The sequence below is a fragment of the Desmodus rotundus genome, chromosome 7, assembly GCF_022682495.2.
Source record: "Desmodus rotundus isolate HL8 chromosome 7, HLdesRot8A.1, whole genome shotgun sequence".
In the NCBI taxonomy this organism is placed as follows: domain Eukaryota; kingdom Metazoa; phylum Chordata; class Mammalia; order Chiroptera; family Phyllostomidae; genus Desmodus; species Desmodus rotundus.
In genome coordinates this window covers 6880291-6950708 of record NC_071393.1, presented here as the reverse complement: position 1 = coordinate 6950708, position 70418 = coordinate 6880291, and the positions used below count along the sequence as shown (strand labels likewise).

The following is a 70418-nucleotide window of genomic DNA, read 5'->3' as shown; positions in this document are numbered from 1 at the left end:
GAAGGTGATGGCTTTTTCATTAGACACCTAATATAACATTGCTCCAAGCCTTGGGTTTCTGTGAACTCATGGAAGTGGGCTTTGAAGGAAGCCCATGCAAGTTTCCTGTGTTACTGGCTCATGGTTTCATGATGCTTGTTGGCCAAGCTTTTATGGGTGCTGGGTTTTCAAAGGCCGTGTGACTTTTTAGAGCCACCTTAAGCCCACAGGCCATTCTAGGTCATCTTCAGCTAGGTGTGCTTCCATAAATCTGCTTACAGATGTGAGGCCCTCTTAAGATTTGTTCAGGAAGGCAGCCTTCCTGTAAAAACATAAAAGTCTTTGGTTCCCCTAATTTGACCATTTCCACGCAAACCGTGACGAGCGCTCCATACTCCAACCTGTCTGAATGTCCTTCACACCCTCTGACCCATTCCAGTAATTGAGGTTTTACTCACAGGCCACACTTACTCCGACTCCGACGATGGTGGAGTTCTGAAGTGCTTCTTTGTTAAATCAAATCACTTTTATTCTCTGAGTCTCCAGTGTTCTCTCCATAAACAGGAGGCGATAGCATTGCCTCTTTCCTAGGTGGTTGTAAGGATTCGATTTGCATTAGAGTAAGTCGCTGTTTGGTGAAGTGGCTGACATTGCTCAAATCCTTTTTCTGGATCTCCGGGCATGCCTTGTATGTGCCTGTGCATCTCTATGTACATCTCTCTGTGGGTCAAGTTCATCCTTTACTTTGCAAATGAAGACCAGCCTAACCCTTTGCAGAGCAGCATTTGAGAGAAAGCTGGAGATGAGGCAGCTGATGTCGTGTTGGGTGGGCCCCTTTTTTCATTGGTGGTTGACCAGGAGGACAGTAGAATATGAGCTTATTGGGGACAAAGATGTTTATTGATTTTGGTCACTGCTGTGACTTCAGCACCAAGAGTCGTTCTGGGCACACAGCAGACACCCAGCCACTATTTATTTAAATTATAAGCCCCCGCTTGGATGTTGATTTTGGAATAGGATGGGGTTAGATTGTGAAATGAATTCCAGGTATAGCTCAGATCGACGTCTGTTAAATCTCTTTTAGCTGGTCCAGAGCAACGGGTGGAAAAGATGCTCTCAGTCTCCCATGAGTGGGGCATTAATGAAGTGCCACTGTTGGAGCTGAAAGGGGTGGCAAGGGAGCAGCAGTGAACTGAGGCTGCGTCGATGAAGTCCACTGGGCTCTTGGTTGGATGCACCACTTATGATTCTAATTATCCATGATCCCCAGCGATTGTGTTCCTCCCTGTGCTAGGCACTCCTCAAGCCTTATCTGTCATCCTCGCAATAATCCCACAAGGTGGGTGTTCACAGTTTCATCTTTTCAGATAAAGTCATCAAGGCTGAGGAACAACCTGTTCAGGATCGACTTTTCTTCCCATTAAAAGGCCTGAACGCTTTGTTGTGGGTTAAGAGAAGCAAGTTTTCTCAGCTTTACACATGGACCACAGAGAGGAAGGGCGGTAATTCCCCTACATCTGGTCACCCTCTGTCAGGCCTGTGTTAAGTGTTCAACATGAACATCTTACTTAATTCTTTAATCCTCTCAGCAGTTTTAGATGGGAGGTTCCAGGATATCCATTTTGTAGAAGAGGAAACTGAGGCTCAGGAAACTTTAGGAACTTACTCCTGGCCACCCAAGGCTGCCCTTCTAGGCTCTGAACCATGACATCCGAATGCCCTTCACAGGCAGTCCAGCTACTGAGCTCCATTGAAAATGTGCTTGGCATTGAGAATCCCAACACCCTCAGGCAAGCCTTGGCCAAGAGGTATTGGGTGGTTCTTACATCACACAAGAGCCCACTAAAAGCATCACTGTCCCTTTTCCTCCGTGTCAATGATACGAGATGTTAGATAGTGCATGGGCCAGGAGGTGTTACGTTATTGGCATCTAAAACAATATTCATTGAGTGGCCACGTGAATGCATTCTTCCAGGTAACTTTCTGGGTTACTGAGATGTGAAGAGTGGGCTGTAGCTGGTGCCCACCAGTTCGACCCTCTGGCCACCCACCTCCAAGCAGATGGTAATGACTTTCTCAGCCAGAATGTGGCCACAGAGATGAAAGGCTCTATTTAAGATTTCCCAACCCTTAAGCAAGCCACCTTGACTTTAGGGCCACCCTTTGAACTGCCTTCATAATCCAGCAGGAGAGGAACTATAAGTCAGCTCGAAGTAAGACTGCCCTCCATTAATGCTTAATAACCTCCTGGGGGTCTCTTGGTATATTGCATCCCCTTACTGTTTGCTTTCTTTTTAGGGGTGTGAAAAGGGAAATAAGGCTTTGATATAAATAAACAGAGACTAATATTCCTGGGAAAAGAGGATGTTGTTACTGTGATCCATGCAGGCTGTGCAAATATCTTTCATCATTGAAACGTAAATTGTTGCAGGTAAATTACTGAGGTCTCATAGGAGATGATGGGTCGACAGCCCCCCACCCTCATTGTCTCTTCATATAAATCGAGGCAGGGCTCATTTGTGAGCTAAGAGGGTGGGAGTAGGTAGGGGGGAGCGGAAAACTGAGCTGGGACAGCCTACAGCTGCACTATCATAAAAACAGTGCCTACATATCTCCAGGTGTTTGAACCGACACCCTCGCTTTTGGGCTTGGAGCTGCTGAAGACATTTTACAATCTCGGCTGCGTTCCCTGCCCCTTTACCGACACTTCCTTGAGAATACAACATGAGCAGATATCTCATCTGGAAGTTTCCTCCATCCCGAGAGATGAGTCCAACCTCTCCCCAGAGACTTGATTTGGCTGATGTGCAGCAGAGATTTGGGGTGATCTGTCTTGCTCAAGTCTCAGCTCTAAGGATGCACACCGCCGGGTGTGTGCACAGGATCTCTTTGTCAAAACTGAGATTTAAGCAAGTATCAAGGGCCAAAACGGGGGGAGGGGGCCAGAACTATTAGTTATTCAGCACTCCATAGGTTGCAAGTACCTGACACGTGTGACAGTCATTTAACTATCTCCCGAATCCATTGAGGTGAGTCCTGAAATTAATCCTAATTGTAGACGTGAAGAAACTGAGGCTCAGTGAGTTTGTTAACCTCCCAAAGCCACACAGGCTGGGTTGTCAGTGCCAGGAATGGAACCCAGATCTATGGGGTAGAAGCCGTGTGACATTGTTTTATCGGTGACATGCCAGTCACCTTCATTTCCCCTGTGTGACTTTAATTCTTATAGCACCTTTCCTCTTCCCATGAAGTCCATGTGGCAGCCGGGGAAGGAGAAGCTCGGAGTGACTCGTTAGAGAGGCAGATCCAGATTCAAGGCATTGAGTCCTTTGTTGTCGTTGTCTGTGGGATGCCTGTCACATAGGCATGGCTTCGTGATGTCCCTCTGGCCCGTGGCTGTGGATTTCAGTTATCTGGATGCTGGAAATGTGCCAACAGGTCTAGACATGCTCTGTGGACGAGGACCTTGTTATGGGTTGAATTTTGTCCCCCCAAATCCACATGTTGAAGTTCTAACTGCCAGGACTTCCAAAGGTGACCTTCTTTGGAGACAAGTTTTTACAGCAGTGATGAAGTTAAAATGAGGTCGATAGAGTAGCCCTAATCCAATAGGACTGGTGTCCTTATAAAAAGGGGAAGTACAGACACACACACAGGGAAAACGCCATGTGCACAGGAAGGCAGAGATCGGGGCGATGTGTCTACGAGACAAAGAATGCCAAGGATCGCAGCAAACCTCTAGGGGATAGGAGAGAGGCATGAAACAGATTCTCAGATATCTAGGAAGGAACCGACGCTGCTGACACCTTGGTTTCAAACCAGCCTCCAGAACGGTGAGATAATACATTTCTGTTGTTTGAGTCATGCAGTACCAGCATGTTAACACATCCTTGGAGGGCAGGGAGACCGTGGATGGCCCTGAGAATAGACTTATTCCAAGTTACTGCAGAAGGCAGTAACTTCTGCAGCGGCCACATCTGTGCCTCTGGTGACAGGGGGGCTCCTTGCAAACCTCCCCTCACTAGAGCAAGCCAAAGGACATGACTGATTAGAGTCAGGATTCTCTCTACTTGAAAAGACTGGCTTGAATTTTTACTAGCGCATCTGGGAGCACACGCCATACGGTGTGTTTACCACTATCCACGTGCATATGGAAAGCATCATAGAGACGCGCACATATATCTGCTCATTCCTAGTTACAGGTTAAATATCAATTACAGATCCGGGCCAATGGGTGCACCAAATGAATCACAATAGCTCACATTCATGGACCACGTGCCTGCTTCTTTCCCTGTATTATCTCATGCAAATCCTCCCAAGTCTGTGAGTGGACACAATTATTCTCCTCTTTTCTTCGCATGAGAAAAGGGACTCCTAGGAATGCCAGGCACTTGGCCGTGTGGGCAGGCTCTCCCCGGTGTAATAAAATGGTGACCAACAACACTTGACTTTCCATCCCTAAAATCTGAAGTCCAGTCGAAAGGGGTCTTCTCCTCCCATTGTGTCTGGCCAAAGTCCCACAGTAACTTTTGATTGGATAGAATTTGAACACATGCCTACTGCTGAGCCAATCAGAGTGGCTGTGGATGGGATATGCGAATCAGCCATCTACTGGGTAATGAGAGTGAGGAAGCGGTTGATTCCTGGGGAAAGAAAACCAGGGTGCTGTAACCAGAGGAGGAAATGGACGCTGTCCCATTGCGCAGACCAAGACACTAAGGCTGATGGGGTGAAGAGACTTGCTCAGTTTACACTGCCATGTCCACTGTGGCATGACAACTTGTGCCACGGAAAACCCCACCCTAGTGTTTCTCAGAGGGACCACTCATCCTGCTTTACAAAACCCAGGTCTACGTGTTTTACGATTAACCAGGAAATTGCTTCGCTATAGACCTGGACTTACAAGAACTCTCCCTCATTCCTTGTCTTCTCCAGTTCCCACAGTTGGAAGTCGGAAGCACCAATCTATTTTTGATGCTTTAAATAACCAACCTTTGAAATGAAAGTCAGGGGCTAAAATTTCGCAACAGAAGCCTTAAAACTCCTTTCCTCGGCCAAACCTGGCATGTGGGGATAGTCAGGCCTGGATTCAGCTCAAGGCTCTGTATCAGTTATCTGCTGCCACAATAATGCTGCATAACAAATAGCCACCAACACCAGCAGCGACAGCAATAACATTTAGTTTTGCTTATGCGACCATGGGTTAGCTGAATGGGTGTGCCAAGCGGGGCTTACTCAGGTGTTTGTGGTCACCTGCGGGTCAGCTGCAGTCATCTGGGTGGCTTTACTGATCTTGGCTGGGCTTTCTTAGTTATCTAAGGCCTTGGCGGGGACAACTGGGCTGACTCAGCTCTGCATCTCATCCCCTAGCAGGCTGGCCCAGCTGTAAACGGAGAAGGCAGAAGGACCCGAGAGTAGAAGTGCACGACGTGTCAAGTTGGTTACTGTCCCGTGGCCAAAGCAAGACACAGAGGCCAAGTTCAGAATCAGTGTGGGAGGGGGCTCCCCAAGGATGTGGGCTTAAAGTGGTGTGTGAAATCCGGTCGTTAAATGCAATCAACCTTCCAAAGACTCCAAATCTATCCTTTTAGTCTGCCGATAGCAGGGTGATCAGGAAGTGAGGATCGTGCCACAGCGAGCCAAGAAAAAGAATATTCACTGCCAGTAACCTTGACTTTGGCCTCACTGACACAGGAGGCCTGGACAGCAAACCTCTGGAGGTCCCTGTCTTCATTCAGGTTTCAGCCATTCAATCAATGAGCATTTCTTGATGGTCTGGGACCCGGGGGGGCAGCAATGACACAGAGGGCTGTCTCCTATGGGGGCCAGACCGGAAGTCAGTGGTTCCCTCCTGGGTTCTTAAGGGCCTTCTTGAGATTTGGGGGCGAGGCAGGGGGGGTGTCTCTGGGCCCTTCAGACTAGGTCTCCTTCTTCCGTCCTCACACCACTTCCTTTTCCCCAGAAGCCTTGGTCAGTGGGGGCCCAGCTCCTTCTTCCAGATCCTGTAGGTTGGCGCTAACACTCTTCAGGGGGCCAGTTACACATGTGACTGCCAAGTTCAGTTCCTGCCTTCCTCTACCGCCTCCTCCTTCCTGCCACAGGCTGCGACTTCCATGAAGCCAGTCTCTATTGTACAGGAAGGATAGGCCTTCTTCAGAATGATGCCCTTGTGAAGCCCTACTCCGAGCCGTGCCCGAGGTTTGACGTATGTGAGATCTCATTTCTTTTCCCCTCACAGCACCCCCTGAGGCTGGCATTCTGAGACCCATTGCACAGACAGACACGAGGGCTGAGGGAGTGAAGAGACTTGCTCAGTTCATACCACCAGGGAGCAACAGGGTCTGGATTTAAACCCAGAGAGACATCTAGGATCTGAACCCCCACACCCGGCTTCCTCTCTAAGCCCTTTTCACCCCAGTTATTTGCTCTCTCCACAGTCCCTGGCCACAGGTTGGATCTAGATCTGCTCTAAATATAACATAATGGGAGAAATATAATACAAGAAATTCATTCTCTGTGAGTCCCAGAGAGAAAGGGAGAGGCTCCATCCAGCAAGGGCTCCTTTAAGCTGAGCTCTCGAAATCGCCCCTCCCACTAGGAGCCCAGGTCCCCTCCCTGTCCCTGGGAGCCTCCACCCAGGGGAAACAGGAGGCCAGGGGGTGGGCAACGGGCCAGCAAGATCAGCTAGAAACAGCTCTTTCTTTTCTGCCGGTGACGGGTCCACACCCTGGGTGCATAAATTCTTTCTTTTATTTTTATTATTATTACAGCTCAGGGTCTAGCTTGGACCATAAATGGATTTAAGAGGCTGCTGGAGTATAGAATTTAATATAGTTGGCACCATTAAATAGTGGCACAGTGAACCCGCTTGGGGAAATCCGGACCCTCCCTCACCACCGCCCCTCTTCCTCACCCCTCTCACCTCCCTCCTGATCCCCAGTCCTCCTGGCGAAGGTCTCCTGCAGGCCCGTCCTCCCTGAGGGGGGAGGGCAGGGGGTGATGGGACAGCAGGAAGAAGGGCACGGAGGACATACCTTTCCCAGGGGGTCTGCAGCCCCTGGGGAGAGGGCACTGGGCAAATGACCAATTAGGGACACTTGGGGAGATGGGGCAGAGCTTTCTAGATAAGCGTGGCTTTTATCAGCCTATAAAAATACCGCTTTCACTATCTGCCGGCTCTTTCTCCAGGCTCCTGGGAACAGATGGAAGGGTGGACAAAAGAAAGGCCCAGAGGACGAGGGAGGGATGGCTGGGGGTGGGGGCACTTGGGGCAAGGACAGAGGAAACAGTGCAGGCTTCGAGGCTCAGAAAACCAAAAACCTGCTGTGGGGTTTTGTTCCCTCCACACTTACTACCGTTCAGACTTTAATTCTTATTTGACGCATGGAGGAGGGGCGAGTTCTACAGTCTTGCTCATTTCATTGACTCCTTTAGGTGCTTTGTCTGTGTCTCCAGGTCCTAGGCTCTGAGTCCATCTGCTCTAATGCCTTTCCGTATTTTACTCCACAACTACTCATATCTAGTCCTGACTGTGGGACAGGGACGCAGGCCGTGCTGGGTAGCCACAGCCTCTGTTCTCCGCCTCCTAGAATCCAAGGTAGAGACATAATAAACAAGCACGTGGCAGAAGTGATGGGAGGCGGTGGCCAGCCATGAGGAGAGCTGGGAGCAGAGAGAGTGGCATGTGGAAGGCCCGAGGTGGGCGCAAAGTTGGTGCAAACGAGGAACAGAAGGAGGGAGGTGGATGAAATGTGGAGGCAGAAGGGGGGGCAGGAGAGGAGGTGGGAGGGGGAGGCAGGATCCAGCTCCTGCAAGGCCTTAAAGATATGGGCAGGAGTTGGGATTTTATTCCAGAACTTTTGAGATGCCCTGTGGAGGCTTGTGAGCTGGCCCTGGGCATGACCTGAGACCTCAATTTTGTTTAAGAGCAGGTAGCTCATACATTTGGGGGGCTGGACTTGGCCAGCAGGCGGAAGGGTGGTGGCAGCTGTGGAGGTGGTGGGCGGTATGCAGTAATCTTGCAGTGTGGACTGCACAGGGGCAGACGACAGGGTTCCACTCCCAGCCCTGTTGCAAAGTCTTGCGGAACTTTGACCATTCCTTCCCTATCTCTGTGCTTTTAGACCTCGGTTTCCCCTTATGTAAAATTAAAGGGCTGGACTAGTTGTTGCTAAGGGCTTCCTCAGGTCCTGCCCTCTGGAATGGGACTGTGTTTAAGTCCAGGGGCCTTTGCAGGAGGTGGGGGGGCCGGGACAGGCTGTTAGGGGACTGGTATCTGGAGACTGGCTTCTCCCTGGGCAGCTTCAGGAACCTGTGTGTCTCTCCTCCTCCTGAACTGGCGAGACCCAGCTGGACGGGGCTGTTGAATGCAGGGGTTCTCTCCAGGGGAACCGCGCCATGCCGTGGGTGAGTAATCCCCAACCTAGTGCGCCCGTGTGCCACGCTGCAGGAGAGGAGACAGTGAGGGTCTGGGGAGCCGTGGACCCAGTGACTGAATGCAAGTCATGAAGGAATGGATGAGAACTTGAACCTGCCTACGAGCATGTGTGTGCGTTCAGGTACACATGGCTAGGGCGTGTGACTCAGGGTGAGGGGATTTAATCGTGTGTGAGACTTTTTGTGCGTGACTGTGGACAAGGGAGACTGCTTGTGACGGTGTGTGTAAATGAGTTCATGTCTGCACGTATGCAGGTGTGAGTGGGGGCGGCTGTGTACGACCTCGGTGGTGTGTATCTCAGTGTGTGCAGGTAGGTGTGTGTCTGTGTGGCAATGGGTATGGACGTGTGAGTGTGAGACCGAACAGGTGCACATTTGTGGGTATTTCTCTGTGCAAGCTCACGTGAGATTGAGTGTGCGAGTGTATTTGTGTGTGTGGCGGGGTTCTCGTGTAGGTGTATTGTGCAACCAAACAATCATACCTGCACAAGTGGTGGGGGACTCTGATGAGATTGTGTGGGGCCAGAACTGCCCCCCCAGGACAGGCAACAGTGACTCTGCGTGGCTGTGTGGGCTCTAAGCCACTCCCAATGGGCTGGTGCACCTTGTTGCTTGACTCCTTGGGTACAGAAGGGCTGTGACAGGGGTGTCAGCTAGGGCCCAGGACACGGGGCTCAGGCAAGCCTTCTGGGGAAGAAGTGGCAGAAATCAGAAGCCTCGCTGCTCCCAGCACAGGGCTGGTGGAGGGATGGGCTCAGCAGCCGTCCCCCCAACCTGGTCTTACCCTGGTGTCTACAGAGCCCACCAGGCTCACAGATGCTGGGGACAAGGTCAAAGGCTGCCTGGGGGCGAGGCATTTGATGCAGTTGGGCTGTTTCACCTGATTCCTTGGGACCAACTTCCAAAAGTAAACATGGTTAGGACTCAGAGCCGACTCCTCTGCCCTGGGAGCAGGTGCACCCTTGGGGGTGCTATGGGGGTGTGCTTGTGTATTTGCTCCTTCACTCTGCCTGACAGGAAGGGATCGTGCTCCGTTCCTGTCAAGGTATGTATCAGGCACATTTCTCTCTTTTTCTTTCAATGCTATTTTGTATTGGTTTCAGATGGACAGCTTAGTGGTGAGACAATCAGATACTCACACAGTGATCCCCTTGGTATTTCCAGTACAGTATCCCAACTGGCACCATCCATAGTAACCGCAATACTATCAACTATATTTCCTATGCTTTATTTACACTTCCAACCTGCCAGGGACGTGGGGGCTCCCCCTGAGCACTGGGGCGTGGGGCAGGGGGCTCCTTTATGGCACTCTCTCCTCCACTCCCGGGCACCTTCTGCCCAGTTCCCAGGAAGTGGCTGTGGAATTTGTTTCCTAACATAGACCCTGGTGGCCCGGGTGCCTGTAGACAGCCCCTGTGGCCTCCCGTCTGATCGGCACAACTTCCACCGCCTTTCAGGAGGCCCAGGCCGGCTGGTTCCTGCGTGGAGCTGCCGGTGAAATATAATAATCATAAAAGTGGCCAATAAAAATGGAAGGGAGTTGAACACTGGGTTAGGAGCCCAGGGCAGCATTTGACCCTTGGTGTCGTTTGGGTGGGAGCCGCCCTGCGGGTGGTACACATTCCACAACAAGACAGGGACCCAGCCCTGGCCGGGTAGTGCGGTTGGTGAGAGCCATCCCGATAGGCCGGGGTATCTCCAGGGCACAGAGAGAGTCAACCAGTGAGGGCATGACTAAGCACAGCAACAAAAAGTGGATATTTCTCTGTCTCCCTTCCTTCATCTCTCATTCCTTTCTCCCTCTCTAAAGTCAATGAATGGAAAAGGCACAGACCCACACAAGCCCAAACCACACCCACACAGGGCCCATATGTACACTGCAGGCTCAATACAACAGCAGAGAGGTCCCTAAAGTCCCTCCTCAAATGACACACTGTCGTCTATAGAGACTTGGGGATAATGTCATATTCAGCCACACAGAAGGAGTCACACAGCCCACCTCTCCAGCTGGGCAGCAGAACCTGGAGCTGTGTTACAAGATGGAGACTGGGGATGGAGGCTGGGGAAGGCAGTGGTCCTGGCCGGAGCTCGGGTTCAGGTGTTCTGGGGTCAGGCGCTGCCTCCTGGGTCCTGGGCTCTCACCAAGACCCACTCGGACGGCCCCTGGGGGAGCAGCTGCTGTGAGAGGCTGCTGTGAGAGGTCTGGGAGAAAGCCTTCCGAAAGGAGTCTGGTGTCCTTGCCAACGTTGTGGGGGAGAAGGATGTGGAGTTCCGGGGGACCCTGGAGATGGGGCAGCCTCAGAGGAAGCGCATTTTGCATGAGGGTGGGAAGAACCCTCCCTAGAAGACCTGGCCGGCCCCTGGCAGAGGCAACTGAAGAGAGGGAGTTGGAGAGTGGCCACTGCCGGCACCTCCCTTTGGGGTGCTACTCCTGGCGTTTGGATCTCAGAGTCCCCACCTTCCCTTCTTAACTTGGACTTGCGGCAGCCAGTGTTGCTCCAGGAGCGATGCTGTCGTGGCAAACGAGCAGCAGGGCGAAGCATCTAGAAGAGGGACAACAAGAGGAGCATGACCGAGAGTCCTCAGGACCAGCGCCTGGTGCGGATCCCTCTGGGTCCTGAGTGTGGGGCTCCTAAGAGCTCTGGGACTCTCCTGAGACCTGCCACTGGGACCTTGAGGCGACGGGACTCCACCGGCCCCAGGAAGCTCATTACATCTTGAGTGACACAAAGACAAAAGAGCTGCACCCGTCACGCTCCCTCCACCCTGAGAACCGAGTGTCTGAGAAAGAAGACCCAGGGTCCAGCAGGCCGGGCCTCCACGCCTCCCAGGGCTGGCCTCAGCAGTCCAAGCCAACGGCCACCTGCACACTGCACTCCACAGGGGAGGCAGCTGGGGTTCCCTTTCAGCCTCCACCTGAAGACACAAAGCCTAGGGAATGGTGAGAAGCTGGGTGAACTTCCAGCAGAAGCTGTGTGACATAGTCAAATCCTCACCCTCTCTGAGCCTAATTACTTGAGTAAGACTGTGCCACAACAGCTCCTGGCCTGCCATAAATGTTGGCTGTTATTGTACCTCAAATGGCAACAGATTCTTGAGCCTCAAATGCCCACACGTCTCTCTTAGTGGCTGTGTAGACACAGGCGGGTCTCTGCTGAGAACATGAATGCAAAATCCTGGGGAGGGCAGGAGACAGGGTCTTGAGTGAGGTTAAGGGAGTGTCTGTGGGCTGTCTCAAATTCCTACAGGAAAGGAGCAGATGGGGACACTACAGGCCAGCCCAGAGCTTTGGGGAAATTTAGATGGCCCATGGGAAGTAAGAGAAGCTAAGTTTTGTCTTTTCTGACTAGCCTGGAGATGAATGGGGTCCACGGTAGAGAGTGAAACATGGAGTAGGACCCCAGAAGAAAAGTTCCTTCCATCCCAGGGCCAAAGGCCTCTGCAGGCACCCTGGCCTGGGCCCCTTCTTTCTGCAGCCCCTCTCTCCCCTGGCTCCCTCAGTCACTGGAGCGTGGTCAGTCTGAGCTGGTCAGCGCCCTGGTTCTTTCTCAGAGTTCACTGCTTCCAAAATGCAAACAGAAAACTCGGTCTGTGTTGCTCACTGTCCATCCCCAAAGGAAAGGGGCCTCTTCCCCCTGCAGGTTCAAGAAGAAAGAAGCACAACCCAAAAGTATTAATTTAATGTTATTTATATTGCATCCACAAAGGAAAAGGAGGAGCATTTATTCTTGCCCTCAATAAGACCTTGCAGGTATTAATGCCACGAGTGCAGTTCTCGACTTTTCTCCTTCCCTTTAGGAGAAGTTATTCCAAGTAAGCTTGGAAAGGGTTGCTTGGATGGATGTGGAGAGCCTTGGGCGAAGATGCGGGACTCCTGGAGTCCCAGGTTCCCGGCAGAAACGTTCGTGGTTCGGCTGCCTGCGCGCGGGTTTCCGAGGTCATCGCTCTGAGCTCTGAGTGGGGGCTTTTGCTCATGGCTGGAACCGCCCCGTCAGAGGTTGTACTAAATCTGGACTTTCTCCTCCGTTGAAAAAACGACGACTTTTGCAATCCCTGCCTTGTCGAGCCCACTGCGCGGGCTCCGGAAAGCCAAGAGCCACGGGCGGAAGCGCCTTGCAGGCCTCAGAACGCGCTGCAAACGTGCACGCTTGTCCCCAGGGCGCGCGGTTGTTATTCGACGGGAACTCCAGGGTTGCCATGGTGACCAGGAAACCCAGGGCCCTGGCGGAAACAATCGCCAGGGGCTTTTCCACCACTAACTTCTGTCAGTCGCACCCCAGTGTTTTCCGGGTGTGATTGTGGTGTGGCCGGGGAGCGAGATGTCTCGGGTCCCCGCTTCCGGACCCTTCTGTCGCGGTTGCCCCCAAAGGCCGGAAACCCAGCACCCGGGGAGGCCAGAGGAGACCCGATGCGGTGCTCGCGGCCCCGGGCTGAAAGGGAAGAAAAATTAGAGGTCTCGACCAAGCAATCGTTTTGGTGACGGATCCCTCCAGTTTGGGGTTTGGCCGCCCTCCTCACCGGCACCCCCACCCACCTCCCTTCACCTCCTTAACGTCATTACTAGAGTTTTCACTCGCAGCTCCAGGAGGGTTGGCCCCCTCTGTCCGCCCCCCTTCCCCTGCTTGCACGGGGCTCCTCCCGCAGCTGGGGCCTGTAGGGCTCTCTCCCGGCAAGTTTCTCCCCAAAGAGAGGGGTAAGGGATGCAGGTGTTAGCCATGCAGATTAAGCTGGCTATTTCAGCATCAATAAAACAGCTTTTTAGGTTCTCTTGACCCAGGGAGGCCCAAGTCGGAAAAGCCTGGTCAGATTTTGTGAATTTCCAAAACTACTGGTCTGGCTCGTTCTGGCCAGGAGTGTTACCTGAGTCCTTGGGTTCGTTGGGAGGTAGCGAGCTGAGCTTTCTTACAGGGGGAATGGGGCTCTCCCCATGCCTACCTCCTTTGTTTTCTCTGCTGCTCTGAGTTCTGACTCTGCGGTGTAGACAGAGAGGAACCATTGCCCCTAACCCCCTTCACTAAAGCGCTTTATGAAACATCAGATCGAATTCTGTCCGGTGGGGACGTCCCGCCTTGCCCAGTGAGGCTGGGGCTGGCTGGAAAGAGGCCGGCGAGCAGCCAGAACTGGAGTCGCAGTTTCATCTCTGGTTTTGAATCCGGCCCTTTGAGCAAGCTTAACACGTGTGGATTTAATTTCCCCCTCTTTCTTGCTCTCTTTTCTCCCCCCCCCCCCGCACCCCTCCTCATGAGGGAACAAGAAAAATAGTCTGCCGTGTCGACAGCGCGACACCGCTCCCTTTGCCAAAGAAAATTTGTCTTTCCAGAGCCCCGGAGAGCAGCGGGCTCCCAAGTTTCCACTGCACCCTCCAGTTGAGGGAGGGGGTCTCCAGACAGGGCCCCCCGCCCGGCCTCCCAGACCTGGAGGTATTAGCCCGAGTCTCTGTCTTACCGGGTCATAGCCCTGGAATTCAGTACAGTTTCCCCCACATCTTTTTGAGGCTGTGGGATACGCTGATCAAGCAGACGTGGTGACCGCACCCACAGGCCCTTCTACGGGTTCTGGGTGGCAGGTACAGCTGGAGGTCTCAGGCCCAGCACAGCCCACGGGATAGGAGGTGGCAGCTCCAGCTTCTCTCAGCTCAAGACCCTCACCCTTCTCCTCCCCTGGGGACCCTCCCAAATTGGAAGGGGCAAGAAAAGTGCTCCTTTGTATCACAAGCCTGGCCTGCCTTCACCTTCTGGAGCTTGCAAACCTCCAGCTTGGCTATCTTAGTTGGCCCTCCGGAACCACGTTCCATTTCTATTTCTAATTTCATGACCCTGAGCAGGGGATAAAAATCTCATCCACCGAACTTGGGGGAGTGGGGAAGAATATTTCTGCAGCACAGGAAACGCCAACATGAATAATGATAACTGAAACAAGTAGCAATAATACTCGGTGGAAATATTGGAGAATAGTGGATGTTCCAATAACAGCAACAGCCGATGTTCTTCCCAAATACATCCGGTCAGAAGGGGGAAGCTAGGAATCGAGAGAGACATTGGGACGTTAGAGATGGCAGTCCTGGAAAAAAATATCGTAGAGCCAGATTTCACCAGGCAGGGGGGGAAGGCAGCCCCCTGAGAAACCAGGGAAATTCCCACCCTCAGTCTGACCCTCTCTTTCGAAAAACGAGTTAGTCAAAGTTTAGTTTTGTCATCATTTCGATTGTTGTTATAATTCTTATTAATTTTCTCAGGCCCCTCGGCACTTCTCCCTACTTCCCCCTGCCCCTTCAGTGGAGACCTGAGTCGGGCGGGCCACATTGGGAGAGAAGCAGAAAGGGGGTGGATTCTTAAATAAGTTCTCTTTTAAGAGGAAAAAAGGAGGTGACGTTCTTAAAAACCAGGCAGGAGTAAAGAAAAAACAAAGATCAACAGTGGTCGATCCTCACTTTTGTTTTTGTTTTCATTTTCGACTTTTAAAAATAGGAAAAGTTCTCCCATCTGTTGCAGTGTTTCAAATCCACAGAAATTTGGCGAAATGAGGAAAATAGATTTTTGAGAGAAAATCGAGCTGGGAGCGGGTCAGGGAGAACATCAGTCCTACAAAAGGAAGAAGGGTTGGTGTGCGTTGCAACCCCCTTTTCCAGGTTACTGCCCAGTGATGAGGGGAAAGAATGGAGATTCTCAAATCCAGCTGAAGTCTTTATTTTTCCTTTCCCTGGTGCGGCCTCCCGAGCGTGTGGGAAAGCGGGCCTAGAAAGCTGAGCCTGCGGAATCCTTTCTGTGAGTCGCCGGGGTGATTTGGGGGCCCGCACGGGGATTTGAGAGAAGGGAGTCCAACGGAAAGGAACTTGCCCCGCTCAAGGTTTTGCTTTCCCCTCGCTGCCCCAGCGCGGCTGAGGCCTCGGTTTCTAGCCCACCTTGGCCCACAGGTCAAATAGCAACTCCTCTCCAGACTTTGGGTGAAGTTATTTCGGGTTGCGCTCTTGGCATTTGGGAGCAAACTCTGCATCCACGGGCCTCGGGTTGAGGAAAAGATAATGATGAGTAACTTGGGAAACGAAAGCGAAGCTCACGGAAGCCACTGTGGCCTGGCCCAGGGTGAGGACATAGGTTCTGCCTTGCTGGAAGCAGAGGGGTGTGAGGCCCGGCTGGCCTGGGCGCCCGCGTCCGGCGCTGAAACTGCGTGCTCTCCCCGCGGGCCTGACCTCCGCTCCTTGGGGGGCTCAATCGACCGCTATGCTGCCCTTTTTGCCGCCGCTCCAGCCCCAGAAGAACCAGGCCTGGAGCCAGGCCAGGCTTCTGAAGGCCCTGGGGACTGGGGTTGCGCGAAAGCCGGGATCGAACACCGAAGCTGGGGGCAAGTCCAGATTCCGAAGTCCGGCTCCCTAGGGGGACCCCTTGGCGGAGAACTTACCCTTCCAGAAGGCCCATCGCTCGCTCGCTCGCTCGCTCTGTGCTGGGCAGGCCTAGCTCTCTTCTCCGCGCCGCCGTGGGCGTCTACGCAGTACGCGATTCCCAACTGACCCCAGCGCGTTTCCAGCTGCGCGCAAAAGCTCGCGCGCATCCTTCCCGGGGCTGCGTAGAAGTTATACCCATAGATGAAAACAAAAATAAAAATAGACGTTATGACAAAACAAAATAGAGCTCCTCGTTTCTCTGCAGGCCCTGACGTTATAATTTTTCTCTGCAGAAATCGCTCCTCTCCATCCCCACCCCACCACCCACTGGCACCCCGCCCCCGCCCGGCCGCTTTGCATCCCCGGAGTTAGCTAAAGGACGAATGGACTTTTTCTCAGCAAGAAACACTACAGCCGACTCTCTTTCTTCCTCCCAACGTCTCTGTGTCATTTCCCCTCTATGATAGCCCAGTAATTACTTCTATGAAGGTCTGCAAGGGGACACTGAGTTATCGCGTCCCAAACATGACCAGCTACAGAGGCGCCGCAACATTCACTTTGCCGAGAGCTCCTCCTGGGGGGGGGGGGGGATAATTTTTAAATAATAAGAGGGCTCTCTTGCCTCCTGCAAGAGACCTCGCTTGCACTGGAACTTGATTGCTTTCCAATTGTGGGCTGAGGTGGGCTCCCACCTCCCTTCGCAAGAAGGCCCCCTCCCCCTCCCTAAGAAAATCGATCTTGGCTCAATTTGTGTCTGAAGTTCGCCACCCCCATTTCCCTAGAGGGCGCTGGGTTTGTTTATTTCTTTATTTATTCCCGTGGCCGACGCGTCCCGGACTTGTGGCTGCGCGGACCCCGGGGACTGATAGGCGAAGACGCAGAGAAATTAACCTCCCGCCACTGCCCCCCAGTCGAGCGTGACAGCGCGCGAACCGGTTGCGTGACTCGTGACGTCTCCAAGTCCTATAGGTGCAGCGGCTGGTGAGATAGCCGGTATCGCCTAGTTGCCTCTTTATTTTATTGGGGTATGCCTGGTAATAAACAGTAATATTTAATTTGTCGAAGACCACAAACCAACTTCGAGCTGGGAGGTACATGCTGCTCGTGACAGACGCTGGAAGAAGGTTTGGCCTAAAAGGGGTCTCTTTTGGGGGTCTTTTCCAAACTCTTCACCTGAGCCCCCCCACCCCCACCCCAACGAGGCGTCACTCCTGGCTTCTGCGCTGGAGAGAAGAGGTGGGATTTTTGGAGGTGAGTGTCCCCCTGGAGAGCTCTGGGGCGGAGGGGGAATAGGTTTCTCTCAACTCTTCGCCTGCCCCCGGCCCCCTGGCCTCCTGCCCCATCTCGGCCCTGTTGAACCCCCCCCCCCCGCAGTGTTGCTACTTCTCCCCGGCGGAATGCGAGTGCGTCCGCTTGCATCTCCCCTCGCCTTGGGGTGTCACCTGGCACGAACTGATTCCCCCTGGAGGTTTCAAAATCCCAATTTTGCTTGGTGGCCCGCACCATCTGGGCTCCACGAACTTGAGTGAATCCGGCCAGGCAACGACTTGGGGGAGTTGAGATTCTCCCTCTGGAGAGGGCCCTGCAGGTTATTTATGGGAATTTATTTTATCCGCAAATCTCTGAGAATTTACAAGGATTGAAGAGGTCTTTCTGGATTTCCCTTTCCTTTTGCCAGAGATGCAGACATCCCGCCTCATCCCGAAGCCGTGTTTGTTTTCCGTCTTTGGCCCTGGGGGTCGCCTCCTCAGCAAGCCCAAAGTCCTCTGAGCTGACATTTTGGAAGGGTGAGGGTGTTTTCACAACTAAATAAACAGCCTCCGTGAATGGCTGTTTGCAAACAAACCTGGAAGGTGGAGTGAGAACTGTAGCAAATGCCCGGGTCAGTTTTCTCCGCGGCTGCCCCACTTTTAGGGGTTGGATAATTCACTTTGGAACTCTGCAGTGACATGCCGGGCCTGCCCCAGGACTTTGTCCCGCGGCCGCAGAGGGCTACACCGTGACGGCTGACCTCCAGAAGGTTTCTCTTCCCTTCATCCCTCTACCCAGACCTTGGCCTGCAGGTCCAAGTCTCTAATCTGAGCCCCAGAAAAGAGCAGGGTGAGGGGGTACAGGAGATGAGAACGGGAACTCTGACATTTATTCCAAGCACTTGGTGCTCCAGTCTGGGTCTGCTCAGGCTAAGACCTGCTGACTGCGTTTATGCTTCTATTGACCTCTTCAACTGAACCCTCAAAACAATACATTGTGAGGGGGCAGGGAGAGGAGCCGAAAGGAGATGGAAACCCCAGCCAGCCCCCAATGACTGTTTGATTATTTTAATAAAACTGGGCATTGCCTGTATACACATCCAGCCAGGGAGGTCTGGTGGCCCTGGGGGGTGGGGGCCAATGGCGATTTCTCGGCATCTTTGATCTCAGACCCCCATCCCGGCACACCTTCACCCTGCCTTCACCCCAGAGTCACTGAGAGTCTGGGTGATGAGTGGGGAGGGGGAGAGATGTCAGGGCGGCTCGGGGCGGCCGGCTGGGCCAGGCGGGGTCATGTAGCTCTCCCTCTTGAGGTCAGCGTTGGAGACAGAACCCGGGCCAGGCTGCAGAGGAGGTGTCCTGCGTTCAGACTCCGTTCTCTGCACAGCCGCGTCGCCGAGATTACTTCCCGGGGCAGAAGCCCACCGGTTTCTGCGATGATTTGTGCAGGATTTTTTGCAGCCACCGAGCCTAACTCAGAGCAGCAAAGATGGATGGACTCTGGGAAGGGGGTGGAGGGGAGGGGGTGATCTGGAGGTCTGAGTTTGAGAGTCGTGTTGTGATGTGAGTGTTCGGGAAATCTAATGGAAAATGTGGTTGGGGGAGGGAGTGGGATGGGATAGGGAGGGAGGAAGGGAGGGAGGAAGAGAGAGACAGAGAGAGACAGAGAGAGAGAGAGAGAGAGAGAGGGAGGGAGGGAGGGAGAGAGGCAGCCTGCAGTGAGAGCTAGTTGGATAGGCAATTCCAGTACTTTGTAAGCATCTAGGCAGCTCAACGTCACTGAGCTCAGCTGAGTCGGCTTGTATTTCTGAGAGAGAGAGAGAGAGAGAGAGAGAGAAATCTTACCTCGGATTCCGGAACTTTAACCCTGAAAGTGGCACTCGGAGAGGACTTGGACCATTCCCACGGCTTCCTCTGGTCTCCTGAGGTTCCCCTCCCTGGGGGTTCCAGGGAGTAGCAGGGCACTGAGCTTTTCCTATTGAAGGTGTCCCCCGAGGCTGCCGTTTTGCATTCTTTGGAGCCCTTCTGGTGCCTGACAACTTGGAAATCTTTAGGGAGAGAGCAGCGCAGAGCAGAGGAGGTGTGTGTTGGAGGTGGGCCGTGGCTGCTGAGGCTCCAGCGGTGGGTGCTCTTTGTAGGCAGCAGTAGCCGCTAGTCTGGGCACGCAGTACCCTGCATAAACCCGGAGCCACCATGCCGGCGCCCCCGCCTCGCCGCCGGCTTCCCTGCTAGGAGCACAAGGGATGTGGTGAATGCACCGGCTTCACGGAGCGAGGTAACCTTGCCTGCAGATGGCCCGGGAGGCTCGGGAGGGAGCCCCCGGCCGAGCGGGCTCCGGGAGGCGCGCCTGACGGTACTGCGGCTTCGCCTTGGATTCTGCAGAGCCCGGCTCGCAGAGATTTCGCGCGGCCCGGAGCCCTGGGCGCGTGGAGCGGAGCAAGCGGCCCCGGCCGGGGAACGGCGTGGTTTCCAGGACGCCGCGGCCTGGTTCTGTCAAACCGCATCTTGTTCTCCTTCGCCAGTCCCTAGCTCCCCGGGACCCTGGCTAGGGCGGGGGGTGGGATTATCCCCGAGGCCCGCGGTGCACGGGAGCGCACGTGGGGGACGCCGCCCCGATATCTTTTGTTGTGAGCCGGCTGCGGAGCTCCCATCACCGCCTCCCGAGAACCCCAAGGGTGTGGTGAGGGAAGTTCTTGGGAGTTGGGCCTCAGCACCATTTCTGGGGCTCCGGCCACTGCAGACCAGGGTGGGATCTGGCTTTTTGGTGGAGAGGCGGGTGAGATTTTGGGGAGCCATCCCTTGCGCCTCCTTCTGTCTTCCTGGGGTTGGAGGGAGGAAATCCCTACTAGGGAATGTACAGGAGATCGGAAGATCAGAGCAGGAGACAGGCTCCTCCGGGCTTGACTAGCTCTGCAGCTGCAATTTTCTGTGTTCCGACCCCCTGTGCCTGCAAACCCGGGCCATTCTGCCCGTTGTGTGGAACCTAGGCGGCGGAATCCACGCCCGAAGCCCAGGATTTCTCTGGGACCCATTTTGTTCTCGCCAGTGCAGAGCTTGGGCCTGCACTTCCAGCGAGCCAGGCCCAGCTGAAGCTCGGAGAAGCTCCTCTAGGCCTGGCTGCTCGACAGAAATTCCTGACCCGGGCTGGAGAGCAGAGAAAGCCGGAGAACGCGCGCCCCGGGCGGCCGGCACAGCGTTGGCCTTGGGCACCCAGAAGCGCGTCTCCCTAGAAACTGCTGAGCGGCGCTTTCCTGCCTGGCTGTCTTTTTGGTTTCTTTTTGTTTTTTAACGTTATTTAAGGTTGGGGGGAAGGGGAGGACTGTTCACGTTAAAGGATTTTTAATTTTAAGGCCTGTGGCTGATAAAAGATGAACATGAATTTTCTTTGGGACAGGTCTCTTGGTCTGCAACTCTGGCTCCTTTTAAGCTTTTGGTTTTGCAAGAGGCGGGTGCTTGCAGACATTTTGCCGGCTGCACCAAACTGTTCCGCTGGCGAGTTTTCATAAACAGAGCTCTGATGATCTGTAATTCGACGAAGACAAAAAAAATTCTCAAAAGGACACTCGGTTTTTGTTTTGTTTTTGGTTCGTACCCAATGGCTTCCCAAAATACCCAGGCCTTATCTTTATTGGCTCTTCCAGAAGTCCAGACAAATTTGACGGGCAGCTGGCTTATCGCCGGGAGCCTGCGCAGGGGAGATGCGGGCCTCGCCTCCTCCCGGTCTGACTTGGGTCTTTCACAAGAGGTTGTGCGTGATCCTAAAGTAATAGTAATGGTCATAATAACGGGACCTTCTGCAGCTTCCTTCAGCTGGGAACGGGGGTGCTGGTAGCTGGGAAATGGGGCCCCTACTGCTCCCTGTTATCACTTGAACTAGGCTTCCAACTTCTCCCTCTCTCTCTCTCCCTCTCTCCCTCTCTCTCTACCTCTTTCTCTTTCTCTCTCTCTCTCTCTGCTTCCTGTCCGCAGTGCAGGACCCCGCGCGGTCACAGGGCCCCGGGCACACCATGGCCGACGCAGAAGAGGGCTTTGGCCTAGCGCACACCCCCCTGGAACCTGACTCAAAGGATCTACCGTGCGATTCAAAACCCGAGAGCGCCCTAGGGGCCCCCAGCAAGTCCCCTTCGTCCCCACAGGCCGCCTTCACCCAGCAGGTAAGAAGACCCACGCCCAGGGGTCCTCTGCAGAAACCCAAGTCCCTCTCGCAGGGGAGGAGGGACGGGCTGCTCACTGCCCCTGAGTGCTCTCTTCCCTTTTTGTCCCCACTCAGTTACACCTTCCTCTGCCCTGCCTCCCCAAACACCAGTATATTCTAATCCATTTTATTTTTAAGATTATCGTTATGGCCAGAAGATTTAAAAAATGCATTTGAGTTGTTAAGAAGCCTTAATTACCCGGCTATTTGGGGCCAGCTAACAAGAACGCAGATCCTCCCTTTCCTGATGCACTAGGTGTAGACTGGGCCCCGCGCGCCTCATTAAGGGCCAGGTCAGCGGCCGGTTCAGGCCGGCGTGAGCGATGGCTTGACCCCTCTTCAGATCTTGCTCGCCTTCGCCTCCGCTCGCCTCCTCCGCGCCCGCGCCCGGACCCGCGCGGCGCACCATTTGTCAGGCGCCGGCCCTGGCCGGCTGGCGCGCAGGGCTGTGCGGAGAGGGCGCAAGGAGCCGCGGGCTCGCCAGGCTGGAAGCTGGGCGCGGTGAATTCACTGCGCATGGGGCAGCCCCAGAAGACCCGGAGGAGTTTTAATAAGCTGTCAGATGGCGCGAAGCAGCGTGACAAGCAGAAGAGATACAGGGACATAGCTAAAACCGTTCTCGGGGATTTCAAAGTCCTTCCTGGCTAGTTCGTCGCCTCTCTACTTTGCCCTTCACAGGTCTCAGGAAATCATGTCTATTTGTAGAGCAGCAGAGAGAAGTGGGCACGCAGTTGTGGAAACTTAGATTTTTTTCCCTTTTTACAGAAAAGCACATCCACTCATTAGACGGTTATGGATTATTGCAAAATGAAGACTTTGTACGCACTTCCTTTGCATCGCTTTTGTAAAACAACGCTTAGTTGAACGTGGAAATGTTAAATGGCTCAGGCTATGCTCGTAGTTCAAACAGCTTGAATGAAGGAAGCTGGATGTGAGGAGAGCCTGGAAGGCTTATTAATACAGACGTTTGAGAATTCATTTTTGTTTTGGACTGCGGGAACCTATTATAATGCATAAATACTTGTAAATTTAAAATCGCACCTAGGTCTAGATTTGCATTGCCGTGGTGAGAATAAACAGGCACGTATACAGTATTTGTACATCGGAATGCTTGCCTGTGGCTACCTGCGTCTCCACGAGAATATCCTGAGTGGGTTTTCGAGACTGGGGATTTATTTCTTTAGCTACATCTTGGCGAAAGCAGATTGCGACTGGACCTGGTTTTTTTCTCAGTCCTGTCCCCCGTTGGACATTCTGGAGCACCCTAACAGTTGTGGGTTTTTTTCTCTAGTCTTGTGTAGGCAACACTAGAAAGAGACCCCCTTCCCGTTATGGAGCATGTAGAGGGATTCCTGGGCAGGGGCTGCCCAGCGGTCCAGAGCCCAGAGCCCTTCTGCAGCGGGGCTGGGGCAGTTTTAGCTTCTTCACCCACTGGCTGCAGAGGGAAGGAGAAGGCTGTGTGTTGGGGCGGGGGCGGGAGTTTGTGGATGGAAGGTCCACCGTGCCCAGGTTTGTCTGTGTGACTTTCCTCTCTCTCTTCCAGGGCATGGAAGGGATCAAGGTGTTTCTCCATGAAAGAGAACTGTGGCTGAAATTCCATGAAGTGGGCACGGAAATGATCATAACTAAGGCTGGGAGGTGAGCCAGTTGTCTCTGTGGAAGGGTAATGGAGAAATTGTGGGAGAGATGAAGGGGAAAAGGGGAGAGAGGAGAGAGAGAAAGAGAGAGAGGGGGATCGATACTAGACGATATTTTGTTTGACCAGATTCTGGTTAAAGAGGCCCAGGGAATTCCTCCAGTGATCCCCATCAGGGTGGGGGGGGAGTAAATCCCTGGAGGGGTCAATTGTAGAAACAGGCATTTCTTCCCACTGGGCATTCCTTCCCCCTCTTATATAAGGAGAATCTAGAGCTTGGGAGGCTGTGTTCTGTGGACAGATTCGTAACCAGAAGAGAGAGGAGGGGGGAGAGAGAACGGAGAAACCGAGAGGTGCAGAGGGGACCCAGAGATGAGACGGGTTTCAGACTTGATCCCTCGCCCCCATCCTCCTTCCCACCCTGCCTGACCTTGGAATGGTTCCAGAGTCCCACCCGATTGCCCAAGTCTGAATCGTTGAATGTATTCGCTACCTCTTCCATTGTTTACAGAAAGCAGGCGAAGCCTTTGAAACTGACCCGGGGCTCGTCCGGGCTCTATATACAGACACCGATAAACACAGCAGTTTCGCCAAGACACTCGGCCTGCAGTTCCCTTTTAAAGTTCGCCGAGTTTTAGCTAAATGCTAGACTTCTGGGGAAGGGGGTGGGAGAGTCGTGCAGCTCTGTATCTCGGTATATGAGTGTGCTCGCGGGTGCCCAGACCTGGCGACATCCTGGCCACGTCGCTACCCTTACCAACTGTCCCTCTGCGTCCCGTGGGTACAGAAGGCCCCGCGTCGACCCATGAAGCCGAAGAGGTCGATAGGCCCAAGCCACCGAGTGTGTGAAGGGGGAGGGTGGAGCCGCCTCTCCAGACGCCCCCGGCTCTCCAGCCCGAAGCCTCCCGCAATAAACTGACAACAGTGACATTTATTATTATTTGAAATTAAACAATGTCTGCTCCCCCGCTCGGCCTGGGTGAACTAGGAGGCGCGTTCTGTTTACACCAAAGAACTAAGGTTTTCTTCCCATTCCACCGGGGAAGGAAAGCCGCGGCCGGGCCTCCTTTCCCCGGGCCTGAGCCGAGAGCATTTAACTATAAAAGGCCCGCGCGCGGCGTACCCAGCCTCCGCCTCCGGCCGCGCTCAGTCGGGCCGATAAATACCGTGGCTTCGATCCCCTCCAAGGCTTGAAGGGAGAGGCCTCCACTCAGCCCTTCCCGCCATCCCTGAGCGAGCCGGGATCCAGCAGCTAGGCCTTTCACCCCAGGTCGGCCTTGCATATGCTTGCTTTTCAGGGCGCACTCCTCCCGAGGCAGGATGGGACTTGGGGGTGCAGCTGTGTGCGGAGGGAGAGGGAGTGGGCACGGTGCACGCAGTTCTGGGGCACTGGTTTCCCAACCACCTGATCCTCCATTCTTGTTCAGACCCCGACCCTTTCTGAAACCCAGTCTGGTTGGGTGTGGAATTTCTTTGCCAAGGGCCAAAGAGTTTAGACTCTCCAAGGAAGAGTGAGAGTGCCTTGCAGAAGTTATGGGGTATTTAGGAATAAATTCTTTCAAGGGATGTGTGTTGGAGGTCACCAGCCACTGCTATCTTCTGGGGGCGGAGGACTGAAGCCAGGATGAGGACTGTGTGGGCACCCACGTGTGTTCTGTCCCTAGGGGCACACACGCCTTGGTGTCCAGGTGACCTGGCAGCGCTGCCCGTATCGACCAAAGCAGCTGGCTGGGTAGATGGGGAGGCCAGCTTTTTACCTCAGAAGCTGCCTTCTGTCCCCAATTTAAAAAAGTAGGTGTCGGGCTCTGAAAAGAACATTAAGCAAGAGTCGAAATGGGGATCCCGTGCAGGCCGTCTTCCCAACCGGCTCTCCAAGAGCCCTACCTCCTGGTTACTATTTTCCTCCTAAATAGACGCAGTGGCTTGCCTCCTCTCTCCGCCTTTCTCCTCCCCATAACTCCAAGGGAAACCCGGGATGGATCTTAGCCAGAGCGGACTGGGGGCCACTTTTCTCTTTCCCGTTTCTATAGGAATGGCTTCTTCCATAGAATCGGTGGATGTGCTCTTCAGAATATTAGCTTTAATTCTCCCTCTCTCCCTTCTTCTCTTCGTCATGTCTTCCTCCCGCACCTCTCCCAGGCGGATGTTTCCCAGTTACAAAGTGAAGGTGACGGGCCTTAATCCCAAAACGAAGTACATTCTCCTCATGGACATCGTCCCTGCAGATGACCACAGATACAAGTTTGCAGATAATAAATGGTAGGCCTCCGAATGTCAGGTGGGGCGGGCACTCCCACCGCTGACCCACTCCACGTTTTTTTTTTTTTTTTTTAGTTCCTACCCTTCAATGAAAGGCTTTTTCTGGCCTATCTCATTGCATCCCTTTGACTTCGTCCTGAAAGGAAGAAAGAGCAGTTGTTAAGCCCCCATTTTAGAGACGAATAAACTGAGGCTCAGAGGAAGTGAAAGGCCTCTGTCTACTGCCGCCCCCGTGGGTTGTCGATTTTTTAAAAAGGGTATTGTTACCAAGCACTGGAGGTATTTGGGGGTATAAAACCATTTACAGTTACTTTTTATGAGTTACTCGCTTTGAACCTGCCTTTTTATGAAATTGCAAAATCGGCCCGTGGTATTTGAGTAAAACAGGCAAGAGTGGAGAGGAGAGGCCTGTTCCTTGAGTAGGTCGCTCCCACAGCTGCCAAGACTTGAAGACGAAGCCCCCTTCGAAAGCCCTCAAGGACTTTTCCGAGACTTTTTTTGCACACCTTGGCTCCCAGAACCTGCCGGATGGTGGGCAGCGAGGGGCTGCCAGGCCCCGCGGGCGCCCCTGGTGCTGGGGGGAGGGATGAGGTGGAAGAAAAAAGAGCTGTGGAGGGAAGCTTGCCTGATACCAGCGCCGGGCCAGGGAGACCTGAGGGTCAGGCCATTTCCAGATCATTCTCACTTTCGGCAGCCCAGGCCAGGCGTGTGAACCAGCCGCGCTCCGGGGCGCTGAGGCTGGGCGTTCCGCCTCTCCTTGGTCTAGGTCCGTGACGGGGAAAGCGGAGCCAGCCATGCCGGGCCGTCTGTACGTGCACCCGGACTCGCCAGCCACAGGGGCGCATTGGATGCGGCAGCTCGTCTCCTTCCAGAAACTCAAGCTCACCAACAACCACCTGGACCCGTTTGGGCATGTAAGTGCCTGGCGTGGCCCAGCCTAGATCCTCAGGTCTAGCCCCTTCCCTCCCCCCTCCCTCCTTCTCTTCCAGTTCCTCTCCTTGGCTTCTTGAGCCCACCCTTCTCCTTTCCTTACCTCATTTATTTCACCCCTTGGTCTTTTTCTCCGCCTTCTTTCTGAGTGTGTCCTTCCTTTCTCTTCTCTTTCCTGTCTCTTATTTCCCTTGCCTCTAATTCAGCTGTTGGGTTTCTCTCCCCCTCTCCGTTTCCAACTCTCTCCCACTGAGAGGTTTGCCCCTCCGCAGTCTCCCCCGTGGCCCACTACCCCACGCTCTGAAGTCTGTATTTCCCCGGGGTGGATGGAGATGGGGCAGGGGTCATGGTGTGACCGAAGCTGCACTGTCCCGGGTGGACCTGGGGGCTGGGGACCCGGTCTGTGCCCTGCCCCCGTCCCATCTGTGATTAGGGGTGGGGGGGGGGGCTATGTTTCAGTCCTGCATAAAAAAACATGCTCACACTTAGTGGGTACAGCTCAGACAGCACAGGGGCCAGACATGGTGGGGGCCGATACACCTTCCCCACCCCCTTCCAAAACCTGCCTTAGGATTGGGGTGTTCCCACAGAGAGAAGACCCCAGGCCATCCGACCCCTCTTTCACAGGTGGGCACACCAACACACGAGAGGCGAACTCTGGGACCCTACTCCTTTTAGCCTGATGCTTAGACCTGTTTTTCCCAGCTTCCATCCTTCCCTTTCCCCCAGCGATGCCCAGAGCAGGCAAATCGAGACTAGGGTCCTAAACCTGGGGTCCCATCAGCCCCCAGAGAGAGGAGCCTGGGGAAGCCTCTGAAACCACACACAGGATAGGGAGTGGGCAGCCCCCACCCTCCCAGAGATGTGTAGCTTTTAGCAAATGTTCCAGAGGGCGTCACCCTCTCTTCCCCAAAGAACAACAAATGTGAACAACACACTCACTTGTAGGAGAGTGTCCCTAGAACCCTTTGGTGGAAAGAATTCATCACCAGGATGGAACACGGTCTCTGAACTCCGTGTTTGGAATCCCCGGATTGTCTATTCCACCCTGACCCTCACAGCAGCCTGGGGGTGGGGGCGGGGGGTGCCGGCCTGGAGGACAGAAACACGCAGCCTGTGGAACTGGGCGTCTAGGGCAGGGGAGGGGACTTGCCCAGGGTCAAACAGCTTGTGTTTGGGAACAGGATTTGAGGCTAGGTCTCTAATTCCAAAAGTGCCCCCTTCCCTGCTATGTTCTCTTTAGAGAGAATGGGCAGAAACATGGTCCCCACTCTGGGGACAGGAGGGGACTGGGTGCGAATGGATTTGATGGGCACAGAGGTCAGGTCGTGAAGGCCCAAATGAGAAATCTGCTGCTGTGGGGCCTTAGAGGCAGGGACTATAGTGGGAAGGGGACCCCAGGGCCATCCACCCGATGTGCTTAAAGTTGCTGTCTACACGTGGTTGGTGGGGAGACTGAACTGCTGGTCACAGGGCCAGAGAGAAGGCCAGTTCCCTTTCTGCGTGGTCAGGAGCACCCAGAATGGTGCAGAGGGGGCCGTTTCTATGGGGAAAAAATGCAGGCCTCCTTTTCATTTAAAGCAAGGTGCTGTGTCTGCACAGTCCTGCGTGCTGGTGCACCCACAATCAAAATGATCTCCAGGTGGCGTGGGCCCCGTACCTGCAGGTACTGAACGGATAATTGAGGTTAAGCACTGGGGAGAGACAGGACTATTTTGTGAAGGTCCAGCATTCACCTTCCGGCTGTCTGGCTGGCGTCCTTCTAGAGGCTGGGACCCTATTGTGGGGTCCTGCTTGGGATCTTGGTGGCAGGAAGTGGGACTGCCCTCCGGTTCCAATTGGGCTCCTAGCTTTCCCTCTGGGGCTCTGGGCACGCCTTTGGGGTCGTGCTGGGTGGGGTGGGGGAGGCACACAGTCCCGCCATGGATATCCGGGCGCCCTTGCGGGTTTCAGGCTCTTCGAGCCGGGAAAGAGAGCCCACTCAGAGCTGCTCCTGACTCCGCAGCTGCCACGCAAACCCACACCAAACCCCAGACTTCGAGTCCCCAGCTGTCCTAATGAAATTAGGAACCATTAGATCGCCCTCCGCCGATGTCTCCACACTGTCCCCGGCCGTCAAAGCAATTTGGCTAAGCCGGGACGATGGCCGCGCCGACCTGGGGGCTGCGGCGGCCCGCGGGGCCCCGCTGCGTCTCTCTGTCGCCACGCCGCCAGAGCTATCGGCCAGGCCGGCGGCCGCGCTGCGTAGGCCGGAGATTAGAGCCGCGAGGCTGGGATCCGGAGGAGTCACCGGGGCCTCCCCCTCCTCCAGGCCGGTCTCTAGGGTTGGCCCAAGAACCCTGCCCCTGGGTCATCAATGCAAACAATCAAAGACAGCCAGACAACCTCCCCCGCCCCGGCCTGCGGTCCTAGGGAAAACGCAGGCCAGATTTCCAGCCTCTTAAATGCTGAGACTCGCCCATTCGATGGGCACAGATCAGAACGGTTTGACTAATATTAGCGTTAACAGGCTCGGGGAGATGTAAACCCAGGCGTCATCAGAACAACGCCCCCAGGTTATTAGGAAGGATGCTCCTCTCCTATGAACAGACCTGGAGGTCCCCCACTTAGTACTGATGCTGGTGGTTGTAGCAGCTGCACAGCTACATCAGTCAGACCCCGCTTGTCCCTGGGAGCACCCCAAACATGGAGAAGATCGAGAGGCAGGAGGCAGAGAATATTCCCAAGAAAGTGGGGGAAGCAGTTCTGTCTGGGGCCAAGCCTGGAGACGGCTCCAAGTTGTGGATCCTGAAATGTTGAAAAAATGGAAGAGAATCTCAGGGCAACCAGGCCCTTGTTTGGTGGTGAAGGGCGTGGGGTGGGGTACTTCCCCCATCTTCTCCCCATCCTTAGAGTCCCCCCCACCCCATTATTTTCTTTTTGCCTCGACTTTCACACATTCTCCAAACAAAGGGCCAAGCCCGTGATTTTTATTCCAGTTCTGCAAAAGCTTGGTCTCTTCGTTTGCATTTTCCCGAGGTTTTTTTTTCCTGGGTGGGGTGGGCCATTTGTATGTTTGATTGTTTATTTGTTTGTTTCTTCTCCCCTTTAATCCAAACACTGTCACCCAGGCTTCCCAGGGGCGCCACTGTCTTGCCCCAGACTTGCCTTGCTCCTGTTGGGGGCGGCAAGTACCCTACGTAGGGAGTTAATTTATTAAGCAAACTTTATTAAGAATTCTGATTTACTGCCGTGTGTGCTTTGGGTAGATTCCTGGAATATTACCCTGGCTTTTTCGGTTGGAAATTGTCATTTTTGAAATGTTTCTTTTTAATGAAATCACTGGACCCTTTTCAAAACAGGAGGGAAAAAAATCGGACTATTTTTTCCCCCCCGAGAGCCTATATGAAGAGGCTAATTTTGGGGGTGGAGAGCGAGGTTTTAGCTGGAGACAAAGGGATTTTCATTTTTCTTACAATCTCATTTTCTTTATTATTTTTAGATTATTCTAAATTCCATGCACAAATACCAGCCCAGATTACACATTGTGAAAGCGGACGAAAATAATGGATTTGGCTCAAAAAATACTGCCTTCTGCACCCACGTTTTTCCTGAGACGGCGTTTATCGCGGTGACTTCCTACCAGAATCACAAGGTAAGTCCGGTACCCAGGAACCAGAGCGCCTGGGGCTGCCCACTCGTTTGCTGGACTCTGAAGGGGTCTCCCGCTGAAACTTCAAGCTAAGGGCAACTTCAGTCTGCACAGCAGGCACCAAGTGCTCCCCCCCAAGGGGCTGTGTAGCTGGGACAGAGCTGCAGCCTAAGGATTGTAGCTGTTTTGTACTATAGTCACGAGCTTGGCAGACCCCTGCCCCATGCACACGCATGCACCTCAGTTAGAAACAAACTTTATCAAACCGCAGATGTCCACACACCCCAACACAACAAGGAGGCAACCCACTACACTCAGGAAACAGCCCACGAGAAGAAGGGTCACTTCATTGCCTGACTCCATGCTCTTTGGTGGGAGCCTGGGGCTACGCTTCCTGGGGCCACTTTCCTGTTGGGATGCCTCCTTCTTTCCTCCACTCTGCCTTTTGGATGCATTTCAATTCCCATCAGGGCAGGTGGCAAAGTTGCCGGAAACCTTGGGCTTGGATTTTCCAGATGCGTCTATAATTGGTTTCAGCAACTTCTGACCTCCCCCTCGCCTGCCCCCAGAGCACACGCTAAAGCAAGGTTTGCATTGTTAAAAGAAAAACAAAAACAAAATTAAGTAAGCCTGGCCACCAGCAGCCTAGACCACCGCTCCCAGGACTTAGCTAGGACCCTGCAAAACCACAGCTTGGTGAGGAGGGGGCGGAGCGGAGTCGTGCACGTGGGACAACGCTTCGTTTGGGGCAAGGAAGACGGCTGCAGTTTGGGGTAGAGGTGGGATGGTGCCAGACTGATTGTGTCAATGTCAGATGTCACCCTGTTCGAAATCCAGCCTCTGATTTGGGCATTTCAAAGCCTGACAGTGCTATTGGAACAGGGCACCCCATAAACACAGGTTAGGGGAGCATCACCTATTCTTCCTCAGGAGGCAGGAGTTTGTCTTGACTTGTCACAGTTGATGTCCGTTCTTTAGAAACCCGAGGGTATGCGGATTCGTTGGGGGCAGGGCAGGGTGGAGTCTTTTCTAAGGCTCCTAATGAAAAGATCTGGAATCTGAAAAGGCAGGATATGGGCGCTGGGAAGCGGCCGCGGCCACGGTGGGGTTGTAGACTGTTAAGAGTATTAAGCAGTGATCTGGGGTTAGAGGGCTGTTACACAGAGAAGTAGGGGGTTCCATATGGGATCAGTGAGGGTGGGTCACGTGGACAACTTCAGGAGATGGATGTGGGAATGGCGACGCCCCTCCCCCTCCACAGGGCCTATCACCACCTGCAAGATAAGGGAGTTACAGGGGCTGTGGAGCCAGGCTGGGCGAGAGCACCCTGCAGCCTCCAGTTACCCAGTGATGCTCATTCCAGTACAGACTGGGTGTCAGATAGGCGCCCCTCTCTCCCCCACTGTGAAGCCAGGGTAGTTACAAAATGCCGTGGAGTCATCTCTAAATTCAGATTGTCAGCGGCCGGGCCAAGCTGTGATGGACGGTCCCTTCTAGGCCACAAGGCCTGTCTGGGAACCCAGGTCTTGAGAGAGCTTCCCTCCAGAAGAAAACTTGCTCTCCCCCAAACACAATGGCTTTTTCAAGGGGAAGGAGGACTTGTCTGAGTTCCCTCCATTCGTTGAACCGACAAGAGCTAAACCATGAAGCCAAACGCCCTGAGAGTTGCAAAGCCATTTCAGGCTAATTTGAGGCTGGCTGCTAGAAACCTGTTTCCCCTGTCGCTGCTGTAAACCCATGTTTAACTTTGCGGTGACAGTTACGGATGAAAAATGGAAAAAAATAGCAACAAACATGCTACTTTCCATATATATATGTATTCCCAGCCCTGAAAGAGGGTCCAAAAATATGTTGAGTCTTCCCCCCGCCCTCCAAGAAAGCCCAGCTTCATACAGAAAGAACAGGACGTGGTGGGCAGATGATAGCAACCTGCTAGAGAAACACGTGGATGGTCAGATCCTTTGGGGGAAATTCCTCAGCTTTGGGTGGTTACCATCTTAGGGTCCCTCAGGCATGGGTAGATCAGGGGGCCTTTCTTTCCCGCTCTGTTTACAGGTTTATTGAGTCATAATTGTCATACAATAAACTGTAACTCGGAAGCACACAATTTCATTAGTTTAACACGTATGCACTCAGGAAACTAGCACCCCAACCACTTGTGACTGTGCCCAGCACACCCCACATTTCTATTCTTTCTCACTTAAAAAAGTTTCATTTGTTGGGTTGACATTGGTTACTAATGTTATATAAATTTCAGTCTACCGAATTTCTACTTAAAAAAAAAATGTCTTCCCTGGTGGGTGTGTCTAGCGGTCTCCCTGTACAAAGGAGAGCTCGACCAGCGGGGTGCAGGCGTGTGAGTTTTGAGTGGAGTCTAGGGGGGTTGTGTGTCTAAATGCTCCCGGGTCTAAAAAAATGTGCCTCTCCAGACATGCATTTGGGTTTTCGCGTATTTGATGACCACACACGGGAATCGCTTTTTTTTCTTTCTTGGCCGGTCCGGGGAACTCCGTTGAGCTATACGTACAGGTCTTTTCAGCCAGCCTGGCTTCTGAAAGAGGGATTTCATGGCAGACAGCTTTCCGTCACTCTCCCCGCCTGGAGGTTCCCTCCACCTTCCAGTTGTGAGCACGAAAGGCACCTAGTTGCTTTGTCAGGAGGAAGTCTCAAGCAGTACAGTTTTCCAGTTCAAGTCCAGGGCCGCTACACGCATTCCCTGCATGGATATATGACGTGTGACTTAAATCAGCGGGCCCGCCGGGGTGTGATTTACTCTGCCTTGTTACTTCATTGTCCCACCTGGACCTGGTGTTGAGACCCCTGACTTGATTGGGTAGGAGCCACCCGAGTGTAGGGGTAAGGTTGGGGCTCCGGAGGCCGCCTGCCTGCGTTCAAATCCATTTGACTTTGAGCAAGTTGCTTCACTCAGCTTTCCCCCATCTGTACAATGGGGGAAGTAAAAGACTCATTTGTTATTATTGGTGTGCGGATTCCGTGAGATAACCCGAGGACGGGTGTCTGGCGGATCCTGGCACAGAGCAAGCAGAGCACAATGTGTCAGTGACAGTTCCATTGGCTGACTCGGTAACTGATCGGTTTATTAACAGGGCGACTCCATCCAAAACTCAGGCTCTGGAAAACCCTTTCCTACCCTGACTGTTTTAGAATCTGAAAGACCGAGATTTTCAATCAGTTCTTATTCCTGTGGTTGCAAAACTGCAAAAGGTTAGTCTCTGGGACTCAGCGTGTTCACCGATCGAGTCTCTTAGTCTAGTCCCAGGGCTGTTCGCCCGGCGTTGCTTTGACTACGTGAGCTGGTCCATGTGATTTGATTGCCAGGGCAGTTTGGGAGAAGAGGAGCCGCCAATTTGGGGGTCAGAGGGGCTCAGTGATGACCATGATCTGTGCGCGGGTGCCGGGACCAGGGGGAGGCAGGTACGTGGCAGAGTGCCCGTCTGAGGCTGCAGTCACTCACCGGTGAGCCACAGGCTGCTAATGGCACGGCGTATTTCCTCAGCCCAGCTGCGATCCCTGGCTGGATTTGGGAGTTATTTCCCCAGATGGCCGACAGCTTGAAAAAGATATTTAAAAACTTGAATCTTCCCCAGCGACGTTCGCTCTGTGAAACACGTTTTTGTGAGGTTTTCACTGGAGTTGTCAGCAGCTCCGGGAGCGATCCCTAGAAATATTTAGGTGTTAAAAAAAGGTCACGTGGGCATTTCATTTCCCTGCTCTTGCAACAATGGCTGTGTATGCGAGCACGTCTATCCCCCGATATTAACTTGCTCTGCCATTAAAAGGCATTTTCCTCCTGCTTAAATCATTGTGTAAAGAGCCTGTATTTATGAGGTATGAGCTTTCTGGTTGGGACCAGGAAATGAACCCCTAATAGAGAGACATAATTAAGATTTTTGGCCCTCGTGAGGGATTTTTCTTTTTCTTTTTTTTTCAAAAGCAAGAATTCACAACAATTATTCTCATTAATTTTTACAACCTCTGTCTCACTGGTTGGAACTGGCATTTATATTTGTATTTTTTCCCCACCTGCCCCCACCCCTCCCCCGGATATCCGGTTTTATGCTCACGGCAGAGAGAGTCCACTTGTAGGACGGATGGGAGTCAGTTTCCAGGGGAGCCTTTGGGTAGAACTCAGACATCACAGTGAATCTGCTGTGTGTGTGTGTGTGTGTGCGCGTGCGCCCATGAGTGAGCGAGCTGACACGCGGCCCATCAGAAGGGAAGCTCAAGGACAGGGTTATTGCCTGGACTGAAATAAAGAAGGCATTTTTGTTACGAAATAAGATGGACATTTTCACTTACAGCTAAGCTTGTATTTCTCAAGCTTAGCTGTAAATCACATTTCTCAAGGGTAATTCTTAAGCCCCATAGACATCTATACTCAGTTTCCAAAGCAAGGCCTATGTCAGATCAATACACCCAAGTGCCTGTAGAGCAAATCACACTTACCCTGTGCAATCCCGTTTCTGGAAGCTGTGGTGGTAAGGGCAAGCATTAGGTCGAAGTAAACTGGGGAGCAAGACATGGGTTTGAGCTTTCGTCTGATAAAATATCAAAAATCCACCCTGTTCTTTTCTTCCTCGGGTAACATTTTTGTCCTGAGCTCGTGGTAGAAGAGCGACCTCCTGGGCTGGGTGTTAATTCAGACCTGACACCATCTCCTGGTTTGTCTGCAGAATTCTCAGGGTCCGGCCTCAGGGACAGCAGGGGACGGGGACGGGGGAGTGGGGCAAGACCTCATTGTCTAATCTGACCTTCAATGATCTAATTTGTACTGAACTTTTTGAGAATCCCCCTTTTTAAAAGAAGCGATTGATGGTCAAGTGGATTGCCTTTTGTGGGATAAAACTTGAGTGGAAAAGAAAGCCCCATTGGGTGATGGGCTTTTATCCTCACAATAGAACTGGACTCAGGAGTGCACCTTTTAAAGGCCATTTTCAAAGGGGGTTTTGCAGACTTTTCTTGTTCTGAAGAGTCAAGTTAAAATCGGAAAACTGCAGGAACGGGTACAATTTTTTAAAAAGGAGGGAGGAGGGAATGTGTACACACATAAGTACCCACACACACAGGGAGGGGCAAAAGTAGTTTATAATTGTGAGTACGCAGAGCACAGTTTATACTTGTATTATGATTTATTAATTATTGTATCGTTTTCCATTACAAACGACTGTAAACCTACTTTTGCCCCACCCCGTATTAGAAAAATTTTCAACAGATAATTTTTTACAGCAGTGTTAGGTTCCCAGGAAAGTGGAGCGGGAGGTACACAGGTTTGCTATATACCCCCTGCATCACCCCCCCAACAGCCTCCCCTGCGACCAACATCCCCACCAGAGTGGGACACTTGTGACAATCGATGAACCAACACTGACACGTCGCAGTCACCCAAAGTCCAGTTTACCTGAGGGTTCACTCTTGGGGGTACCCGTTCTGTGGGCTTGGACAAAGGTTTAATGACCTGCGTCCCCCGTTCCAGGGGCATACAGAACAGCTTCACTGCCCGGAAACTCCTCTGTGGCCCACCCGCTCCGCCCTTCCGCCCCTCTCGTCCTGCCCACCACGCGTCTTCCCGCCAGCTCAGTAGTCTTGTCTTTTCTAAAGCATCCCGTGATGGCGGTCATGTAACGCACGTTTTGTAAGTGGCACATTTACATAATTTTTAATCAGGAACACACGCACCTGCGTGTACCTATATAGTGGTTTCATGCTCATTCTAGAGTGTTGGAGGTAGAAGACCTTAATAAGCCATCTCTGTTAGAAAACAGAACATACCGGAATGCCTGTCCCCAAGCGGACAAATTAGAGGGCCCCTTCATTAGTGACCCCTAGTACAGAGTTTCTGAAAGTCCTTTCCTGCTGGGGGTACGCGAGATGACTGGGGGCCGGTTACTTGCCTACGATAGAACCCCAGCAAGTTGTTCTCTCTCGATTATCTCTCTATTGAACGATCAGGGAGACAGGCTCAGATTAGTCGGTGCTGCTGTGCTAAGTGCTATTCTGAAAGAGTCTGATCTCCGCCCCCTCGAGACACAGGGAAAGCAGGCCTGGGGTTCCAAGCTCTCTGTGGGCACCGGGGGAGAGAATTTGATATCGCTGTTTTCTTTGTATTGAATAGCAAGGGATTCTGGCTTGGCATAGAGAGAAGTGATGTAATACTTTGTATGAAACAAATTTAAGTAAAAGGTGATTAGATTTAAGTAAAAAGATTAGGCCGACCAGTGTACAGGTGCTATTTAGATATGCCAGTGATGATGAAGGTGAACCTTGAATGACTGAGCCTTGATGGACGCTGCCTCGGAGCCTGTAGAGTGATGGTGATACAGAGAAGTTTAATTTGCACACAGTTTTTAGGAAATAATTCTGGCATATGCTATATAGAAGTATTCTCTCATCTTACCTGTTGCTGTTCACTCAACGCTAATAGAATGTATGTTAATGGTTTAGGTGAAAGTTCTGGGCCTTGAACCAAAGACCCTGTTCTATTACTCAATTTTGTACATGGCAACAAAAATATTCAAGAAAAAATTAAAGAGGTTTGGAAGCTGTTAGACAGCCATTATATAAGTTATCCTCCTATCCGTTGGTATTTATTTAATTAGGCCCCATTTTCCACCTGAGCTAGCAAAGGCTCTCTGTGCAATATGACGTGAACCTGCAACAAGGCATCGGGACTTGGAAAGCAATCGTCAGGCCCTCCCAAATGGAGAGTGTGACGCCGTGGGGAGTGTGACGCCATCTGCCCACATGCACGACTTTCCGAAGGGGAGGTGGGGACCCACTGTTGAGGCCTAGTTGGTGTTTGGCACACAAAATATTATGATTAAAGTCAACAACAGTAACAAATCAGCTAGAATGATGCTGAATATGACTGTAATTAATGAGCACATCGAACCCAGGTTTTTTCCTCTGTTCCTAAGCAGTCTGACCTAGGACATTGTTTTCAAAGCTTTGGCCTGACTCAAGTGATGGGTCCTGTTGACAGGACTGTCTTAATTGGCACGTCCCCTCTTTTTTCCGGCTGCTGAAGGCTGTGTTTCTGCAACACAGGCTCAGCTCATGTCCCTAGGTTCTGAAAACCACCTCTCTCCTTCCTTCAGATCACGCAGTTGAAGATTGAGAATAACCCCTTTGCCAAAGGGTTCCGGGGCAGCGACGACATGGAGCTGCACAGAATGTCAAGGATGCAAAGGTAAGACAGTGGGTTCGTGGGCTCCCTTCTCGCCACGGACACCCCAAAGAGCCCAGGTGAGCCCACCCTCCCCCAGCCAACCAGGTACAGGGAAACGGGGCCCTATGAGCAAACAAGAAAAAGGAGAGTGAGCCTCCTTGAGCCCCACTTTCTGTCATCCTCCCGTGTGGTTCCCTCTCTCAGGCAAGCTGGAGAGTGTGTCTCAGAAGTGTGGGGCGGGAGGCACAAGAGAATGTGACACCCCTCCTCTGCCGAGGGGACAGACGCTACCCTTGTCTCCTCTCCCTTTGCCGTCCCTCTCCCTCTAGTGAGGTCCTCTCTCTTTCTTCCCATAAGGTCACTGCTGCTGAGTGGTTTTTTGTCTGGCAACAGCTCTTGGTAAATGAAAAAGGAAGTTAATGACTTGATTTTCTGGGGGTGCCATACAAACTTGCCACCATGTGGTGCCCAGGGCACCGGGGATTGGGAGATGGTGATAAAAATTGCTCCGTATTTTTACATATCCTGTGGTCACAGCTGCTGATATGATGAATGGAAGGGGCTGTAGCAAATGTCTACAGTGGGAATTTGGTCTGATTTCAAGGGATTGTACAAGCATTGCCAATTTTGTCAAATACGCTCTCTACCTCTTGATATGCTTCCAAAATAAGTTACCATATGGCAAGAGAATTAGAAATACATCTTGATCCCTTCGACCAAAAAAGTTTTTTTTTTTCTTCCCCTTTGGGTGGGTTTCATGTTTCAAAATACAATGAGGTCACTTAGGAAGCTTTTCCTTATCCTTTCTGGAAGACACAGAAAGGGAGAGTCGGGCGGATGGGACAGATGTGCTCGTCTAAAGGGAAACGAGAGACGAGAGAGACAGAGACACGCAGAGAGAGGTCTCAGCTCTGTGGTTTTAACATCGGCTTTGGAAATAAATGCACGCTGTGGAAGCTGTTTTTAGACAGCAGGCTTACTACTTCTCACTTTGCACACTTTTAAAAGCTAAAGGGCAAAAAGGTGAAGGGGAATAAAAGGCACAAATTTCCCGTTACAAAAGCAGTCAGTCAGTCCTGGGGATGTGGGGTTCACCGTAGGAAATATTGTCAATAATACCGTGATAACGTGTGTGGCGGTGACCGGACTCGGTGTGGGGTCCCTTCATCAGGTATGTTAGTGTTGGCCACCTGTTGTGCACTGAAACTAATGCAACATTGTATATTAACTATAGTTTAATACAAATAAAGACGCCATCACCCTCAGGTGTGCACATGTACACCACACTCATATACACCCCTTCAGTCATAATTGGTTGTCTTCGTAACTGTGGATTCATAGATGTTTTTGTGGCTAAAATAGCCAAGTTCCTAAATGATCATTTAAAAAAAAACTTGGCGTTAAGTCTGCATTTTGAAGTTGGAGTTGGATTTCGTCTGCGGCCAGTGAAAAAGCTGACGACAAATAACACGTAAAGTGGAGAGGGGTCAAACCCTCGGTGGCCCTGGGCTCGAGTGCCAAGTTCATGTTTCTGTCGTGTTCAAACTTCCAGTCCGGTCTGACAGTTACCTGCCATTCGGGCTGCTTAGCCATTGACAGGGTCCCCGCTCCTGCAGGTGAGGGCCCTGGTTGTGCAGGTGGGGACTGGATGAAGCCACCAGTTGCAGCTTGCAAATACAGAGCTTCTCCCAGCCCCCACTTCTTCCCTCCTTCCCAGAGTCAGGAGCAGATGGGGTAATGGATTTAAGGTGTTGCAGTCACCCCCTCAGACTTAACCAGTTACTAGGTCCTGCTGATTCTGCTTTCTTAATGTATCTCAGAATTCACCTCCCTTTGTCCTTCCAGCCCATCCATTCTTTAAAAAAAATATTTTATTTATTTATTTTTAGAGAGAGGGAAAAGGAGAGAAGGAGGGAGAGAGAGAAACATCAACGTGTGGTTGCCTCTCGCATGCCCCTAAGTGGGGACCTAGCTCTCAACCCAGGCTTGTGCCCTGGCTGGGACTCAAATCCGCGACCTTTTGGTTCGCAGGCTGGTGTTCCATCCACTGAGCCACACCAGCCAGGGCCAGCCCATCTGTTCTAACCACCACCATCCCCACCTGACTTCAGTCCGGTTCTCTTCCTGGACATTCTTCAGGCAGCCACTAAAGACATCTTTGTAAACCACAAATCAGACAAGGTTACTCCACACCTATAACACTCCTAGCCTATTGTTTTCAATATAAGGCCCAGACTCTTACACGTGATGGACCACGCCCTCAGGGCTGGCCACACCCCCTAGCTCTGCCCCTCATCAGTGCCTCCAACCTGCTTCAACCACGTTCCAAACTTAACGTAATTCTTTCCGTGATTTTTGGCCTTTGGAACACGTTTGGTCTTCTTCAGGCCTTGTCCTCTCGTTCTGCACTTGGCCATTCCCTGCCCATCACTAGGGTCACCTTGTAGCTTTTCTTTCCTCCAAGAAGCTTCCTCCAGCCATACACTGTGCATGTAGTCCTGCCTGCTCCCAGGACCCCTTGCTGCTCTCCTAGGTGAGGCCAGGCGCTGCACTTTGGAAGCTGATTGGACAGACGATAGACGTGGAAGGAGACACAGGTGGGAGGTACAGGATTCTAAAAGCTCAGGTGTCAGTGATCCTGGGGACTCTCCCCTGAAGTTCTAAACACAGTGGTTAGCTATTTAGGCAGCTGACTCTGCTTTGGTCAGAATTGGCTACCCTGACCACCCCTCGTGGTTGTAGATTGGGGAGGGTTCGATCAGGTGACTTTCCTGGGTAGGCGCTGCAGGTGGAAGGCGGGAGAGGGCAGCTGGTAGTCCTAGGCACTCAGTACTTGCGTGCAGGATCAAACCTCTCAGCCTGAGAGCCACGTGTGTCTTCGTGGCTGCGTTAGGAGCTGCACGGGGGCACGAGAGGGCTAACCAGGGGCCAGGTGGGGTGTGTGGGCAGGGTCCTTTGCCCAGCTCCCTGCAGATAGCCCAGGGGAAGGACAGAAAACCAAGCCGAGTGGCTCCAAAAGAAAACTGTGGACTCAGACACACCTGGGTGCAATCCTTCCTCTGCCTGTGACCTTAGGCCAGTGATTTGACATCACAGAGCCTCCGATTCCTCGTCCGTGCAATGGGCAGAAATAAATGCAGTGTCCGCTTTCCAGGGTTCTTATGAGCATGATGTGAGAGACTGCTGGGAGAGAGCTTGGTGCCTAGTCCTGGCTCAGTACAATGCATCCGATTTGGGGTGAGACTCCCCATTACTCCCAGTTGCGCTCTGGTTCCGAATTTATTCTGGGCTGTGGTTCCACTCCCAGGTTGCAGCAGGTAGTGACAAGTGTCCCAGGAAGGTGGCTGTCCAAGAGTCGATAACAGCCGGGCTGGAATGGGCAGGCTCACTGTTAATCTTCTAATCCTGTTTCCTGTTCGACTCACACCCGGTGACAGCTGCTGGGGAGAAAAGCAGGAGAGGTGAAATTTCCTCTCAGCCCGACCCTCGAACAGAGGGCCGAGCGTCAACGCACAGTGAGCCCCCAGGAGTCACTTTTGGATCAGCCCGGCCCACGTCTGGGCACTCACCCCACTATCTCTCTTCACCTAACTCTCCGTGTTTGGAAAATTACAGATGGTGTCTCAGTGAGTTTCCAACATTCATTTATAGTTTCTAGTTCCAACTGCTCATGATAAAAATCGGAGAGCACAAAATCATTTTAAGGGATTTAAACTCATTTAAAAATCCTGCCTCTAGCAGACTGATTGAAATAGGCACCAAGGTTATTTCGCAAGGTTAATCCGTGGCTTAAAAAACGTCTACTCCTAGAAACCCTTAAATCCCAAACTGCAGCGCCCCTACCCTGGTGGCAAAGTAAATGGACTGGGAGGGTGCCCAGACAGACAGACAGCAGACCGATAGCATAGACATCACTGCTTAGGATGAGAGTTAGTTCAAAGGAAGGAAGGAAGGGAGGAAGGAGGAGAGGAATTAACTGAAGGTTGATTATTTAAAGAAAAATATTAGCTGCAGAGCAGTAGAGCTGGTATCGAGGTTTGGCAGACGTTGTCAAGGTGATACAGAAACCGACAGAAATTTGGAAAATGCACCTGATGGCTCCTCTGAATCGGAAAGGTGTGGGGGCTTCACTCACGTTGGAAATGATCTAGACTGTCAGTTCTCGTAGAGCTTTGCTTTCTCTGCACTTTGCTGCAACCTCTCAGATGTGCTCCGACAAGTTTGGAACTTCCGAAGAGTCAAAGGTGCCAGGGCCAGTGGGGGTGGACAGACAGACACCTTTGTGGACAGAGGGGCACTAGGCTTTGTAGGAAGGGGATTTGAATCTATTGGGAAGAAGGGTTTTCCAGGTTCAAGCAGAGAAGATGTGGGCAGGGAGATAGAAGCCTTGGGATGTAATGTAGGGGTCAGATTCTGAAGCTCTCTGAAAGCCACCTGGTATGGCGCTATGACAGGGTGACCCTGGCATTCTAGAAGTAGAAGGGATCAGAGGAGACAGCATCTGGTCTAGCCTGCCAAACCCTTTTGCAGAAGGGTAAACTGAGGCCCAGGGATTCATTCATTCCTTTAGTTTTTGGTCTGTTGATTTGTTATTCAGCTAACATGCATTTATGAAGTTCCTACTGCATGCCAGACCCTGGGATGCAAAGGTGAATCAACATGCTGGGGGACAGGCTCCACAGATGGAGAAGCAGGCTTTGGAGTTGGGGTCCAGGTTACCACATGGAGTAGCTCTAGGCTCCCTGAATCCACTGAGCCTCTATTTTCTCATCTGTAAAATGGGGGTAGTTATGGAACCTACCCGCAGGGCTGTTGCATGGGTGAAATGAGATAATACATGTGTTCTGATTGCTATTGCTACTTAAGGAAATACTCCCAAGCTTCAGTTGGATTGGCTGGCAAGGTCTAGGCTCTAAGCTGTGCCATCCAGGACAGCCAAAGCTCCAGAGACCACGTCCCTGCAGTGCATTTATGGCCACTAAAGGGACAAGTACACACTACCCCAGTCCATCCGTGAAGAGCTCAGAGGCCATCAAAGTACTGCATATTTCCTCCAATCTGCTAGCCCTTGGGAGTGCCCGTAAATGCTACTCACGGTGAAAAGTCCAGGTGCGGCTCGTGTAGGAGGGGGAGCAAGACACAACAGGGACACACTTTCGTTTCATTCATGATCTGTGGGTTGGGAACTTGGCAAGGACTCATCTGAGAGGCCCTTGCTTGCAGTCAGATGTCAGCAGGGCTGCCAGGTGTCCGGAAGCACGACAAAGCTGGGCATCCAGGATGGCATCCTCCCATGACCCACCGTTGAGGCTGGCTTTCAGCTGGGACCTCAGCTGGGCTGCCATCTGGAGTGCGTGCATGTGGCCCGTCCAGCATGGTGGACTCAAGGGAGTCGGGCTTCTCTGTGGCTGGCTGGCTGCCCCTAAGAGAGGCAGGCAGAAGCTGCATGGCCTTTGCTCATGTGTAGTCACTTCTGCTGCATTCTGCTCATTGAACAGTGCCAGGGACTCACTTCGATGGGCCCAGATTCGAGGGGGAGGGGCAGTGAGCCCTCCTCTAGCTAGAAGGAGAGTCATACACTGCCCTGGCAGGCACAGGAGCCCTCAGCATGGTGTCTGCCCAGAGTGATGCTGGGCCGATGTCAAGTGTGAGATAGGGTCCAAGCCCTTGTGAAGCCGGAGGCCAGGTTGGCTTGCCCAGGGTCATACCATTGGTCAAGGTGCAGGGAGAGGCCCGGTGGTGGGCCTGGCTTCCTTAAGTGGAGCTAATCCCTCTTCTGCCCTTGGTCCTCTTGTAACAAAGCCCAGAATAGGAACAAGCAGCAGGCGCTCCACGCTTTGCCTCGCACGGAGTGGCCACGGGCAATGCCTGGCCTTTCTGTCACACACCGTCTTTGTGGAACATTATGGGAGGCTAGTAGATGCTGGCCGTGTCCCTCGGGAATGGGTGGTGGCTTCAGAGGTCCTCATGGAAGAACTGAGGTTGCCTCTGCTTCCTTCATCTTTTCGTGGGCACCTGATGCACTGAGGGGAAGTGGTCTCTGGGGCAGGGGTACCCCCAGAGGTCAGATAGGAGAGCTCAGAGCCCACGATGTCCCGGCTAGACCGAATAGATTAATTGGTCAGTCTGGGTCCAGGGACACTTCTACCCACCTACAGTGGAAATGGGTCATTCTTCCCAGCCTCCGCAATGCTTATACTCGCCTCCTCCCTTGGGGTCTGAGACCCCTTCTGAACATTCAATTCAAGCAAGGGACTCTATGAAAACTCAATATACAAGTACAAAAAATATCAAATGACTTCATAAGCTTCATGGGACCCTTAAAAGGTGACAGTTCGCCCAAGGGAGCCTTCACTCCTCCGGCCCTTCCTTCCTGATTTGAAATTCATGCTCTTCACCTCAGAGGGTCATTTTTCAAATGGCAGCCTTAGCGCTCTGGGGCCGTCACACTCGGGCTTACAGGTAACCCGAAGGCCCAGTTGATGAGGAATGGTTTCCAACAAGGTTCTGGAGAGAGCTCTGACCCCTCACTTCTCGCTGTGTTTTTGGCTAGCCGCATGGCTTCCCCCAGGGAAGTGTCGATTTATACGAAACAAGAGGGCCTTGTGTTTGGGAAGCAGAGCTAGCCTCCGCTGTGAGACAGGTTTGTCCCAAAGGGTCCCATTGGCTCACGGTTGTCCCAAGGATTTGGATGCTCAGAGCAGTCCACCTCCCCTTTTCCTGTTTATCGGCACCCCTGTCCCTACCTGTCTTCACCCTGCCCCAAACCCCTGCTCAAACGTACCTGCTCTTCAGGGACAGTGGCTGTGGGCAGATCACTCACTCATCCACGCTGAAACAGCATTTCTCAGACTTCAGGCACACGTCACAATTGCCAAGGGTTGGGAGGAGGGCCTGTTTTAAAAAGCAGGTCTCTGGGTCTCACCCTCAGAGGTTCAGAATCAGTGGCCCTAGGGAGGGGCCAGACACTACCCTTGGACAAGGCCTCTGATGGAGGTGACCCCTGGTCACACCAGGATAATCCCGGGGCCCTAACCGAATGAGCAAGGACACGCAGGTAATATGGGACCTTATTTTCTGGAAACAGAGCCCCGTGCTGTTTCATGGGAAAGGACCCTTTTCTCTACTTCGTGCTCGACTCTGGTGGAACATTAGAAGCACCTGGAGTGCGCTCCAAGGTTTTGTTATGAAACACGCAAGACTTACAGAAAACGAGGAAGAATTGCACAGGGAACACACATGTACCCCTGCTTAGGTTCTTCAGTTAATGTTTGGCTATGTGTTTGGTCTCTCACACACCCATTCACCAGTCCATCCACCCACCCTCCCGTCTATCCATCCGTCATCCATCCGCCCATTCCTCCATCCTCCCACCCGTCCACCCATCATCCACCCACCCGTCCATCCACCTACCCACCAGTCCATCTGTCCACCTTTTTTTTTGATACATTTCAAACTAAGTTGCAGACCTGAGTACATTCCACCCTCATATACTCCAGCATGCTTAGCAAGTACTAGGATTTAATCATTTACGATTCTTCAGGTGACATTTACATACAGTGAAAGACATAAATCTCAGGTGCACCATTCCCTTTTTGACAAATGCACCTGGAAGGACCCACACCTCCATCATATAGGACGTTCTTCCACCCCCACTTCTGCCCCCTCCAGTGAATTCCTGCCTCCACCGCCTACAGCAGTCAGTGTTCCGATTTTCTTTTATTATAGGTTAGTTTTGTCTGTTACAGAATTTAGTATAAATTGAATCATTCAGCGTGTACTCTGTTGCGTAAGGCTTCTTGGGGAGCTTTAAACGCTCCCGATGTCCGCTGTGCGGAAGAGGAGCCAAGACCAGAGTCTCTGGGGGTGGGCTCAGGAGCCACTATTTGAAAGAAGAATTCCCAGGCGATCACAGGATGCAGTCCAGTCTGAAACCCACGCCCCTGGAGAGATTTGCCCGTCCCCGCCCCTCCCCGCTCTAAGCCCTGTTTCTCAACTACCCCATCCCAATAATGAATGTTCCCACATCAGACAATTTTTTTAGAGACTCATTCCCTCCTAAGTGTTCTTTTTTTCTTTTTCTTTTTCTTTTTCCTTTGAGGACAGGCAAACTTTTGGATCAGCACACAGAACATTTAACATTCCTGCAGGGTTGTTGCTTTGGGGTGACTTTGCCAAGGTCACCATTTTCCCTGAGGGTCACCGAGAAGTCCTTAACTTGCCTCTGCATGTGACTTCTGTCAGAGCAGAGGAGGCCTCCACACAGTGCCCTTGAGTACAGGAAGCAGTTTGATTAAGGTCAGTTAGACTTGGCCCCTCTGGCCTTCCAGCTTCCAGAAGGACCAAGGCTTAGCCTTCGACCGCTTCTTTCCACCTTCCCTCCAAAATCATTGAAAAAACTATTAAAACTAGACACTGTTAAATTTGTTAAAACTATTAGTTTCATGGGACTGAACTAAAATGTTGAGCTCCTCAACCCAGTGCAAGGTACCTGGCGGCACCGTTCCACGTCCTGTTACCACGAGCCCGTCGGAAGTCCAGTTTGCATTGACTTTTCTACCTGTAGCTTCACATCTAACTTTTCCTCCAGGGGATCTCGACTCTCGATATGTGGCTTGGGTCTTACTGCTCCACTTTTCAGGTGGAGAAACTGAGGCAAAGGGACGTGTCATGAATTATCCACAGGGCTGGTCCAGGACTTTCCCTGTGACTTCAGAGCCAGCTCTGTAGTATCGCCCCAAACTTTTTTTTTTAACCCAAGACCCCTTCTGGGTAGCTGATGCAATTATGGACCACTCCCTAGAAAACTGACAAGCTCTAAATACCTGATAATTGGTGATAATTGATGGTATGGGGGGCGGAGGGATGTTCATAGACCATTGGAACATCCCTTCTAAGATAAGAACTGCTTCAAAATCTAATAATGTTAAAAAACAAAATATAATAATGTGTGATCTGTAAGCTGGTATTTATTGAGCAGTGTGACCCAAATATACGTTAAGCCTGCCTGTGCACCGTGTTATTTTATAACCCCAAGAGGTGGTGTTTCTCATCATCCCCATTTTATAGACAGAAGACTGAGGCTCAGAGAAAGCAGGAATCTAGCCAGCACCACATGGCCAAGTTCACTGGGGGCTGAAGTAAGCCATAGCCACCCAGCCTGACTTCAGAGCCCCAGCTCGAAATGCCCACCCTGACACCTAGAGGTTTAAGAAGGGAGCCCCACGACCTCAAACTGAAGTTAAGTTTTGGCCACTCAAGGACAGAGAGGACGGTGTCTTTGAGTTTCTCAGTGTCCCTCAAAACAGAGCCCCGGTCGAGTCAGTGATGGGAACTCTGTCAGTGATAGGTAGCTTCTTGTGCCCCCGTGTCTTCCCCAGCTGGCTGGAACGGCCAGCACTCACCATCCCTCCTCCAGCTTGCTGGCGTGGTGTGAACAGAGTAATAAAACGGTTGTAGATGTGAAGGAGAGGGCGATTATTATTAGCACTGAGCTAAATCCCACCTGGGGTGAACTATCCCCGGTTCTTTGCATGTCCACACATGTTACATCAGAATAACTTCCCCAAGCATATTGGAGAGTTAATAAATGGCGAAAGCTGTCGCGGGATTGTGGGGCCCCTCGTGAATTTTAATCACAGATCGGAGTGCTCGCCAGAGGAGGAATCTGCTCCCGGAGAACAGGAATGTTACAGTCCCTAGCCTTGCCCCACTGCACTGCTTTGGTTGTTTGGGAAAGGCTGCCAGAAACTGAGTAAGCATCGCAGCGCACAACAACAACACCATCTCCCAGCACGCCAGCGGCCCGGCCACCTGCCGCAGTGAAAAGGCCAATTCAGACTGCTGCAGTGGAAAAAGGTTCTCAGGGGCGTTCGTTAGCTGGCGGCATGCTGTGGGTGCAGCTTGGCCACGGATTTCAATATTCCCTTGTAACGTTTTACAACCCAGACCCGGCGACAATGGCGTCATTCATGGCACTCGCTCACGTGGAACAGAATGTGAGAGCCCGGGAGAAGCCGGTCTGCGGGCTCCGAGCTCCGACACCCAGGGTGAAACGAGGTGCTCAGGACCCCCGGCGGGTGTCCTGTGAGCCCAGACTATGCAGAGCAGTTGGCAGGATGTGGGTACAGCTGTTGATACAGCCGACAGCAGTGGGGTTTAATGGTAAACTACAGGTTCTTCAAACGATAGGCTCAGCAGATTGGCCGGTAGAACTTGACATTGCCTGGGTGTAGCCAATCCCCAACGCTGTTATCACCAGGAAGCTTTTTATCACAGGACGGTTGCATTGCCCAAGCAGTTGGCGTGAAGACAATGATTTCCTATTATCGAGTGTGAGTTGGCAAGACCTTTGAAATATCTCTGACCTGGGCTGAAGCTCCACGTTACCTCTTCTGAGCTGTGTGATCTGGGACAAGTTGCTTAACGTCTCTGAAATTTCTTCACTGCTAAAGTAAATCTGATCACACCCTAAAATAGAGTTGTTGCCGGGATCGAGTGAGAGAAAGCATGTAAGTCAGCCAATACAGTGGCTGGGACGTTAGGAGACACTTACAGAACAATGTGGATGATGATGAGGAAGGTGAGGATGAGGGTGGTGACAATGATGATGGTGATGGTGATGATGGTGGTGGGGTGATGAAGGTGATAAAACACCAGCCCTCTGCTGCTGCCTTTCTTTCCAGACACACAAGGGCTTTTCAGCTTCCACGGTAATTCTCTTGTGCCCCGGATCCTGCAGTGATGCTCTCAGGCTGTGGGAGAATGTGGTTTATCTGCTCATCACAAGGACTGCAGAGATCATTGCTCTATTGCTGCCAATCATGCTCTTTTGGTTGGTTCTCTGAAGAGCCCCGTGAAAGTCACCCAGATGTCATTTGATTGTAGTGTTTTCCTCCCATTGCCTCTCTCTTCTCATACTGACCGGGAAGTCACTTCGCCCTTTCGCAGCCGTATTTCGACACCTGTCAGACGCGCTTGCAGACGTCGTATTTCAGGCACCAAAAGAGATGTGCGCGGCTGACGGTGGGGGTGATGTTTCAGGCTCCCGGGAGAGAAGCCAGCTGTGAGGGACAAGTGGTTATTGGGGTGAAATGGCTTTCCTGGTTCTGTGAGTGCTAGTCATCAAAGGCAGAATTTGCCCTTTCCACAGAGTGATTTTGCAATTTGGCAACGCTGGAACGGAGAATTCCTTGGAGCCCATTGATCTGTTCTCTTGTAAACTCCCTCAGCCAACATTTTTGGGAGTTATTTTCTTTAATTAAAATAAAATAACCCTCTCTGTTAAGAATATAAAACTAAAAGAGATCCCCCTCCTTTTGTGGGAGCTCTGACAGCCTAGTACTTCCACGAAGCAGACCCCAACAGCATTGCCAGCAAGATTCGACAACTTTTATTATTATTATAATTCTTCTTCATTTTCCATGACGTAGCTGGAGCCGCAAAGTGAGAATTCTAAAGCTAATTCCATTCCTTTCAGCCTCCTGGCCCCAGGGGGTGATACTGATGTCTGCGTGGCTGCTCAAGACGGCTTCGGCTTCGGTTCTGAGATGGCACACGCCACGGGAACACTCGGCTAGGGGACCCCTGGGTGTCCTAAGCGTGTCTGCAGCCTCATGGAAACTTGGCAGACACTTTGCGTCCCCTGCCTGGCTACTCCGACATGCTTTCACATGACGAACAAAGGCACGGGTCCAGAGTGAAGGCTGTCACACCTCTGAGGGGTGGAAATCATGAACCCCAAATCCCTGCTCCCCTTAAAGCACATCGTGTTTTAAATATTGACAGACGTAATTAGGTGATTGTCCAGAAATCATGAGGGGACTGTTGGGTTAGATTTCCAGTGTGTCTCTTCCCAGCTGTGTGACCATGGACAAGTTGCTTAATCTCTCTGGGCCTCAGTTCCCTAATGTGTAAAATGCGGACAAGAACATACCTATTTCCAATGGTTATGGAGAGGATAAAATGGGCTAATGCAGCATCCTTCGAAATGTGGGAGGTGTAGTGTTTTTTTACATGAGATGATTTCAGGTGTAGCCTTTGATTTTAATAGATAAGGATTTATTCTAACAGCATTAGAGAAGGTATAATTAGCATCACAAGCCCATAATTTCACAGATATTGCTCAGAGTGAGGCTAAACTTATTTGGTTAAAAACCTAATTTAGGAAATGCAGTAAGTTAAAGAAGAGTTGGTTCTGGGTCATGGAGAAAATCACAACTACATTTGGGATTTACTGATATGTATTTCTTCGGGGCAGGGATTCTGAATCCATTTCATACCATGGAGCTCACTGCAAGTCTAGTGACAACTGTGGACTAATTCTTAGAATAATCTGATGGAAGGCATAACATAAAATGCGTAGATAGCAAAGGAAGCCAGTTATATTAACAGTGACATAATGATGATAGTTGTCATTTGTTGGGCACTCACTCTTGTTCAGTTTTGCACATGTATTTGCTCACCGCTTCTCTCAACACCCCTTTGAACTGGGAATTTTTATTATTCCTTGGAACACAAAGGCATGGAGGACTTTGTCAGTGGTAATAAGTACAGCAGCTCAAAAGGAGATTCTAAGGCCCGAGCAGCCAACTATGCAGACTAGGGTAACCTAGGATCATCCCTGAGTAACCTCGTGGTCAGCTACCATTCTTGACTCATTTACCTTTCTACATACATATAGAACCATTCATAAACCTGCTTGCCTAATGTATAAGGCATGAAAAGCTAGTGCCCAAATGTGTGCATCCAAGGCATATGATGCACTTGAGTGTAATTGGATCACTTTGCTCATCAAAGACCCCTTTGTTTCTTTTTCTGCGACTCTTCTGGTGGATTCTTTGACCTCATGGTTCAGCCAGTGGGGAGGGTGATCTGTATCAGGGCCCCGATCGATGTGGTTTCCCATCTTTTCTCTTTCAGTAAAGAATATCCCGTGGTTCCTAGGAGCACGGTGAGACAAAAAGTGGCCTCCAACCACAGCCCTTTCAGCAGTGAGCCTCGCGCTCTCTCCACCTCATCCAACTTGGGGTCCCAGTACCAGTGTGAGAATGGTGTGTCTGGACCCTCCCAGGACCTTCTGCCCCCACCCAACCCATACCCGCTGCCCCAGGAGCATGGCCAAATCTACCACTGCACCAAGAGGAAAGGTGAGTGTGATAGCCCCCACCCAGCGTGCCTCTTTTTCTGCTTCTTTTCTTTCCTTGCAGGGGAAAAAAGTACACAGGACTACATTTATTAATTTAAAAATGTAAATCCAAAACTACATAGAGATGATAAGAAACTCAAACCTTACCAGGAACACATCCCACTCACCCCCACCAGTTCTAGCCCCTTCCTTGGGGAAAACACACGTGAAAGGTCCAGACCTGTTTTCTTCATTGACACACACACACACACACACACACACACACGTTTTACTTTCAGTAGTTGATATCAAATTGTATGTGTTTTGCAACTTGCATTTTTTAAAAAAACTTCAGAATATGTTGTAGATACCTGAACCTGGAGCTGCCTCATTGGTTTTTTTTAATGATGAAGAGGAAGTATTGCCTCAAAAAGATGAAGTGAGTGTCTGTTGTCACTCTCGCTAGCTGACAGAAAGGTCGTTTCCAGCGTTGCTGGTTGTATCACAAGCCGTGTTGTTGGGAGTGTCCTTCTAATTGGATGTGCCTCTTTAGTTCAGGATGTGCCAGGATGTGCCAGGATGTTTAGGATGTGCCAGGGTTTTTCCCGGGTGGGTTCTTAGCTCTTCTTTCCTTTCCAGCTCAAAATCAGTACAAAAAGGAGAGGAGAGGAGAGAAGAGGGGAGGGGAAGAAAGGGGAGGGGAGGAAAGGGGAGGGGAAGGAAGGGAGGGTCATGACTGATTTCGCATCTTCTTTGCATCCTTTTTTGTCAATCTACTAAGCTGGTGTCCAAGACATTCATAGTTTCTTTGCCAAATAACAAATGGATGACTTTTCCTCAGTCATTGGAGTCCAAAGGGACTAGATGAAGGAAGGAAATTTCTGGTGGCCCATTTTCTGAACCAGAATTGAAGCAGGTGGCATGGGCGGTGTGGCTGAGCTCAGCTTTACTAGAACCATTGCTTGGTGTGAGCTTCAGACAGGCACGGTGAGGACAGGGAGGATAATGGGGCCTAGAAATGCAGGTTTAAGTCTCACCTCTGCCACCAGCTTCTTGTATGACCTCAGGTGTCCTAGCCCCTCTGTGCCTTAGTTTCCTGCTTTGTAAATGGTGCTAAGCTTTGTAGAGCACCATGTACTTATAAGCACCTAGTTAGTGGTAGCTATGATTGCGTAAGTGGCACATATTACTCCAGAAAGCATGTCCCTAAAGGAAGCAAAGAGAAACACTGCTCAACTAGGTGAAGGCTTGGGAAATCAGGTATAGGGGGACGGGACCGTGTAGCCTAGTGGTTGTGCTCATGGTCTTTAGAATCAAATAATTGGGTTGAATCCTATCTTTGCCATTTGCACATTTTTATGATTAAGAATCAGTTACTTAACTCCTCTACTCCTCGTTAAAAAAAACCAACAACAACTCACCCAAGGATATGCTCGTTGATCTTAGAGAGAGGGGGAGGGAGGGAGAGAGAGAGGGACTGAAACATCGCTATGAGAAACATCAATCTGTTGCCTCTTGCATGGGGACCGAACCTGCAACCTAGGTATGTGCCCTGACTAGGAATCGAACCTGTGACCCTAGGTTTATGAGATGATGCTCCAACCAATTGAGCAACATTGACCAGGGCCTCTGTGCCTCAATTTTAAAAAAATCTGTGTATTTGGGCTTACGACTGGACCTGTCCCACAGGCTTGGTGTGAAGATGTTGTGAAATCATGATTGTATTGGGCACAGGGCTGACTCAATGTGTTGCTAGGGCAGGCCCAAATCCAGGTCTTTAGAGTGGCCTGTTGTATCTCAAACCCTCAGTAGCCAAAACTGCGCTTTTGGAAGTCCAGTGCCCGGTGTTTGACCTTTGCAAACAAACTCAGTAATGAGAACCAATGTACACAAAGCTCTGGTGGCTTTCTCTGGAGCTGGGGTTACACGAGGAAACTCACAGTTTGACTATTTGACATTTACTCATCTTGCATTCTGAAGGAGGGAAGACCTGTCTTTGGTCCAAGCCTGGGCTGGGGAGCTGACCTGGGGGAGGCTAAGGTCTCCAGACTTACCTGAAGCCCGTCCAAACTCCTTGGATCTCAAAGGCCTGAACAATATCACCCCAACAGGCCCCCTGGCCCAACTCCCAGCAAGTCCACTGCTGGATGGGCTGGGGACCAGATGCCTGCAAACATGTCTGCCTCTTCAGGCACGAGCGGGGATTATGAATGTCTCATGGAGCACAGGTCCCTGCCTAGAAATTCTGTTTTCTATTATATTTAAGGGTGTCCTGTCCAGGTTCCAGACTGCAACCTTTTCAGGAACACTATTAAGAAGGTGCTTCTATGAACCAACTTTACACATGGGGAAACTGAGGCTCAGAAAGGCAAAATCATGTGCTGGTGGCTCTTGAAGCTGGAATCTGAACCCTTGCCTGGTCTGCAGACTCTGCCTGGGCTCCGAACCATCTACTCTGTACTGTCCCCTTTGCTTATCAGCTACAGTCTCAAAATTTCGTCCTCCACGGGAGATTCGCTCTTGAGACTGGGTCAAGCGGGCTGATTAAGAGCTCACCAGGTTTGAATTAGGAGCTCTGTCTATTAAATTAATGCCAGACCAAAAGAAGAGGAGGAAGAAGTTAAAAAGCATCAAGGCGCTTTTTTTAGGTTCAATATTTATAGCAGCATCCTTCTGAGCACATTCCTGGAGGATGGAGCGGGGAGGCTTTGAACGGAAGGCCGGTGAACCGCTTTCCATTATGGGAGCCATTGACTTTCAGGGGGATCTTTGTGGGATCCTTGTGTGACCTGAAGGTCAACTTTAGGTGGCCACCGGGGAGGCTGGAGTCGATGGCTGGTCCATTGCAAGATACCCCCATAGTGGACACTCTCCAGTTGTGTGGCCCTGGGCAAATTGCTTTGACTTTCTGAGCCTCAACTACCTTTTCTGCAGAATGGGGGTCACAGTGGTGCCTACCCTGTGGGTTTGTTAGGGGATAAGATGAAATAATCCATGTGAAGTGCCCCAAACAGGGCCTGACTTATGTAATTGCTCAGTGAACGTTAACTAGCCACCGTCCACCCTTACGCAGCTCACATTGTCACAAGCAGATCAGACATTATAATTACATGATTGTCTGGTGCGAACGGTGATGGAATGCCGTAAAGGAGGTACACAACGTGCTAACGAGCATGAAAGGGGGTATCAGGCTGGGGGAGGGGATCGGGAAGGAATTTAAGCTCAGCGTCGTGGTTGGATAGGAGAAGGGGGAGATAGTGGGCATCTAGGCGCAGAGGAAAGCATGTGCGCAGCCCCTCGGAAGATGGGGAGTCTGCCCCCCACCTTGGGCAGTGAATAGAAGGCCAGGGTAGCTGAGTGCAGGGAGGGGAAGCCAGGGTCAAGCACGAAGTCAGCCCCTGTGAGCCGTCCTAAGAACTGTAGATGTCATCCTACCACCGGCAGGCAGCTGTCAGAGGGGTTTGAACCCATGAGTGACAGGATTCGGATTTTGCTTAGGAGCAGTCACTTGACTATGATAGGAGGGGACTGGAATTGACACCAGAGCTCTGGTGAGAGGCTGTTGGGAGCTTGGGGGCATGAGCTGATGGTGGCTCAGACCAGGGTGTGGGGAGCAGAGCCGGAGATGTGGGCGGCATCAGGACTCGGTGATGGGCAGGAGATAACAAGGTGAAGAATTGCCCCTTTTTCACGGATGTGGAAACTGAGGCTCCAAGAGGTTGAGTAACCAGCCCAGGGTCACCCACCTAGTGAGTGGCCCTGCCCGAAATCCACACCATGATCTGTGCCCTGGGAGTGCCTGGGACAGGAGGCACCCTGCGGTGGTCCTTTCACCCTTCCAGAAACCTCTGCCCTTCTCACCTCCCTCCACCCCCAAAAGAAAGCTCCCAGGGACAGGGAACATTCCAGCCAAGTGCTGTCTGTCCTGCCTGCCCGAGAGACAGAGAAAGCAATTCATCATCAGCCTCCATTGTAAAGTGATAAGGAATCAGCGGAGGTTTCCTTCCAGTTTGGGATTCCCGTTAAGTGATAACTCCATGGGTGGCTTTCCCCTGGCCCCTGGCTGCCCCACTCACTATCTGACTTCCCCCCATTGTCTGTCTCCTTTCCAATGAGCCCAGGAGGCCAGTGCAATGAAATGTCAAAGGGCCAGGCAGGCCAGAGGGCTCCTTGTGTTTGGGCCCAGCTGTCTCCAAACTATCTACCCCGATGGATGGAGCCGGGAAGGTCTTTTATCAATGCCACTCAACCACAGCTGGGCCCCCAGGACCTGAGAGAGCACTTGTCTGTCTTCTTTCCCCCATCCCACCCTGACAAGCCCCCACCCCTTTAGACACCGAAGGCAACCCAAATAAAGATTTTAGGCAAGCCCTTTATTGCACTGGATATTCAAAGGGGAGTCAGAGGTGGGAGGGAAAGGGGGATTGCATACAGTGAAGGGCTTGGCAGGGTGCATTTTCTCAGTGCTGTGTGCTTTCTAGAGCAATTTCATGTGGCTTCCCTCCCTGGATCCTCACCGCGGTCTTTGAGCCAAGGGAGCTCCCCTTCATCCCCTTTCTGCAGGGGCAAGCAGAGGACTAAGGGGTTGGGGTAGACTGCCAACGTTATGTGACTGGTGAGGGCAGATCTGGGATGCATTCATCAAATGTATATGATCAAGCACTTCCTTTGTACTGGACACTATGCTGGGTGCTTGGGATGAGAGCAAGATGACAGAGCTTCCCACTCTCATGGAACTTGTGTTCCCTGGGAGGAGACAGACAGTAAGCAAGCAAATAAATTCAATGGCTTTGGCTAATAGCTGAGATCTGAACTGGAGTCTTTTGATTCCTAATCAGGGACATTCTTACAATACCATTGCAGTCCTTTCTACTTTAAGCTAAGAACTAAAATCTACCCACCCATCCATCCACCCACCAGTCCATCAGTCCACCCGTCTATCCATCCATCCATCCATCCATCTATCCATCCATCCATCCATCCATCCGTCTGGTCCAAGGTTACCACCTTTCATCTTCTTTGAACACGAGCTTCATGAAAGCGGAGAGGCTAAGGCTATGTAGCAGAAAGAGCACTGTTTGGTGAGTCAGAGGCCTGGATTATAGTTCTACTTCTGTGTTGCTGGAGATCACTCAGCAACGGTGGCTGCTCACCACTCTACCTCTCGGGTGTCAGCCCAAATGCACTCAGTTGCCAAGGGGAATGACCCATATGGGAATGGCAATGGTATTTGTTCATTGGGGTTAGTGATTTGAAAGTGATTCGAAAGCAGCTGTGTGTTTCGCAGCTCTGGAATCCACCCAAATACCTTCAAGTATGGTACGACCTTCACAAAGCCATCTGTCCACTCTTCCAAGGGAGAAAAGAGGTAAAAGAGAGTAGCCTCCAGTTATTTAGACAGATAAGATTTGAACACTTACCTTATGTGCAAGGAAGATGGACAGAAACTAGACTGCACTTCTGATTATCTCAATTCCTACATGAAATTTCTGTATTATCATCATGTACAGTCAAGAGCTGAGATTGGAGTCGTCCCAGGGGTTCATCCAAGGTCACATAGCCAGTGAGAGCCAGAGACATAACTCTGTGCCCTAAAATCTGGATTCATCATTAAAGCCACTTTTTCCCTGAAGCAATAGCATCCAGAAAAATGCAAGGGACAAGGGTTTCTCCCAGTGCTCTGCCGTGATCGGTGGTCAGAATCAGGAAGAGCTTTATTGCTCTTCTGAGATACGCACTTGGGCTCAGGACCGCTCTTTGCACACAGCTTTCTGAAACCGAGCTGTGGCCTCATCTCACCCAGGACCTGACCCGCGGCTGCAGCCCCTTCCCTAACCGTAGAAGGTAAACATGACTTGGCTGAGAGAGGGGTCTTTGCTGTTGATCAGTTACCAGGCTCCCCCCCAAAAAAGACAGAAAGCAATCCACAACCAAAATAAACGCAGAGATCACATCCAAAGCATTTATCACAACCTGAAATTTGGATGCTTGCTTTGGAGTTTCTTTACAATGTGGTGAGGTTCGAGAGGAATTTGAGAACGCTCCGGACCTGCTTTTATCGATGAGCCAGCATCGAACTTTTCTGAGGGCTCTGCATCAGATCTTCGGGGTATTAAAGCCTGGAATGTGTAATTTTATGATTTTCCAAAATGAGCTCCAGCCTTTTTCGTATTATTCTTCCTTTTTTACTTGTAACAAATCTGGAAGGGGATCAGAAACTTGGGAATGGTTAGTTTTGCCTTGGTTTTTTTTTTTTTTTTCTCCTGCCAAGGGTGCCCTGCAGCAGCTGCACTTTCTATTATTGCAAAGGGGGAACGCCCTGGTTGGACGGAAAACCCGAAGGTTCTGAATCCAGGGACAATGGAAACATTCCGATTTATGGATCTGGGGGTGGAAACAAGAATGGAAGGAAGAAATCAAGAGAGGAAGCGACCAAGACAAAAAAAAAAAAAAAGTTGAGTGTAGCCATGTCTTCAAGAGGCCAAAAGAACGCCCAATTGAAAAGTGAAAAATGTGGATGTCTTCAAACATCTGGCGTGACGCAGACAGAACACCTGGGAGAGTGGCTGCCCTTTTCACTTTTTTTCTGGACGTCCTATGGGTCCCAGATGTGTCCCAGAAAGGGTCTAGCTGAAAATAAGTTTTCCGGCTGTTCAGTGGGTACAACCCTAGCATAGCTCTGTTTTGTTTGGGAGATTTTTGACTTATCTGTGGGAGGCACTGGGAGAATGATGCAAGAGGAGATGTGGGGCGGAACCTACACCCAGGCTACCCGACCCCAGCTGGGGAGCTGTTTTGCAATGCAGCCCAAAGTCCAAGGATTTACTGTGGGGCGAATGACTGGCTGGGAACTTTATATCTGAGGACCCCCTCCTGATCACAGAAGGTCATCATCCCACCCTCAGTGCCCAGGGAAGAATGGAGAGGGGCCACGGATATGTACCAAGAGCAGAACCGTCACTACCTGTTGACCGCTCTATCTCCAGCACCTGGCAGAGGCCCTGGGCACTTGGTAGGGTTGCAGGAATACCTGTTGAAAGAGGGGGTGAGTGGCATTGGAGAGTGGAAATCGAGAGCGCTAGCGGCAGGGTGTGGTGGGCAGAGTCGGTCAGACCTGGCTTTGACTCTGGCCTCTGTCCTTCCCAGCTGCAGGGCCTTGGGCGGGGGGGGGGGGGGTGGGGGGGGGGGGTTTACTTCCCGGAGCCTCAGTTTCTGCCTGTGACACAGGAGTGAGAGCAGCCACATGGAGGAATGGCTAGGAGATGAGAAGAAGGTCCCTTAGTAGCTGCTCCATCAACGACAGCTCCTGTTTTCTCCCGTCACTGAGTCCTGCGTCCTGCCCTTGCGCCATCCACCGCCACCGGGCGTGGCAGGGATGTCCCGGTGTTTCATTTGTCTTCACACTCCCTAACGACAGACATAGTTCTTAACATTTATTGATTAGAAAGCAATTGGAAGATGCGGAAAGAAAAATCTCCAGTTTAGGGGTAGAACTGGAGCTCAGGAACAAATCGGGGTTGAGCTTTGCACCTCGGTAGAAAGTCCCAAGTACTGTTCCCCCAAAGGAAACACCTGGAGGTGTGTTATTACAGACGGGACCTGCCCTGAGGCTGATCGGCGGTGTTGCCCTCGCTCCAGAGCTGCCCTTGGAAACGCCCTAGCAGGAGACTTACATGCTCGAGCTCACTGAATCCTCAGGGGCCCAGTGGAGTAAGGATGACTAACTCTGATGAGGAAAGGAGGACAATCAGTTTCTGTGGGGGGAGACGAGGAGAATCTCCCCCCACAGACAGGAAGTAGAAACTTTTCACGCCGAGAAGTTTCAGAGATGAGGAAAATCAGTCTCTGTGGGGGGAGATGCTGATATCCCACAGACAGGAAGTAGAAGAGCCAGGTTCAGTCCCAGACAGGTCTAGACTTCTGAACCTGGAGTCTGGATATGAGGGGGTCCTTGAGCCCCTGGAAGCCATGTGCATGCTGCACTCCCCCAATTGTGTGTTGCGGTGCACTTTTCTAGGAGAGAGCCCAGCCCTTTCGTTAGTTCCCAGAGCGGTCAGTGAGCTCAGAGGGGTCAGAACTTTGGGGTCTCCAGGGGTCTCCACTGCCCCACGCTAGGGAACACCTGCGCCCAGAGAACGGAAGGGGCTTGCTCAGCCGCAAAACAGCGACTCAGTATTTTGTGCTGACTCAGCAGAGTCACCAGGCACTTGCTTGCACAAGGCCTCAGGAAAGGGATTGGAAATGCATTTATTTGAGCTCCCATCCATTTGTCTGTCCATCCTTCCATCCATTGCACAGATAGGCATGGCATGCCTTCTCCGTATTGCATGATATTGGAGAGCAGAGACTTTGGATTCTGGTCCCACCTAAATGCACTGTCATTCAGCTATATAAGGCTTTGGCGAGTTTATTAACCTCTCTGTGTCTCCTTTCTCTCCTCAGTAAAATGGGGATAATAATAGGACCCATATCAGAGGGTGGTTGTGAAGATTAAGTGTGTTATCTCATGGGGAGGACTTAAAACACTATGTGTTGTTTATGCTATTGTTGGTTTTATTATTATTTTTTGTTACTAAGTATGAATCAGGTTCTGGAAATGCCCTGCCTTCGTGGAATTTATGCAAATTTAGGCTGGGGAGGAAGGAAGATAATTTACATAATGATAACTCTTATTTCACTCTTAATGATAACTCTTAATGAGTGTTTCTTTGTACCAAGCTCCGGACTAACACACGTTCTCCCATTTCATTCTCAACAATTTCCTGTATAGAAAAATGCTATTATGACCCTTTCCATTTTGCAGACAAAGAAACTGAGCTGAGAAAGATCAGTGTGTTTGCTTAGAATTCCATGGCCAAGGTCCTCACCATGACAGTCCCCTTCTTTGCAGCAGAATGGAGCCCGGGGCTTACAGTCCTAGGACACGTGATTCTTCGGGCCTTCGCCCCCACGGCTGTCCCTGCCTTTAGTGGCCGGGCGGCTGGTTGTGGCCTCATGGCTCTCTCTCTTCCTGTCTTAGCAGATGAAGACTGCCCCACCGCCGACCACCCCTACAAGAAGCCCTACATGGACACATCGCCCAGCGAAGAGGACCCGTTCTACCGCCCCAGCTACCCCCAGCAGCAGGGCCTGAGCGCTTCCTACAGGACAGAGTCGGCCCAGCGGCAGGCCTGCATGTACGCCAGTTCCGCGCCGCCCAGCGAGCCGGTGCCCAGCCTGGAGGACATCAGCTGCAACACGTGGCCCAGCATGCCTTCCTACAGCAGCTGCACGGTCACCACCGTGCAGCCCATGGACAGGCTTCCCTACCAACACTTCTCTGCTCACTTCACCTCGGGGCCCCTGGTCCCCCGGCTGGCTGGCATCGCCAACCATGGCTCCCCACAGCTTGGAGAGGGAATGTTCCAGCACCAGACCTCCGTGGCCCACCAGCCTGTGGTCAGGCAGTGTGGGCCTCAGACTGGCCTGCAGTCCCCTGGCAGCCTTCAGCCGTCTGAGTTCCTCTACTCCCATGGCGTGCCGAGGACCCTGTCCCCACACCAGTACCACTCTGTGCACGGGGTCGGCATGGTGCCAGAGTGGAGCGAGAATAGCTAAAGGGAGGCCCGCTTCCTCACAGACGTTCGCTAGAGAGAGAGAGAGAGAGAGAGAGGGAGAGCGTGCGGGAGAGAGGGAGAAAGACAGTAGCAGAGAGAACCCCACGGACAAGACTCTCCATTTTACCCCATGTTCACGCCTGCACTCAAGACCCCCCAGACACTGATCTAATCAGTAGCCCGAAACCACAATTCAAAAAATGTGACTTTGTTGTTTCATCTCAAAACTTAAAAAAAAAAACAAAAACGAAAAAAGAGGAGTCCCATCCCCGCCACAGCCAGCACACTCGACAGCAGGCCACGTTGATGCCGCCTCTAGAGGTCCTCCCTGATTCCCCCCTTTGGGCTCCAGAAAGCCTTGCCTCGCCAAGTATTTGACCCTCATGTGGAGTTGGAGTCTCTTCCTGTCTCGGTGTTAATGTTGACATTGTTATATAATAAATAATAATATATTTTTTCTTTCAACTTTCTTAATGGGGCCCAGTCCCTTCTTTTGGGGGAGGTCTGAGGCAAGTATGTTTCCAAGTCTGTACTTTTGGGGTCCCCTTCCTATAAACCACCCCTAAAATCTAAATTTGCCATCTTCCCCTCAACTAAGAAATGACCTACCTCTGCCATGTGCTGTTTCTGAAAAGGTCCCCTATGTGGCCAGCTTTTCTCTGATTGTGTCCTACCTTCCCCAACGTCACGGAGCCCAGTTTGATTTCTGGGGGAGTCAGGATAACCTTGGACTCCACGCGGCGCCACGTCTTACTCCGAGCTCCCGTCTTCCCAGCTCTGGGTCTTTCCAAGCCATCTGTCGCTAACGCGTGGCCTATAGCTTCCTGGGCCGGAAAGCTTGCTTTGAAAAACTTAAAAAGCCCTGGTTTACGTGCAGGCAGAACTGTGATAGTCAAGGGGCAAGCCCTGTGCTGACAAGAGTGGCAGAAAAGCCAAAATAAATATTCGTCCTGATAAAACACAAAGCCAGCCCCAGCCTCCAAACCTCTTGAGGACCCAACTGGACGCAGAAGCAAAACCCACAATTCCTCACGAAGAGGCAAGACGAGCTCAGCCATCAGTTCTCTCCACGGAGATCACACCCAATGCCAACACCAAACTGTGGTTACAGAAAGCAGAAAACGGTATTAAAAAAAAAGTGTGTAAGTAAAAAGTTATTGCAGGGTTCTTCAGATGTAATATTTTACTGGTACTATTTATTTATAAATAGGAGTTCTAATTAAGTAATAACATGAAATCCAGCATGGGAGCTGGCCAAGAGCTTTTAATTTTATTGATACTCAAAACCAAGTTTGCGTTTTTTTTTTTCCTTTCGAATGTGCTTTGCTTTCTTGATTTAAAAAAAAAAATCTTTTTTTAACTGACCCTAATTAAAAGAACAGGGTAATATGAGAGGCCAAGTATGTCCAAGTACGTGAGAGAGTGTGAGTATGTTTGTATGTGAGTGTCTTCAAGCAATTTTGTCTTTTTATGTTGCTAAGGGGGGGAGGGTGAGAATTAAGTACTCATTTCGTATATTTGTGTGCCAAGTAATGCCTAATAAATACTATGTGCTTAAAAAAGTACAAGGGACTTGAACACCCTTTTTTTTTTTTCCTGTTCTTTCTAACTGACTGCATAGAAAGGAACTTAGGTAGAGGAAGTAAGGAGTTGTTGTCTTCCAGGTGAATTTTTCACCCCACCTGTCCTCTCTCGTTCGATTCGAGATATTTAGAATCCCTTGAACTTGAGTGTGATGGAGCTGAATCTATGCATCCACTGGCTTATAGCCCTGGAATGGAGTTATTCATTTTCATTGAATTTGTGTCAGCATTGGGAAAGAAAAACCATCAGGAATTCCAACTGATCAATAAATGGTGTTGGCCATGTTATAGGTAACACCCAATACTTGGTTTTCTGAAGGATCTCTCTCTTTGATTCCATTGCCGGAGCTGAGCATCTTGGAGGCCCCAGTGCGCCCAACTTTATGGACCACCACTGGATATTTACTTAAAACCCACAAAGTTAGGGTTTGTGAATCGGTCCTATATGACATATACGGGGCAGTATGGAGCAGCAAATTGGTGAGTACATTAGTCCTGCAAAATGTTTTTAATCTCGGTTGTCCAGAATGTCACATCCCTTTGAAACAGGAATAACTGGCATGTCGATCACAAATTCTTCATTTAATCAGATCCCTCTGGGACTTGTCCTAGTCGAATTCCTGAGAAATGTGAATTCATTGTAAAGATGGGGCAATCCCGCCTTTTTCAAGTACAGTGGGGAAGCTCTGTCAATGGCATTTTTACCCCCACAGAGAACGAATTAGCACAGTTTCACCGACTAAGATCTGACTGTACTCCAAGGAGGTATTTATTCTGATGGGCGCACACACACACACAAGCGACTTTTGAAAAGATTGCCTTCCAAATGCCTTTACCAAGGACACAAGGCCATCAGTCTCACTCTTTCGGAAGAACAGTACAAGAATCCCGAATTAACGTCCCACGCCCCCAGCACTCAAACAGTTGCCACCCTTGGAAAATCATTAAAAACAATGTTCTCAGCAAGTTTCAAAAATCAGCAAAGGGACACGCTCATTCCATAACACAGGCAGGGTAACCTCTTTGGGCTCCAAACAGTGGTGATAAAGGTGTAAGGATGTGAGCGCCAAATGTTCCTGTAGTTTTATCACTGTTTAGGTGCCCAGACGCAGAACACAAATTACTCTGTTTCTATAGCATATTTAGTGGATGCTTGCTCTGGATTAGACCTGTCATAAGCACTGGGGACACACGGGTGAACAAGGTGGTGGAGGTTGTGTCCTCCTGGACCATATGGTTTAGTGAGAGAAAAGAGCGCTTGGGTAATTGCACAACCAATGGGCTACAAACACAGGAAGAACTGCGAAGGCAGAGGGAGCTGATGATGCCGTGATAGGATAAGACAGATGAGGGGTGCTAACCTGCTCTGCAGGAGGGGACTTTTGAGCTGAGCTCTGAACGATGAGTAGGAATTAGCCAGGTGAAAAATTGTGAGTAACAGCATTTCAGGTGGCGGGAACAGCTTGTGCAAAGGTCCTGAGGCAGAAACGGCAGAGGGGGAAACGGGGTATCGGTTCAGGAATGTGTAGTGTTCTCCTAGTCTGCACCATTCATTTATTCAATAAGCGTGTGTTAAGGTCCCACCTTGTACGGTAGACACGTGTACTCACTGGAGACCTACTGATGGTGGTGGTTCCCCCAGGTGCAGAGCACGGACTGGGCTTGAGAGTGGGTTGGCCGCTTTGTACTCGGGAGGAGAGTGTTACAGCATCTTCCTGGCCCCCTGGCCCAACACTGCACACATGAGTGTGGGACTCACAGTTATGGGGCGGGAGGCCCACCAGCACTTTGAGTTTCAGATCATCAGTGTTCCTGAGTTCAGAGACGTTGGGAGCACCCCCAATGTGGCCCAGCTGGTGCGAGACAGAGCTCAAATAATCAGGAGTGCCTATAAGTATTTCTTCTCTGTGCTGTCCATTATGAAGTTTTCTTAATCGTAAAAACTGGAGACAGCCTTCTTATCCCATAACATGGGGTTGGTTAAATAGATCAGCGTACACTCACGTGATGGCATTCCACAAGGCCATCAAAAACACGTGAAGAAGACTTAAAGACGACATTTAACATACATTATGAGTAAAGAAGGCGGTTACGTGTAGCTTCTCGGTTTTACTAAGTACACCTGCATTCTCAGGGGAAAAACCAGGATGTACAACATATAACAGTGGTGGGACTGTGAGTTGTTTTGTTTTTAAAGATTTTATTTAACTATTTTTAGAGAGGGGAAGGGAGGGAGAAAGAGAGGGAGAGAAACATTGATCATTTGCCTCTAGCAAACCTGCAATCGTGAGCCTGGCCTGCAACCCAGGCATGTGCCCTCACCGGGAATCGATCTGGCCCCCTTTCAGTCTGCGGGACGACACCCAACCCACTGAGCCACAGCACTCAGGGCCAGGACTGTGATGTTTCAAATTTTCTTTGTTTCATTGGGCATTTCTCCTTTTTCGTGTGTGATGGTGAAGATGCATTATCTTTGTGGTAAAGAACAGGATTAATTACTAAGATAAAATCCAGTTCGTTGTTTGGTCGTTGGTCAAATGGAGCATCTGAGGGAGGCGGCCCACCCTGTTCTACTTGGAGGTTGAAGGGCCAGCACTCCGCCGAGGAGTGGCAGCAGCCCCGTCAATGACAGAGCTGGGTACCAGGACGAGTCAGCCAAGTGCTGATGATGGGGTGTGCCACCTCCCACCCAGGAGATGCCTGATGCTGCTCTCTGTCCCCGCTCCCTGGGACTGCTGCTTCCGTGCTTACATCTCCTGCGAGGTTAGGCTGCTGTCCTGGAGTAAACTATTATTCTCTTGTTAACAAATGCATCTCACACACACACACACACACACACGGAACCAGGCAGTTGTAAGAATTTCACCTTTGTTCTCTCGCTGGCCTGGCTTATCCAATTCACTGTGCCACTTACTGCTTCTGTGACTGTGGGCAAGCCACTTACCCTCTCTAACCTTCCATTTGATCATCTATGAAAGGAGGATAATAAGAGTACTCACCCCAGGCAGTCAGTCGCTCTAGGGAGGTTCCGGGAGATGATGAGGGTAATGAACCCTAAGCACGTTGTCTGGTACGGAAGAAAGGCTCGGTGGCTGTTAGCTAAGAAAAAGATGAATTAGCATTTATTATTATTATTACTACCCATAGTGTTATTTCTCCCCTTCCGCATCTCGTGTCTCACCTGTTTGCCCAGATATAACACGGCACCCAAACCCACGTTTTAGGGCCTGCTTTGAGAAAAACCCAAACTGAGAGAGTAAAACTGTTACCCCAAGAGCTTTTCCCCTTCAGACAAGAGGGTAGGGACACTTGGCCTCAGAAAGGTTTATAATCTCTATCTCTATTTCTCTCTCTATGTATCTTGTTTTTCTCCCCCGAGAGAGAATATTGAGAGAAATACACAGAACGAAACTGCTAGTGCACACAAGTCTAGTCTCTAACTAGACTGTTTTTTAGTTCCTTCCACTCAGATTGCCCAGATTGTCCCTTTATTATAATTATGGCTCTCGAGCTTTCCTTCACCTCTGTGAGTTCCCTTTCAAAGCTGCCACGGCAGCCCTGGGCCATCGATACTTCCAGTACATCCTTTCCCGGAGGGCTGCACCATAGCTGATCAAAACCTTGCCATGGAAGGAACTTGGAGACCTTCCGCCCCAGACCTCTGCCTCCAGATAAGTGAGGATCCAACGGGTGTCCAGCAGGCCACCTGTGGCCCAGGATGGCTATGAATGCAGCCTAACGCAAAAATAGTAAATTTACCTAAAACCTTTCTTAGCTCATCAGTTTTTGTTAGTGTTTGTGTGTTTAATGTGTGACCCAAGACAACTCTTTTTCTTCCATTGTGACCCAGAGATGCCAAAAGGTTGGACACCTCTGGAACCACGGGTGTGAGGTAGCTGTGGTATAGCTGAATCCCGCCAGAACACAATCCGGGTATTCTTCAGGTTGAAGCTTGTCCATAAAACAAAGGTCCAGCCTTTCCCACCTCTCTCTGCTACCTGCCTCCTTGTACCGGAGAAAAATACAATGGAAGGGAAAGAAGAGGAGAGGGGGAGAAGGGGAGAGAGAGAGAGAGACCCAAGAAAAGCTTTTACTTTGCTCTAATTTCTGAAACATAAAAGCTATTCTTTTAGAGTAAATCCGTTTTTTCCCCATGGCATTAAGGATAGAGAAATTCCTAGGAAAATAATTTGTCAAGTCTCGACTGATCAAAGATACATATGAAAGGACCCCACTTTTTTTCTTCCCAAGGCAAAAACCAGCCCCCATCTACGCTCGGAATGAATCGGCAATTCATTTACTGACTGTCAGATAAAGTAGCACAATCCCCATCACGTCTTGCACTGGGACGGGACCAGAAGGAAGCAATTCTGTGCCCACCGAGTGTACAAGCTGGGGGTATGTTAGTGATTAGAGGGATCCTGGCCTGGGGAGCCAGAGAGATATGACTCAGATTCGCAAATGCACCATAAATCTCCCTTTTATTCAAAATGTGTGTTTTATAGTCGTTTCCTGGCCAATTGCTGCCTTGAATAAATGTATAACATATCTGGACTTCGCTGTTAGGCCCAGAACTGGGGTTTGTCTTGAGGGCCAACTATTCTTGCTATTTCCAAGAGCAAATAATGCAAATCTCCTTTCTCCCTGACTCACCAGCCACGTCCTACATCAAAAATAGAAACAGAGGTGGTGCTAATGGGGCCGAGACAGAGAACACAGCACCTGGCCGGTAGAGCTAAGTTCTTATACTCTTCAGACAGGCTGCCCGTCCTCTCCAGGCGCACACCGATGACGTTGCAACCTCTGGGGGCCGTTGCCTGTATTTGGTTAGACCCACTACGCTCAGACATCTAGCCAAAAACCTTGTTTTGGAGGGTTTACTGAAAAAAAAAAAAAAGATTTTAGGAGATTTCCATTTGTTCTTGAAACACCGGCCCCACCAACTCAAACTGCCACCTCATTGCATTGAAGCTGCCTTCTCCAAAGGTGGGAAGGGGGAAGACCAGTGGCTTTTCCTCTCCTTCTTCTCTCCCGTGCCATCAACTTCAGTTGAACTTGGGGCTCCAGACCCAGAGTACTTTTGTTGCCCTGTTTACTGAGGGCTGACTGCATGCTAAGCATTTTATATATTATCCTGCGTAGGCCCCAAACCTGACTTTGAGCCTTGGAGAAGTCAGTGCAAACATGGAGACCTACTCAGTGACAAGATGCCCAGTCCTGCCCGGTGAGGTGTGCGGGAAGCGTTCTCAGCCCCGTCTCACAGGTGAGCAAACGGAGGCTCACAGGGGTCACCACTCACCCGAGGTTCCATTGCTGCAATAGACGAACCCTCTCACTTTCTCCATTCACGATGGAGCTGGGCGCTTAGAGCGTGCCCAGCGACAGAGCCAATACAGCACAGTCCCTGCCCTCGCACAGATCTCAGGCCCATGTGACATTTGGCGTCTTGTGTCCGGATTCCTGAGAGCTAGCGCAGGACCTGGCAGGAAGTGGGTGCTCGGAAACTTTCTGCCAAATTCCCAAATTCCGACAGGCCGGCTGATCTAAGCTGGAGAGAATGCTGACTTTGATAGGCACAGAGGGGTCTGTGAATGTCCTTATGGTCAGAGGGGACATTCGGGGAGAGGAGAGGGTTACATCTGGGATAGCCTTCCCATTAAAGTCAGGGTCCTGGTGTGGAGCGAGGCCCTGAGGACGAGAATGGGGGTGTGGGGGGTGACTCCACCGGTGGCCGAGCTGAGTCAGGTGGCCCTGAGGGAACCCCGCCTCTGACTCTTCTCCACTGTGCCAAATCTGGTAAACGTCTTCAGCTTCCTGTGCTCCGGTTACCCTGCCCGTAAAGCATTGCTAAGAGGGATATTTGTGATTGAACCTGGCGGAGGCATAAGGAAGGATCTCGGTGCGCAGCACCACGCGTGCAACCGACGCTCAGCAAACTCGGCATTGGTCACAGATATCGCCCACCTCCTGTCGAGTTCCAGAAAGAATCGTAGGCTGCAAAAATACGTGTAATCCACACACAATTAATAGCACAATAAAGCCGAGAGCGACGAGCCCATGTCAGTGAATTCCATTGGTCTTATGTGGCAGCTTGTTTTTCTCAAAGTGGCCACAGCGATAATGTTGTCCTGTATTGTGTCCAGAACTATGCTGCCTCTCCCAGCAAGAGGGGGAGTCTGATCCTCGCCCTTGATTGTGGGCTGGACCCAGTGGCTCCCTTGTGGCAAATAGAATGTGTGTGTGTGATGGGGGGAGGGGGAGCGGTTAATGTTCCCAGCACTCAGGGCTCAGCTGAAAACAGTCCAGGCTCGGGGTGGGGGGACAGGTGGCGGGACCTCCTTGGTCAGAAAACCTCTCAAGGTCATACCAGTTCTGCATCCTAACTCTGCCTTGCACTGGGGCGCTCACCCTTGAAATCAGCTGCCATGCTGTGAGGAAGCCCCCAGGGAGAGCCCACGTGGACAGAGGCTGAAGCCCCCAGCCTAAAGCCAGCATCCACCCCAGACATGTGAGTAAAGAGGCTTCAAGTTGTTCTGCCCCCCTCTCCCCGCCGCCACTCTTGGCATTGTGGTGCAGAGAGCTACCGGCCCTGCCAGGCCCCGTCCGAATCCCCGCCCCACAGGACCCAGCAGCATAAGGAAGGGTTTGAGGATATTTTGCTTCTCAGCCCTCGGAACTGGAACATCCTGTGTAGTGAATAGAAATATGTTTGGCTGCGAGCTTCCTCACTGCCAAAACAAGGAGAGAATTATAGTTAGTTACAAGGGCCCAAAGTATTCGTAAAAGACAAACAAATGGAGATGTTTGCTAAAACCCAGGAGGGAATTTTCCCTGAGGTTCTTGGAAAGATACCGTGTTCTGTAATTTTTTTTGGTGATGCTCTGGCGGAGGTCGCACCCCCAGCACACATTATAGGACCGTGTATCCCGGGTTTCCTTGCTGTGCTACCAAAGCCTACCTCGCCGGTGGACACAATCAAGAGGCCCAGAGGCCAAAATGGTACAGTCTGGTTACCGAGGTCTCTGCAGGTCTGGCTTCATCTAGGGGGCTATTTTACAGAAAGCAGGAAGCCCCTGAGGCTGGGCCCTTATCACCCGTGCCTAGAGCAGGCCCTGGCACAGAGGCCAGGCTCTGAAAGGACTTGTTGAATGAATAAAGAATAAATGGCTGTCCATCCGCTCAGACGACCCTTCACTGGCATGATTTCTCCTAACAGAGGGGGGCATGAAACGCCCTGGTTCACGGGGTAAGAAGCCAGCTTTCGAACTGGGACAGATGCAGGTTCAATCCCCTGTGAGATCTCTGAGGGGCTGTGTGACCCTCTGGGAGTTACCTAACTTCTCTGAGTCTGCTTTCACGACCTCCAGGAGCAATAGCACCTGCCCCATAGTACAGCAGGGGGCATGTGGGCTTTTAAAGCGTCCGGGGGCAGAGCTGAGGTCAGTTTGAGCGACTGCAGGAGGCCTTTCCCTTTTGCCCACTCTCTCTTTCCCGGGTTCACACTCTCCCCCAGCCACTTGAGAATGACAAGGTTTGGTTTCAAGTGGTTTCCCTGGGACGGGGGCCCCAGGTAGGGAGCCGGAGTGGGGCCATCTCACCAGCACTCAGAGCTGAGCTAAAAACAGGCCAGACCCCGGGTGGGGGTCACCTCCTCACTCCACAAACGTGTCCCTGCTCTCTGGGGAGGCGGGCCAGCCAGGGGGCCCTGTCCTAAATGCCTCCCTTCCTCCCCTCCCCCTTCTTCTCTTGAGGAGGGAACTGTAAGTACTTTAGACAACAGGCCGATAGTGTCAAAGAGATGGATGGGACAGGCCGCTTATCTCGCTTAAAGAGACAGGACTGGCTGGCCTGTGGCTTCTCCCCCTCCCTTCCTTCCCAGCCTGTGAACTGAATTTTCTTTCAGACACACACACACACACACATACACACACACACGTGCACCCAGACCCTGGGAAGCCTCTCTCTGCCTCTCAGCAAAGCTTACCTGTCTGCCTCCCTCTTGCCCGCTGTTCTCAGCACTTACACAAGCCAGAGAGCAACCAGGACACAAGATTGCAACGTCGACGGACTGAGAGTAGATTCTGGGACTGTGAGGTGGGGGGAGGATGAGGGAAATATCTTCTCCTCCCTAGAGGAATTATAGGGAAGGAAGGAAGGAAGGGAGGAAGGGAGGGAGGGAGGGAGGAAGGAAGGAAATGAAAGGAAAAAAGAAAGAAATGGGATCCTCCGTATTACTGGATAGTGCCTGATGCCCCGGACCTCTGGGCTCACACGTTCTAGATTCTAGAACCATGTTCCAAAGCACAGCAGTGCTTCTCAGCTTTGGGGCTGAAGTGTGGAAGTGAAGGTGCCCAAATTCTAAATCCAGACGAAGGAACAGAATGTCCACCAGCGGCATCTTCCTAGCAAACTAGAGATTGTGAACCAGTGCAGGCACTTTGGGGTATAGCCAACTCCCCCCCAAAAGTCCCCTAGAATCCACCCCCTTTCCTCCTGAGTCCCTACCCCAGAGCAGAGGCGAATTGGCTCCCCGGGGACATTGAACAACGTGGGGAGACATTTTTTCTTGTCGTGGTGCGTGAGTCTGTGCAGTGCCACTCAGCACCACACGGTACATGGGACACCCCCCACAACAAAGACTTGTCGGACCCCCAATGTCAGCAGCGTCAAGGTAGAGAGACCCTGGCCTGGAGACATGCCAGCACAGGTGTGCAAGGAAGAATGTTGAAGGTGGAGCCCAGCAGGCCTGGTTTCTTTTGATAGCTAAGATGCGGAAACAGCTTAAATATGTGTTAATAGGAGACTGGTTAAAAGGGGCCTGGCTGCCAAGCTAAAAGTCACTGGGAATTGTAACAGTCGCATACGTAGGCCCTGCCCTCAGAGTTCTCCCTCAGTCTGTCTGGAGAGGAGCCTGATCATCTGTATTTCATAGAGGGCTGCCCTGCCCCACCTTAATGGTTTCATATGCAGCCCGAGTTGAAGGAACCAGGTTCTAGGTCCCCTCGGGAATACTATACAGCAGTGAAAAAGAACGAGGTTGATCCGGATCCGCCTGGACAGCAAGATTCCCAGACACGCTGCTGAATGAAAGACGCCAGTTGCAGAAGCATGCATTCAAGGTGGGGCCATTCAGAAAAACCCCCAAACAAATCAACCCCACCAGAAAAGGCCTTGTCCCAACAGCACACCCACATGCCAAACAAGACGACCTACTGTGTGATGGACGGGGG

General features: G+C 51.4%; 1 protein-coding gene across 2 annotated transcripts; it reads left to right on the top strand.

Moving 5' to 3' along the window:
- The first annotated feature begins 16415 nt into the window (after nucleotides 1-16415).
- Nucleotides 16416-60070, top strand: TBX5 (T-box transcription factor 5). Of its 2 annotated transcripts, none has more exons than XM_053928456.2 (9): nucleotides 16416-17047; nucleotides 21016-21200; nucleotides 22785-22879; nucleotides 25017-25136; nucleotides 25903-26050; nucleotides 29548-29700; nucleotides 36813-36904; nucleotides 49805-50031; nucleotides 59032-60070. In XM_053928456.2, exons 2-9 carry the CDS (start codon nucleotides 21054-21056, stop codon nucleotides 59604-59606), a joined length of 1557 nt encoding a protein of 518 aa, XP_053784431.1. In that variant the 5' UTR covers nucleotides 16416-17047; nucleotides 21016-21053; the 3' UTR covers nucleotides 59607-60070. The 2 variants fall into 2 exon arrangements, with proteins under 2 accessions (XP_053784431.1, XP_045056802.2); XM_045200867.3 differs by lacking the exon at nucleotides 16416-17047 and adding an exon at nucleotides 19257-19321.
- The last annotated feature ends 10348 nt before the right edge of the window (nucleotides 60071-70418 follow it).

Bases quoted from the DNA above. Each gene is read 5' to 3' on its own strand.
- TBX5 (XM_053928456.2), top strand. From the start codon at position 21,054: ATGGCCGACGCAGAAGAGGGCTTTGGCCTAGCGCACACCCCCCTGGAA. The intron at 22,880-25,016 runs GTGAGCCAGTTG...CACCTCTCCCAG, and splicing joins ATCATAACTAAGGCTGGGAG to GCGGATGTTTCCCAGTTACA. The intron at 26,051-29,547 runs GTAAGTGCCTGG...TATTATTTTTAG, and splicing joins ACCTGGACCCGTTTGGGCAT to ATTATTCTAAATTCCATGCA.